The sequence below is a fragment of the Neltuma alba genome, unplaced genomic scaffold, assembly GCF_004799145.2.
Source record: "Neltuma alba isolate B1F8T4 unplaced genomic scaffold, ASM479914v2 tig00010269_pilon, whole genome shotgun sequence".
NCBI classification, from domain to species: Eukaryota; Viridiplantae; Streptophyta; class Magnoliopsida; order Fabales; family Fabaceae; genus Neltuma; species Neltuma alba.
The window spans coordinates 46893-109745 of NW_021635194.1; the positions used below are offsets into that span (position 1 = coordinate 46893).

Here is a 62853-nt window from a genome sequence, read left to right on the forward strand (position 1 = left end):
TTTTATGCTTCCTAATAGTAGTATTATTATAGTGATTAGAGAAAATTTTGAGACTTATATATGATATAAGTATTGAGTTTTGATAAAAGATGACTATAGAAATTTAGAAGTAAATGAGTTGTTAATTTTAATCGGTTTAGATTTCTCTATTTGTTAGTTTTAGTATTTAAATTAATTTATTTAGTTAAAAATCTGTTATTTATGGGATATACCATATTTTTACCGATTAAATTTAAGTTAAATAATTTATTTGGATTGTTTGATATATTATTGAGATTTTAATCGGTTTGGATTGGTCCATTTGTTGGTTTTAGTGCTTAAATGGATTTTTCTAGTTGAAAAATATGTGATATATGATTTATATCATATTTTACCGATTAAAATTAAGTTGAATAATTTAATTGAGGTGTTTAACATATTATTAAGATTTTAATCGATTTATTTTTATTTATTGGGTGACTGGAGGTTTTAAAATAATTATTGTAGCTAAAAATTTTATTATTTATGGAAATATATATATGGTAGTTATACCATTAAAGTTTTGATTAGATTGTTCATTTATAAATATTTGAAGTATTATTGAATTTTTGATAGTTTGATTTTGAGGTTTAAACTTAAAATGAGATTTTTAGAATTTAGAACATAATAATTTTATATTTAGAAATTGTTGGAAAATCCTTTTTATTAAGATAAATAATTTGGAGGTGGTAAATAAATAATTTGGGGTTGTTAGAAATTTAAATAATATAGAGAAGTTTAATTAATTAATTTATATTAATATGTGGTTATATTAATTGTGTAGATTAATTATTGGTTGAGCAAAGGATTGACCTTCTGGTAATCCTAAGTATTGCTTTGACGAGAGGTAACCACTTTCCACTTGTTATATGTGCTAATATGTTGTTTGTGAGTATTTTGCTATTTTTAGAATAATATTTGATATTTGGAACTTGAGTAGATATGTTATATCTTTTGAGCTATGAAAATTGTCTTGTGGGATTTTTGGAATGGTGATTGAGAAGTTTGGAAAAGATATATGATTTAAATCTTATGGATTATACTGAGAAAAGATTGAGACATTTTTATTATATTGTGAATGATTGGTTGTTATTTGGATTTTGAATTGAGTCGTATCCTACCACGTGGTAAGGCCGCCATTGGTGCACATTGGTTGGCTTCTTCTTTCGTCCCCCATAGTGAGGGATAGGCCTTTGTGGCTTCTTATTCGTCCCCCAGAGTGAGGGATAGGCCCGTATGTTTGATTGATCCCCCAGAGTGAGGGATAGACTTATGTGGCTTGTGTGTTGGCTCCCATAGTGAGGGTTTGGATGATTGAAATTATATATCTATAGTTCTCGAGAATTAATAACTGTCCCACTGGACACCTCACGAGCACGTGTTAGTATGTATGATGAGTTAGAAAGTTGGTTACTGAGGCGTTTGTCTCACCCCGTGGTTTAACATTTTCAGGTGATAGTTCAGGTGGTGGCCCATCAGGGAAGGCTCAGGAGGCATAGTGTGCTGTTATAGCTTGTATAGCCTCCCTGCTTTTGTTCTATGTGCTGACTTGTTATATATTGCCACATAGGGCTCATCTACTATCATGATGTAAAATAATACTTTTAATTACTACTATCTGGTATGATAGGGCCGTGAGGAGGTCCGAGACATTTTAGACTTTGCGTATTACACTCATTTGATAGTGTTGATTTTTGACTAATGGGCTCTATGACTTATATTAAAATGTTTTATCAGTTCGTGTGTTTGAAAGTGTAAGTTTGGTTTGGGCTAACGGTTGAATGATATTTCTGGACTTTGAAAGTCCAAGGCCCAAGTGAACGATTGATGTGGCTCGTAATATAAGTTTATTTCTTTTAACCATGATAGTGATTTTAAAATTTTAAGGTTTCTTCTTTTCTATCATGGTTAATCGTTCAAATGGATTGTTGAATTTAATCTAAAATGGTTTTGAAAAAGCAGTTGTCACAAATGACAAAAATGCCCTTTGTTCTTCTTTTTTTTAAAAAAACCCAGCCCCTCACCGGTGGTCGACCGGCGACTATCGCCGGCGACTGGCCTCCGGCGGCTGCCGGCTGCCTCTGGCCACCGGCGCCGGCCACCGGTGTGGTGGCTGCCGGTGAAGGATTTTTGTGACAAGGTTTTTTTTTTTTTGGAAATGGGATAATATTGGTTCAAAGTGGAGGGGTGGGATTTGATCCCACAACCCCTTGGCCACTTGGACCAACAAAAGGATGGCTATTGGGCCATCAAAGATTTCTTAACATTATAATGCAAACAAAAATATAAGTTAACTCTTTTACTGTGACTCCAGCTCGTGACAACAATTTGCCTGAGGATGACAAGTCTTAATTGAGAAATAACAAGTCTAAATTTGATATTAACAAAGCAACTTTTCCCTATACATAACAAATAGCAGCATGTGCATTAATTAAAAATGATCATAATTTATTTAAAAATGACACGTCTTTACTATAAAATGACAAGTCTAAAATTGATATTAACAAAGCAACTTTTCCTTATACATAACAAGAAATAGCATCTACGTTAATTAAAAATGACCATAATTTATTTGAAAATAACACGTCTTTACTGAAAAATGATAAGTCTAAACTTGATATTAACAAGGCAACTTTTCCTTATACATAACAAGAAATACCGAATAAATTGTTGTTATTTTTCAACAAAGACGTGTCATTTTTAAATAAATTATGATCATTTTTAATTAATGCACATGCTGCTATTTGTTATGTATAAGGAAAAGTTGCTTTGTTAATATCAAATTTAGACTTGTTATTTTTCAATTAAAACTTGTCATCTCAGATAAATTGTTGTCACGAGCTGGAGTCACAATAAAAGAGTTAACTTATATTTTTGTTTGCATTATAAGGTTAAGAAATCTTTGATAGCCCAATAGCCATCTTCCCTTTTATTGGTCCAAGTGGCCAAGGGGTTGTGGGATCAAATCCCACAACCCCGTCACTTTGAACCAATATTATCTCATTTCCAAAAAAAAAAAATCTTGTCTCAAAAATCCTTCACCGGCAGCCACCACACCGGTGGCCGGCGCCGGTGGCCGGAGGCCGGTCGCCGGCCACCGGTGAGGGGCTGGGTTTTTTTTTTAAAAAAAAAAAAAAGAACAAAGGGCATTTTTGTCAGTTCACTGAATTTCAAAATTCCAATTTGGGAAGGACTTCCCTATGGGTAATTACATTTCCTTAGCTTCCCAAATTGGCATTTCACATTTTGGAGCTTCTTTATCTGTCATTTTTCCTAAAAATATAAACTCAGGATGAAATAATAAATTGCTCATTGGTCCCTCAATTCCCTCTCTTAGCTAGATAAAGAATCATTAAATATCTCTCTTTCCCTCTTCTCAATCAAACTAAACAAAATGACATTAAAGTCTCCTCTGTCCTCTCTCGCCCTACCCTCCTTCCCTTCTCCTAGCCTCTCCTCAAACCAAATACGCCCTGACTGAGCAAAGGACCCTCTAGTAATATATACAAACCACTGAAGCTAGCCTCCTTCATCTTTCTTCATTTACTCTCAGACAAAAAATCAAACATGCTGCCTTCTTCCTCTTTGCCCTTCCCTTCCCTTCTCCTTCTTCCACTTCTCTTCCTTCTCTCAGCTCTGTTCCTATCCCTGTGCCTTAGACGAACTAAGCATGGCCTGAAACAACCCCCAGGGCCACCGGCCTGGCCGGTGATCGGCAACCTCCACCAGTTGGGTACTCTCCCGCACCGATCCCTTCAGTCTCTCGCGAAGCGCTATGGACCCATCATGTCCTTGCGACTCGGACAGGTCCCTGCTGTTGTCGTCTCTTCCCCTGAAGCCGCCGAGCTTTTCCTCAGGACGCACGACGTCGTTTTTGCCAGCCGCCCAAGGACTCAAGCGTCGGAGTTCCTTTCTTATGGCTCCAAGGGGATGGTTTTCTCTGAATATGGCCCTTACTGGCGCGATATGAGGAAGCTCTGTACTTTGCAGCTTGTTAGCTCGTCGAAATTGGAGACGTTTGCTCCCTTAAGAAGGGAGGAGTTGGGACAGCTGGTGAAGTCGATTGAGAAGTCGGCGGCGGCGAGTGAGGTGGTGGATCTGACGGGGAAGGTGGAGCGGCTTGTAGAAGACATAATGTATAAAATGATATTTGGACGCAACAGGGACGATAGATTTGGTCTGAAGGGTCTTATTCATGAAGCGCTGAACTTGGTTGGAGCCTTCAATATTGCAGATTTCGTGCCTTTCTTGGCACCATTTGATATCCAGGTACCATTATCAACTCAACTGCATATTTACTGTTCTTTTTCCTTCTAGTGTATTCAATGTTTCAACCAGCAAACCAAATCTGTCCGTTGTCTAGCTGCATCTCAGATTTTGATCCAAGAGCGGTCCAAGGTGAAGTGTTGAACACAAAAGGGTGAATGGGTATGGGAATTTAAAAGAATTTATAACATTGATTTAATTAATTGAATTACATTGAAGAAGAAGTTAGTTAATTTAATTAGTCTGAGATGTTTTACAAATTGAAAAATAGGTCGTATGTTAAAAAAAAGAACAAGTTGATCTTGACCCAAAAAAAAGGTATTAGTAACTATTGGACACACCAATTCAAATTAGATTATTATACCTCTGATTCTTAATATAAGACTTCATAGACTTCATTTGACTTTTATTTTGGTTCTAAATATAAAACTCCAATCCACTTTGTCTTTTATATTTATGTATTTTTTTTCTAAGGTAATTCTTCTAACAATGATAGTTCTAACAAATACACTTGACTAGTAAGGATATTTTAAGAAAAACAACACATATTTATTACAAATAACTAACTTAACTGTTTTCTTTAATCTCCTCAAATTAATCAACTAGGTTTATAATTAGGATTGGAGATAGTAGCTAGAAAGTTAGAGGTTCAAGTTTCTAAAAAGTAAAAGAAAATGGATGAAATTATGCATAAGCAATATAGTGTCTGTCTGGGATCATGGTGAAATTTTCTTATAAACACGTTTCACGTAAGTTGAAACAGAACTCTTCTTACATAAATACTTGCCTCGTATTTTGTAAATCACTGTTAAAAAGCTACTTATAAGCTGTTCTAAACAGGTTTATAATTGATTAAGCAGCATGGAATAGTTAACTTTTGGAAAGATTTAGTAAGCCACCGCCAGCTCACCATTACAAAATCAAATTGAAACCATGGCACGTGGTTAGTTTTAATGATTGGGGGCAATTTGTTTCTGCTGTTATAGAAAGATTTTAGCTCTGGTTGAGTTATAAGTCTGCACCCCACATGCCGATGATCGGCACGTATATAGTATTATCTTGCTGATCACGTCATTTTCTTTTATGTTATGTGCCTATAATCTTTTCGCCTTGAGCATTGATTGTTTTTAAATATTTTTCCTTGCGTTTCTAGATAGAAATTAAACATATATAGTATGAACTTTAAAAAAATACACATTTAATTGGCGTTTATCAGATTGGGATGGTCTAAATTTAAAATTTTTCATTAATTATTTTAAATAAAAATATTTTTGAAAAATGATAATTAACATATTATCTTTATTTTAGATTCTATACCTATTAAAATAATTATTTTAAAACTTAAAATAAAAGAAAATGAGGTCTGGACTGTTCAGATCATATCTAGACTTTCCAGATTGGTGTTATCCTTCATATATAGTGAGCTATTGAATTGATGTTGCCAGGGCTTGACACGAAAGTTAAAGAGAAACTACAAGGCGCTCGAGGATGTGTTGGATAAGATAGTGATGGAGCATGAAAACACTTCAAAAGGACAAAATTTACAACACCATAACGACTTCATACACATATTGCTTTCCTTGATGCACCAACCTGTGGATCTACAGGACGACCAAGACCATGTGATAGATAAAGCCAACATCAAAGCTATTTTATCAGATATGGTTGGAGGGGCAACTGACACTTCTATTGTTGTAATTGAGTGGGCTTTATCCGAACTTTTGAGGCATCCAAGAGTGATGAAAAATCTTCAAAATGAGCTACAAAACGTTGTTGGAATGACGAGAATGGTGGAAGAGTCTGATTTAGCAAAGTTAAGTTATTTAGATATGGTAATCAAAGAGACTCTTAGACTATATCCAGTTGCACCTTTACTTGTCCCTCGAGAGAGTATGGAGGATGTTACAATCAACGGGTGCTATATAAGGAAAAAGACAAGGGTAATTGTAAATGTGTGGGCCATAGGACGTGATTCTAAGGTTTGGTCTGAAAACGCGCATATGTTCCATCCTGAGAGATTTGTTGACAGCAATATTGACGTTCGAGGACACGATTTTCAACTGTTACCATTTGGCTCAGGTCGCAGAGGTTGTCCTGGCATGAACTTGGGTATGACTAGTGTTAAATTTGTTTTAGCTCAATTGGTTCATTGCTTTTCTTGGGAACTTCCTTATGGTATGTCTCCCAGTGACTTGGACATGAATGAAGAGTTTGGTCTCTCAATTCCAAGAGCCAAGCATTTGCTAGCAGTTCCAACTTATCGTTTACATACGTAAATAGGGTGAGAAGCCTTTTTTGAAGTTATTTTAGTGTGTGTACAAAGTCTATTGTTCCATGTACGTGTAAGAGACTGTGTGTGTGAGAGAGACAGAGAGAGAGAGAGAGAGAGACTGTTATACTATTTTACTTTAATTCAATAATGTAATTTAGAGTCCTTCGATTTATACTGGAATTAGAAGTACGTGTTTTAAATTGAATACATTCACTCTTATTAGTTGTTAATGTTAACTCACTTGGATCAATACAAAGAGGCACATCTCTTTTTTTGTTTTGGAGTGAAAGGCACAACTCATTTTTAATACTCTTCGATGTTTCAGATGACGGTACTCTGAAGGCGAATTGCTGATACGAGTTACGTTCATTTCTCTTCCATGGACGTTTTCAAATAAAAGGGATTTTTCTTTTGGCCAGCCAACAAATCAAATGAATCTATATATTTCATAAATAAAAGCAGACTATCTACCGCTTGGTGGGCGGTTGAGACAATTTCTGCAATTCCGTGCACCAAAAATCATTTAGTTGATTATGAAATTATTATTATATATTAAAACACCTATTATTTAATACTACCTCTGTTCCTACTTATAAGATTTCGTTTATAGACTAAACGAGGTCTTATAATTAGGATCGAATGTATTATCAATTTTGTAACCTAGCATCTGTGTCTCAGGAGAGGTACTTTGATCCAACACGTATGACTTAATTATAAAATAACGAATGGGTAGTGGATGGAAATAAAATGTTAAAAATAAAAGGAATGTTTGTGCTTTATAACTATTGATTTCAGGGGAGGTTCTTACGGCTTTTAAAATCGAAGAAAATCATCTATAATTAAAATGATATACTCGTCTGTTTTAAATTTTAATATTTCTATTTAACCTTACCTTTCATGTACTAAAACATCCCATGCATTCCGTGAGATATAAATCTAGCGTTCATATTCATAACATTGCCTCTTGAAGCACTCTCGAAAGTTGGCATTATAAATAAATTTTAATTTGGCTGCTAATTCCTTTTTTCCAGCAAGGTATAAATTTATACCTTTACAATAAATGTAAGAGCCATTTTAAAAAATAAAAAAATAATACCTAAAATGAATTACTGAACCTTTATTTATTTATTTATTTTACTACATTAGCCATCGAAACCTCTTACCTGCGTCTCCACTTTCATGTAAAAAGCTCATAATTTTGTTTTTTGTCTCTGAAGAAACAATCAAACATGTTTCCTCCTGTTATCCTCTTCATCCTTACATTCATATTCATTCTATCCACTTCCATGCTCTTCACAAAACGACAACAAGATGATCGGAAACGACCATCAGGACCACCGTCCCTACCAATCATCGGCAACCTTCACTTGTTGGGCGAACGGCCACACCGCAGCCTTCAATCGCTGGCCAAAATATACGGTCCGATCATGTCGTTGAAGCTGGGACAAGTTCCTGCGGTCGTCGTTTCGTCCCCTGAAGCTGCGGGGCAAATCCTGAAGACGCACGACGCCGTTTTTGCATCTCGACCCAAAGTACAGTCGACAGATCCGTTCAAGAAGGGAGTGAGGGGAGTGGCGTTTGCAGAGTATGGTCCATACTGGAGATATGTGAGGAAATTGTGTACCCTTCATCTTCTAAGCGCGTCAAGAGTGGAGATGTTCGCTCCTCTGAGGAAGGAGGAGGTGGGAGCGACGGTGAAGAGGCTGGAGAGGGCGGCGGCCGCCGGAGAAGTTGTGGATGTTAGTGAAAAGGTGGGGGAGCTTTTGGAGAACATGATGTATAGGATGGTGCCGGGACGTCGTAAGGATGATAGGTTTCAGTTGCGAGGGCTGATGAACGAGGTTCTGAACTTGGTGGGACAGTTTAACATTGCTGATTATATCCCTTGGCTTGCTGCGTTTGATCTTCAGGTATATATGCCTCGCGCAAAAGAGAGAATTTTGCTTAATATTAATATTTGATAATCTAATGGCATAAAATTGTTTGATTTAGTAATTATAAGAGTCAAAATTATGGTCTTTTTCGATAAAAAAAAATCCAAACATATATATGCGTGCTGAAATTAATCTTGAATTCAAGACCAACCACAGTTGTGCATGTCAAAATTCATCATATATGAACCGAAAATTAGGGTTATCTTACAAACTAATAATATCATCTCTTGTTTGGATACTTTTCAAGAAAATCATAGATTTATTGCGGAAGAGAGTTAAGGTAATATGTTTCCTGGCAAAAAAAAGAAAGAAGGTAAGATAATATGATTGTTATATTTTTCATTGATGACTTAATTATAAAAGAATGCTATATATGTGCGCGCGCGCGCGCGCCACAAGTAGATCATTGAATAAGAACCTGCAGATAAAAGGATGGATCAGGAAATTTTTGAATATTCTCTTAATTGAAGTTGTTACACAAAAATATATGAAGGAGAAAAATGTGTATTTAGTGTTACACTCAAATCAGTTAAGCAGCTATTCAACTAATGTTTGGTAGGGATTGACACGAAAGTTAAGGAGAAACAGAAAGGCGCTTGACGATGCATTGGAGAAGACAATCGCTGAGCATGAACTTGCACTTACAGAACCAAATTTACAGCACCATAACGATTTCATCTCCATATTGCTTTCTTTGCTGCATCAACCCATGGATTTGCTGCACGATGACCAAGACCACACCATTGATAGGCCTAACCTCACGGCTCTTTTATTAGATATGATCCTTGCGGCAACTGATACTTCTTCTGTTGTAATTGAATGGGCTATGTCTGAACTCTTGAGGGATCCAAGAGTCATGAAAGATCTCCAAAATGAACTGCAAGAAGTAGTTGGAATGAACAGAATGGTGGAAGAAGTTGATTTAGCAAGCTTAAGTTATTTGGACATGGTCATTAAGGAGGCTCTCAGACTACATCCACCTGGACCTTTCTTAATCCCTCGAGAAAGTATGAAGGATGATGTCATAGTCAATGGATATTGCATAAGAAAAAAGACAAGGATCTTAGTAAATGTATGGGCCATAGGACGTGATCCTAAGGTTTGGTCTGACAATGCTCATATGTTCTATCCAGAAAGATTTGTCGATAGCAATATAGATGTTCGAGGGCATGATTTCCAGCTATTACCATTTGGCTCAGGTCGAAGAGGATGCGCTGGGACCCAGTTGGGCCTAACTACAGTTAAATTCGTTTTAGCTCAACTGGTGCATTGCTTTAATTGGGAGCTTCCTCGTGGCGTTTGTCCCGGTGACTTGGACATGAACGAAAAGTTTGGTCTCACAATCCCAAGAACTAAGCCCTTACTGGCTATTCCAACTTATCGTTTAAATAATTAGATAATGATAGGGCTAGTCGTTAAAGAACGTTAAATGGGCAATGTGGACTGTTCTGTGCAAGATACATAAACGAAGTATATGGTGACACTGTCAATAAGATAAAAAATGTTTCTTTTCCTAAAAATATTACTACCTCTTGTCCTAATTATAAAACTTTATTTATAGACTATAAACAGGATCTTATAATTATAAATAAGGTCTTATAATTAGGATTCGAGGTAGTATATGGGTTAGCATGTAAGTTTGTTGATACTTAAATGATATGTTTCTTCTTAAGTTTTTATTCTCTCCCAAGGGAAGTTTGTACTGAGCCACAATGCAGCTATCTTCAAGCTGTTATACGGTCGACGAAGCACGCGTTTTTGCCCCTTCTTCAGTAGAAAAATTGATGATATAAATACTCCTCCGGTCCTTAATATAAGACCCATTTAACTAATTTGATTAGATTAAAGAAGTTAGGTAAGTTAGTTAATTATAAGAAATGTGACATGTTTTTCCTAAAACACCATAATCATCTTTCTTAATACCCCTCTTCCTCTTCTACTTGATTATGGTTGAGCGAGTATCTATAGGGGTAATTTAGAGAAAACTGATAAATATGATAAATGGGCCTTATATTTAGGACCAAAACCAATTTAACAATTGGGTCCTATATTAAGGACCGGAGGAGTATATACTCCTCTTGTTCTTAATATAGGACCCAATTCTTGAGTTGGTTTTGGTCCTAAATATAAGACCCATTTATCATATTTATCAGTTTTCTCTAAATTACCCCTATAGATACTCCCTCAACCATAATCAAGTAGAAGAGGGAGATGAGGTATTAAGAAAGATGATTATGGTGTTTTAGGAAAAATGTGTCACTTTTCTTATAATTAACTAACTTATCTAACTTCCTTAATCTAATCAAATTAGTTAAATGGGTCTTATATTAAGGACCGGAGGAGTATATAAATTTATTTTTAACCTCCAAAAACCTTCATAACAAATAGAGGTGGAAATAGGCCAGGTGGCCTGTCGGGGGCCTATGGCCTGGCCTATTTAGATATCAGAATAGACTCAAGCCTGTAAAAAAGCTTGTTTACTTTATCAGGCTAGGCTCAGACCTGATAATATGCCTATTAGACCTATTAGGCAGTCTGGGTCTATTTTTTTTTTTTTTTGAGGTTAAAATTGTAAATAGACAAGTGGAAATCTGTTATTCTAATTGGTTAATTGAGAAAATTCCACCCACATAAACGTGCTATCCAGAGATCATTGCATACTTCATTTTATTTCCATTCTCTATAATAAAAATAATTGATGTATGTATAATGACACATATTTGAACAGAGAAAGAAAACATAAGTGCATTAAAAAAAACAAAAGCATCATTCATTTATTTGATCCATGTTTTTCATATTAATCTTATATAGAATATATATTTATAGAATTGACCTACTATATTTTAGACTGTATATATGTGTACTAAATCTAATTCTTATTATAATAATTACTTAATTAATTTAAATAAATAAATAATAATAAATGTAACATATTTTTTTTAAACAACTATGTGTAACAACGATATCAAATATCATTTTGTTAGTAAATTAGTTTAAACAAATGATAAATTTAAAATATAAAAAGGATTAAAGACGTTTTATATTTTAAACTAGATCTAGTCATCAACTAATTTTTATGCTAGAGATAGGATGAAGTGATATTTTTATACCAGAGTAAAATTATATTTTCTAATAATTTTTCATATTTGATTTTTTTTGGGCCCAAGGAGACACGTTTTACAAATTGTGTTTATTTGATAATTTCATATGTTCCGTTTGTATTTTAAATAAATTGGGTTGAATTATTATAATTTTGAATTGATTTATGTGTGTTTGAAATTTGTTTTAAAAAAGGCCTCTTAACAGGCCATTGGCTAGGTTAGGCTCAGGCCGAATAAAAGGCCTTTTACAGGTCGTAGGTCAGGTTTAGACCAACAGGCCTCACTACAAGCTGGGCTTATTAAGGGTGAGGCCTGGCCTGGCCGGGCCTGGCCTATTTTCACTCCTAATAACAAACAATAGAGTTCCCCTTCCTTTCCATATTTTTCAGGCCAATAACAATTAATTCATTAAACACCTTTTCCAAGTGATGCAAGCCCTTCACCCACTAACCATACGATTTAGCTATATGATTTATAGTATCTTTCCCTCATAAATTTTCGGTGACTTGATTTGAAGTATTTCTCTGGTTTTTAATATAAAACCCATTTAACTAATTTGATTAGATTAAGAAAGTTAAGTAAGTTAGTTAATTATAAGAAATGTGACACATTTTTCCTAAAATACCATAATCATCTTTCTCAATATCCCATCTCCCTCTTCTACTTGATTATGGTTGAGAGAGCATCCATAGGGATAGTTTAGAGAAAATTGATAAATATGAGAAATGAATTTTATATTTATGACCAAAACCAACTCAATAATTAAGTCATATATTAAGGACCGAAGGAGTATTTAATATTGTGAAAAAATATGAAATACGTCCTTTTTGTATTGATCTTTCATGCTTCACAATATTTTCTTGGTGATATTTCCACAATGGCGAGTCACTCCCCTTGTGGTATGGTACCAAGCCTTATCAGCAATATTCATTACTCAATAAATTTTCTTGTTCTGCTAAAAAAAAATTCTTGTTAAAAAAAGAAAGAAAAAAAATAACCGACAAACGGGACTGAATCCTGAAGGTTGTGTTTTAGGACTATTGCAACTTTGGGCCTACTGATTTAAGTAATTATGATTATGATTGTGCACTTTTTTTAAGAAAAGAAAATGGCACGGTTAAAATTAGAACTAGCTGGTTCCTTGTTCAATCGGTTCAGTCTCATCTTTAATTTAAACCCTTGATTAGAACTTTGGACATTTTCTAATCACACACTCATTAACTATGAACTTTTTCTAATCGCATCACGTTAAGAAATTAAGGCATGGGCCAAAGTCAAAATGTGGTAGTTGAAATAATAATCACTAATTATTAAAAGAATGCCACTATTTCAAATATATATTAAAGTTGCTGCCTGTCAATTACTGTTTTGCCATGATCTGGTGTGCTTACTCACGGCCTGTGCGACGTGTTTGTTTGGCTACTTTGAAAAAAATATTTTTACGGTTTATGAAACAAAAATATTTTCATTAACAATAAATGTTACTCCTCCGGTCCTTGATGTATGGCCTAATCAAAGAGTTGATATTGGTTCCATATGTAAGATCTATTTTACACTATTATTAATTTTTTTATCAAATTAACTCAATTGTTATCCTCCCAACAATAATTAATAAGAAAAGGAGAGAGAAAATTAAGGAAGATACTTGCAGTATTTTAGAAAAAACATATCATATTAACTAATTCAATTAATATTTTTAATATACTCAAATTAGTTGATTAGGTCTTATAGTACAGAAAGGATGAGTATATTAATATTACACAATACAAAATCATTGTTTTGGCCAAAAACAGAGTTCATTTTACCAGTAGCAAGAGAAACCACATACAAAATCATTTAAAATAAACAAAGTTAAATATCTAAAGCTCATCACATAGCATCTACTTATCGGTTACAAAGTGGCTGCACGGTCACGGACAGGGCAATCCGGATTTATGCGAGGCCCTCGGCGTGAGGTAAATACAATATTACTAAGCATTTATTTATTTCATGTTGACTTCAAAACGCAGGCTTCTAGATTAATGTCTTTCAATTGTAACATTAGGATTAATACTAATTTTAATTCCTTAAATTTAACTTCATTTCGGTCTTGTGTTTAAAATTTAAAATCAATAGTTTTGGCTTATAAAACCTTTTTCCATGGACAAAAAAGAAGTTAAAATTTTAGATATTAAAATTAAAATCAAATCAAATTTTAGAAATATAAAACAAAACAATATAAAATTTTATGAATTGAAAATAGTAGTAACCCTCAATTCGAGACTGACTTTGACACTTATTTTTCACTCGTGAATGGTAGAAGGAGTTGTTCAGAACTTCAGGGTGGTGGGAATTACCTTGTAACCGTTGCTAGAGCTACAGTAACAACATGAGACCTATTTTTTTAACATTGTTCTCCGTGAAAAGAATATGATGCAATAATGCCTACTCCTAACCTTGACATGTGTTTGGATAATGAAGGGAAAAAGTTATTTTTTCTCAATCTGACTTTTGCAAAAAGTTAAAAATCAGATAGAATGATGTAATTTATGTTTAAATTAGCTGTTTATAAAAAAATTATTTTTGAATAAATAATAAAAAATAAGTTTAGATATAAAATGACTAAAAAGTATATAAATTTTATTAAGTAATATTATAATATGACGATAGTAAAAAATATTAAAAATAAAATTATCTTAATTAATTATTTTTTGGTAAGTCTTAATTAATTATACTTGATGGATAAAAATATATATAAATTAGAAATTATATAAATGTAAAATTTTTTAAGTAAATAATATTACATAACTATGGAGTAAGTTCTAAGCAATTTAATAAAAACAAAAAGATGCCTCTTTGTAAAAAAAAACAAAAAATTATCTAAACACTAAGTAAATAAATGAAAAAAATGGCATGGTGCTTTATTTTTTTTTTTTTTTTCAATTTTACGTTCAGTATTTACTTTTTTTCGATAATTTGTGATCAGTATTTACTAAAAAAATATTATCCTCAACTTATTTTTTAACTTTTATAATGTGTGAGTGTCAAAAAAAAAAAAGAATTGTTAATGTCCAATGTTTGCTATTTTTTCTTTCTTGTTTTTTTTTTAATCTCCTACACCGCACCCTGTCTTACCCCAAAAGCACAAAAGACTAGGGGTGTTTGGCAAGTGATAAAAGTGTTTTTAAAATGTATTTTTTATAAATCGAGACAAACTCCTCTATATATTTATTTTATATATCATAAAATTATTTTTAAAATTATGGTTTGGTATTCATCCAAATACTCTAAAGTTCAGCTCAAAAGCTCATCAAACCCAAAAAGTCCATCACAAAAGAAGTCAACCAAAACAATTTCAAAATCCAAAAAGTGGCTTTGGTGGTTGAGATGAACGTTTAGGCTACAAAACACGATCCTGAACACAGTCTAAGTCCACAAATTAAAAATCTGCATTAAATTAATAATTTTTTACATTTATCTTTATTGTATTAAACAAGTATTAAAAATATGTTTTATGTTTTCTTTTCACGAAAAATAAGGTTAAAAAAATGTCTCATATTATTACAGTTGCAGTGGCTTTTCACGTACGGAAAGAGAAAATTTTCATGTTATTCCAAATTTTCCGTTCTCTCAGCTGCAAATATTGATCAGGATTAAGGTTGAAAATTTGCGTTCAATTCCAATCTTACCCACCTTAGAATTTTAGGGCCAGTTGAAATTATATTTCTTAGAGGTTGTAATATTTTGTTGGATTACGTTTCCTTAATGTTTTGTGTGTATATATGGTTTGGCATAATTGATCATAAAATGGATAATTGTGAATCCTTACCAAAAATATGGCCTAACTATTTATATTTATATTTATCTAACAGTGCGTGCTATTGTTGTGTTTGTATGTTCTTTTTTTTTTTTTAAATGAAATTGTCGTATGTGTTTAAAATAAATTGACAATTTCCAAAAATTATCATTATTATGTCATTAAATGAAAATTATATTTAAAGATTCAAGTCATTTATTGTTAAATTATACTTAATAATTATTATTAAATATAATTATATGAAAACGTAAACAATTTTATAAAATTCATATCCTTTTTGGTAATTTTATTACCAAACCTTTCTAATAATTATATATCACAAAGTGATTCTGATTAATAAAATTCAAATATATATAATCAAATTTCTCAAAATTACTTATAAAAAATATTCATACGTAAATTACAATTAACTAAGGGGAAATTGGTAAAAAAAAAAATCCCTGGATGAAAATTTAATTGGTTAAAAGGACCTGAATTTGAGCAAGTACAACTATAATCTATGAGTGCAACATATCTTCTGCTGTGTGCAACATATCATCAATGATGTGCAACAATTATCAATACGGAAATCATTTGCACACAACAGAAGATATATTACACCGAGCAAAAGATATGTTGCACTCACGGATCATACTTGCATATGTTAAATTCAGGTCTTTTTAGCCAATTAAATTTTTAAATAGGAATTTTTTTACCAATTTTCCCATTAACTAACATCACTTCTAATCAATGTTGGTTATAGGAATAACAATAATCTAAAATCCATTTGTTTACTGTGAATCCAAATGCACGTAGCATTGCGGCGCTGCAAGGTTGAATCTCCGCACCACCCTATCCGCTGTTCCCAACACACCCACACACACAGAGATGTTTTATTTTAGGCACACATTTATTACTTACCAAAAATTGCCCATATTTACCAACTCGCACGCTTGCCTTAATTTCTTGGCCTTTCGGCTAAGATGAAGTTTTATTTTTTATAATTATTGTTATCAAATTTGCTGATTGACTCTCCGAATTCAACATTTTCATGTTTTCAGTTTATAACAAATTCTAGCTGAACTTACAAATTTACTCATCAGGTTTACCCTTTTTATATTTTTAGCTTATAAAATTATATTAACTTGTTTTTAAAATCACGCTAAATTTTTAGATTTGGTTATGTTTAGTAACTTTATATATGAATTTCATAAAAATTACTTTTAATTTGTTAAATATGATAAATTATGAATTTCAATGGTTTGGATTTAAAATTTGTTTAAACAAAACTATTGTCATTTTTTACATTTTAATTATTTAATTATATATTTTTAATACGATTTTATTAATAAAAGTAAACTTTTATGAGTTTATGATTCGAATTTAGATCCAAGTTTATCTTTATTAATAAAATAGTATTAAAAGTATATAATTAAACTCATGAGAATTGAGACAACCTTGATTATAATCAACTTGCACACATCTTTTGGTTTTTTGTTCATTTAACATTTCAACCTCAACCATATCAGATATTCCGATATTAATTCCATAACGCCTCGTTGCTTTCAAGTTAGTTGGCTAATCTATATACTATAAATTTGGCCAAGAAAAAATCTATATACCATAATAATTAAGCAATAAATCCCTGCTTGTTATAAAATCCAAACCCCACGAACCCCCATTTTCTTGCACTAATCAGGGCTCTTCCATCTCCAAAGCAAACGATCAAAGATGTTTCCTCCATCGTTAGCGATTCCTGCTGTCCTCTTTCTCACATTCGCGTTCCTTCTATCCACTTCCATACTCATCACAAAACGACGTCAGCATGATCGAAAACGACCACCGGGCCCAATGTCCCTTCCGATCATCGGCAACCTCCACATGCTGGGAGAACTGCCCTATCGCAGCCTTCAATCTCTCGCCCAAAAGTACGGCCCCATCATGTCGTTCAAGTTGGGACAAGTTCCTGCCGTTGTTGTTTCGTCCCCTGAAGCCGCGAAGCTATTCCTCAAAACTCACGACACCGTTTTCGCATCCCGACCCCATATACAAGCCTCGGATCCACTTTCTAGAGGAACCAAGGGACTCGTGTTCGCAGAGTACGGTCCGTATTGGAGATATGCGAGGAAAGTGTGCACGCTCCATCTTCTCAGCGCGTCAAGAGTGGAGATATTCGCTCCTCTGAGGAGGGAGCAACTGGGAGCCATGGTGAAGTTACTGGAGAGAGCTGCGGCGGCGCGTGAGGTCGTCGATCTCAGTGAGGTGGTGGGGGACGTTATAGAAAACATACTATATAGGATTATACTGGGACGTGCTAAGGACGACAGGCTTAACTTAAAGGGGCTGATTAAGGAGGGACTAATCTTGGCGGGGCAATTTAATCTGGTTGATTTTGTCCCTTGGCTTGGTGTATTTGATCTCCAGGTATATATGCTATGTGCGTGCCAATGTCTTATTCCTCCAACTAGTATAATAATATCTCATCTTACTTACATCAAAATTCGTTAATTCATTACTTTTTCAATGGAAAATCGTTAATTTTCTTTTCCTTAAATAACACTCGTGTGTTCTCTGTGCGTCGACGAGTTCAAGCTCATTTCTGACGCATATCAAGTCCAAATTCTTCTGGCTGAAAAAAATAATATGCAATCCAAATTCTAATCCCTCAATGATATTAATCTCTAGGAGAATAATAATTGGGTTTCCTTCCTACTTTAAATTTCATGATCAATATTTTCTACCGTATGACAGGGTCTGACACGAAGACTAAGGAGAAACCATAAGGCGCTTGATGGTGTTCTGGAAAAGATAGTGAGAGAGCACGAAGAAGCTTCTAAAGACCACAAGGACTTCATAAACACAATGCTTTCCTGGTGCATGATCAGCCCATAGATTTGCAGGACGAACAAAACCATGTGATTGATAGACCTCACCTCAGGGCCATTCTAATAGACATGATTTTTGCCGCAACTGACACCTCCAGTGTTGCAATTGACTGGGTTTTATCTGAGCTCTTTAGGAATCCAAGAGTGATGGAAACTCTCCAAAACGAGCTTAAAAATGCAGTTGGAATGAACAGAATCGTCGAGGAAGGTGATTTAGCTAAGTTAAGTTACTTAGACATGGTCATTAAGGAGACTCTCAGACTGCATCCCCCTGCTCCTTTAATCCCTCGAGAAAGTACGAAGGATGTCACAGTTAATGGATATTACATAAGAAAAAAGACAAGGATCATAGTGAATGTGTGGGCTATAGGACGAGATCCTAAAGTATGGTCAGATGATGCTTCTATGTTCTATCCAGAGAGGTTCCTTGACAGAAACATAGACATACGAGGACACGATTATGAATTGTTGCCATTTGGATCAGGTCGTAGAACATGTCCTGGAATTCAGATGGGTCTGACTACAGTTAAACTTGCTGTGGCTCAATTGGCGCATTGCTTTAATTGGGAGCTTCCTTTAAACATGCGTCCTAGTGACTTGGACATGAACGAAGAGTTTGGCCTTACAGTCCCAAGAACCAAGCACTTGTTAGCCGTTCCAACTTATAGATTGAGCACAGAATGTCCACATTAGTCATGGCGGTCAAGGTTTTCGACTTTATATGCTTTTGGCTCAACATATGGATCCAGTTCTGTATTTTTAGAAAATAATAAGGACTCGTATTACAAGGCTTATGTATCCCTTGTGTTTTAATTATATGCATGTCATATGAAGAATATATATTGGAATAAATTGTAATTCATTTCAATAGTTTAAAATCTATGGCTAACGTGAAAGTTTTTTCTATTCTAAAATGGCATTTCTGTTTTAACTGTGGCAGGAAAGTTCTTTCATAAACACACACACACACACAAGAATAGGGATCTTACAAACAGTATATGCATGGTAACAAGTAAAGATGTTTCATTACAAGGATTTGTTATCGAAATGAAATCTCAAGTACCACATTTGATACTTTAGCGGCTAATTTTCGACTATATATATATGTAGGGGCAGAAATTTCAATTAAAATTTGCTGAAAATTAGGAAAGAAGACAAAGTGTTGAATAAAAAATACGATAAATATTAGTTTTTATTTTCCCTCAAATATAAAACCAAAAAAATGACAACTTTTTGTCTCCCAGAAGTGTTTTTTTTTTTAATTATTTTTTCATGGGCAAGTAACAGTTCTTTATCATTCCCATTATCAGACTAGAGATATCTTTTTTGTTCAATGCTCTATACCAAGTAACCAGAAAACAAGAAATGAGCGAGGTCGTTGAAATATTTAATCAATAATTATAGAAGAATGCCGCCATTTCAAAAAGACGAGAGAATGATTTGATTTGGCACAATTAAATGGTTCAATCACTGACTTGAAATCATGAAAGTTTGTCCACACAATTCATCAGAAAAATTTGTTCCAACACATCGTTTACATGTATATTTAGGTATATGTCAACTGAGTGGAAGTTAGTTTAATGTGCCTGTTATGTAAGTATAAGTCTAAAGAAACTGTTAAATCTAATTTATTTCAATAATTTAAAGCATATGGCTTAACGTGTAAGTTATTTTGTTCACTTCCGTGTTTCTTCCCGTTTCTATTCTCCCATAATTAAACGACACCAACAAGAAAGTCTATATACATTTATATATGTATGTATATGTATATATAAACACAGGCACACATCACTACCAAAAAACATCTGATTAGCGACGGAATTTATCGATGGAATTTTTATTTAGCGACGGATTAGCGACGAAATCATATTACCGACAGAATTAGTGACGGAATTGGTTCTGTCGCTAATTTTTTTTGTCACTAATTGGATTATCGACGGAATTCCGATTCCGTTGGTAATTAGCTACGGAATCTTTTATTTTTTAAAAAAATTAAAATGCCACCTTACCTTCGCCACCAAGTGTCATTGCCACCTCACCTCCGCCGCCACGTGTCAGTGCCACCTCACCTCCTCCACCACGTGTCGGTGCCACCTCATCTCTACATGTCGCTACTAACTCAGCTCTGCCGCCACGTGTCACGATCGCATCTCCACGTGTCCTTGCCATCTCACCTCTACCGCCACGTATCGCTATCTCACATGCCACCTTGTATTGCCACGTGTCACCACCATATAATTCCTCATCAAAGTGACTTCTCCACAGCTCAAACCAAAGGTCTCGTTTGTGCACGCGCGCGACTTAACTAGTTGAGCTGTAAAGAACTTACTGATTTATTATGCAAAATTAAATATATATAATATTCTCTTACACAAATAATTATATATACACATATATATTATTAGAAACTAAAAATAAACTATATGATAATTTTAATCATAACTATTTTTGCAACAAAATAATTTTTAGATATTTTTTTACTATTTATTTTATAATGCTTTATTTTTTAAAGAAATTATTTTAAATATAATATTAATTTCCAATGACACTAATTTTGAATTTTAAATAGGAAATAATTTTTTCATAAATATATTTTTTAAATTTAATTCTTTTATTTAATATTCATAAGGTATATAATTTAATTATATATTTATTATATTATTATGTTATATTATATTAAATATTATATTTTAGTCACGAAAATTAGAAACAGAATAATTTTCCATCGCTAATTCTGTGGCTAAATTAGCCATGGAAAAGTATTCCGTCGCAAATTGTAATTATAAAATTTTAGCCACGGAATTAACCACAAAATTTTTTGACAAAAAAAATTCCCTAGCTAATTCTGTGGGTAATTTTAATTATAAAAGTTTAGTCACGGAATTAGCCATGGAATTTTCCAACAGAAAAAATTCTGTGGCTAATTAGCGACGGATTAAATGTTGTCGCTAATTCTGTGGCTAAGTTTAGTGATGGAATTTTCGTGGATAGTCCATTAGAAATTAGTGACCGAAATTATTCCATCACTAATTTTGTTAATGATTAGCTGTTTTTTTTGTAGTGCGTGTATATACACGCACATAGTTGCTTGGATGAATACGCATGTGTCTTGCAAAAATATAGCAATAAGTAAAGATTATTCCTTGGGGTTTGTTATCAAAATGTGGTCAATCAAGTGCTATTTGCGGATGAAATAGGTAATTGATGTCTGAAATGAACAATGATTGCAGCCTTATTTAAACAAGATAAGACGTAGTATTTACATCGTGTTGTGTACAAAGTTAATTTATGTTTGTTTCTGTGTTGATCATGTGTCAATATATTCCATGATCTCATATCTCCCCCCATATATTCTCAAATTATATATACAACATTTTGTCTCTTAGAGGACATGCGATCGATAAATTTTGCAAATCAGTCAAATGATCTTCCCCATTTTTATTTCCATGAGTTCACGCACTGTCGCTGGATAAATGGGTTATTTTTGGCCGTAGATGAAATGAAGGGTCATGATCAGGGAAGAGGATGAAAATGGGATGCGAAGGAATAGGTGAGGAGAGGCTCCGCGCCAATTTATAGCAATCTTTTGTTTTTTTTTTTTGGTCCCAGATCTGAATGGATAGCATGGGGCGGCGCAGGCGAGCTGTGATTTTAATCACACCTTCAACTTTTAAATCTTCACTTCCCACCTACCAGTACTTAATGCACTGAGCTCCTGATTTTCTTTCTGCAACAAACAATCAAACATGTTGCCTTCTTCCCCTTTACCCTTCCCTTCCCTTCTTCAACTTCTTCCACTTCTCTTTCTTCTCTCAGCTCTCTTCCTATCCCTGTGCCTTACACCAGCAAAAGGTGACCGGAAGCAACCGCCAGGTCCACCGTCCTGGCCGGTTATTGGGAACCTCCACCAGTTGGGTGCTCTCCCGCATCGATCCCTTCAGTCTCTCGCGAAGCGCTATGGACCCATCATGTCCTTGCGACTCGGACAAGTCCCTGCTGTTGTCTCTTCTCCTGAAGCTGCCGAGCTTTTCCTCAAGACGCGCGACGTCGTTTTTGCAAGCGGCCCAAAGAATCAAGCGTCCGAGTTCCTTTCTTATGGCTCCAAGGGAATGACTTTCTCTGATTATGGCCCTTATTGGCGCAACATGAGGAAGCTATGTACTTTGCAGCTTTTTAGCGCATCGAAATTGGAGATGTTTGCTCCCTTAAGAAGGGAGGAGTTGGGACAGGCGGTGAAGTTTATTGGGAAATCCGCGGCGGCGCGTGAGGCGGTGGATCTGACAGAGAAGGTGGGGCGGCTTGTAGAAGATATAATGTATAAAATGATATTTGGAAGCACCAGGGACGATAAGTTTGATCTGAAGGGTCTTATTCATGAAGCGCTGAACTTGGTTGGAGCCTTCAATATTGCAGATTTCGTGCCTTTCTTGGCGCCACTTGATATCCAGGTACCGTTATCAACTCAACTATGTGTGTCTGCTGGTTTATTCAATGTTTCAGTCAGCACATCTGTCCATGGTGTAGCTATATCCTCTCAAATTTTGGTCTAACAGTGGTAAGAATTGAACAGAGAGTGAGATCGGTATATGGGAATTTAAAATGATTTATGTTTTTGTTAAGAATCGAGATGACAGTTTAATCCAAGGATGGAGTTTAGTGGCGTACTATATCGTAAAAGTCCTTAGTTTTTGGTATGGGCGGGCGCGGGCCAAAGCCTTTTCAGCTGCAAAATTTAATAAGCCATACCTTACCGTCACCAAAATCAAATTGAAACCATGCCATGTGGTTAGTTTAATGGTAGGCCAGGGGCAATTTGTTTTCCCGTTATTATGCTATTACAAGGGGTATAAGGGGTGTTTGGTTGAAAAACAAATCATAAAAGTGATTTTAATTACTAAGTAAAGCATTTGAGATCCAAAACTATAGTCAGAAAATGTAGAAGTGTGTTAGCCAAAAGACACTGATGAATATTAATATAGACCTTAGGGCCAGAAATCTCTTTGCACATCCAGAAAAAACAGGAATCACACGTCCCTGTATACAATTAAATCCCTGTCGGCATTAGATTATAGAAAGTTAGAGGCTCAAGCTTCTAAAAAACAAAAGAAAATTTGATAACCAGTTTTAGTGTTCATTGCGGTGAAATTTACACAATTTAGATATAGTTTTTGTGGTCTAAATTTAAAATTTTCAATTGATAATTTTTAAATAAAAAATCATTTTTTTTAAAATTATAGTTAAAGATTACATTGATTTTGGATTATCTACCTATTAAAGCAAAATATTTTTAAAAAACAAAAATACAAAAAATTAAATCTTGACTGTTCATATTATATTTGAATGTTTGATATTGATAAGTATTATGATATTCATAACTGTAACGAGTACCAAAACTAGTTCAAAAAATTTGGGTGAAACACAAACAATGTAATTTAACCAATAATAATAATAATTAATTTTTGGAAGCTAAAGCACCCCTCTTGATTTAGGGCTTTACAAGACGCTTGGTGAACACGAGCAAGAAAGTTGATGAGATATTGGAGACCATTGTTAGAGAGCATGAAGAGGCAGCACCAGAAGAACAGAATAGACAACACAAGGACTTTGTGGACATACTACTCTCTTGCATGGATACTAATTACGATGATCACCACAACTTTGTCATAGATCGAACCAACATCAAAGCCATGCTTCTGGATACGATTGCCGGTGCAGTGGAGACTTCAGCTACTGTCATTCTGTGGGCTTTCTCGGAAATCTTAAGGAATCCAAGGGTGATGAAAAAACTCCAACTCGAACTACAAAACCAAGTAGGAATAAGTAAAATGGTCGAGGAAGCTGATTTACCAAGGTTGAGTTACTTGGATATGGTGATTAAAGAGACTATGCGACTATACCCAGTTGCACCCTTACTAGCTAGTCCCTCGTGTGTGTAGGGAAGACATCAAGATCAATGGGTATGACATAAGGAAGAACACAAGAATCATAGTGTATTCATGGACCATAGGAAGAGATCCTAAAATATGGTCTGATAATGTGGAAGAATTTTGGCCAGAGAGGTTCTTGGACGGCAATATGGACTATCGAGGATATGAGTTCCAATTCTTACCATTTGGTTCAGGTCGAAGAGACTGCCCTGGTCTGCAATTGGGTTTAATTACTGTTAAGCTTATTTTAGCACAGTTAGTTCACTGCTTTAATTGGGAACTTGCAAATGACAGCTCTCCTAACGAGTTGGATATGACTGAGAAATTTGGACTATCAATGCCAAGAGCCAATCCCTTGCAAGCTCTTCCATCCTATCGCTTACTAATTAACTGATGAATCCTAATATGAGGCCTTTTCAGTTCAATAATGGGTACACCCTAATCCTAATCACTGCAAGACATGTTATTGTAAAAGTGCAAGTTTTCTTGGTTAGTCATACGTCTATGTAGTCTTTGTGCAAGTTTTTTTGGTTAGTCATACGTCTATGTAGTCTTTGTTGTTATTAAGACCGTAATTCTTTAGTCCTATTTATAAGGTAGAGAGAGAATGTTTTTTTTTTGTTTTATTTATAAATTTTTTCATTAAATTTTTAGTATGACTGTACTATATTATTCTTTATTTATAATGTAGATAGCTATTTTTTTAAAAAAAGTGTATATAGTAAATAGGATTAAAGTTGAAAAGTTGTAATATTTTAATTGAGAATTTTTTAGTTTGTGTGAAATATACTATAAGTGCGTTATAAATAGAACACGATAAGTATAAATTAAAGTTATGTAGCAAAATCATTTAATAATGTCACGTCTCCTTCCAAACAGAGCCTTTACGAAAGTTCTAACCCAATCTCCCAACCCTGGACGTTTTTTTGGTGGCGGGGAAATTTTTTTCGAATTTGTTAGTCATTAAACCAGTTGAGTCAGGTATATTAAACAAAAGGTTGGAAAGAGTAGCAATAGACAATTTTGATATCTCCCATTCATTTTTACAGGAGAATTTGGGTCAATCATTCCACCAAATGGGTCAGGGAGAGGCTTAATTAATTAATTCCATTGCATCCAAACTAATTTGTTAAATTCCATCTTTTAATTTTCTCACCAACACGTGGTTATGTTAATATGGAATATAATAGCAATGAGATCTTAAGGCATAATAGACTAATTTAATTACAATTTGGTTTCAAAATATTTTTAAAATTTCCATAATCCTGAAGACAGTTCAATTTTCATGAGACAACAGCATTTAAGAATTACCACTTATTTAACTTATTCTAGGCATACTTCTTCGTCAACTGAGCTTAGGATCAAGTAAAGAAAGAAAGAAGCCTTCTCTCCGTCGCCCTGCTTTGATATTTCTCTCAATCGCCAGAAGAGAGGAACTTTAATGGAACCAGAGGAATCCCATCATCACAATGACAGCACCAGCGATCTCGATTTGTTTTTGTCTTTATTTTTTGAAATCAGTTTTTGTGCTTAAATTTATCAGATCTGGATTATCCAGATCGGATCTACATGGTCTAGATTTAAAATTTTAATTAGTTATTTGTAAATAAAAATTATTTTAAAAAATGATAGTTAAGAGATTATTTTACTTTATATTCTATACATATTAAAATAATTATTTTAAACAAATAAAAATAAAAAAAATTAAATTTGAATCGTTGAAATTAGATACGAACTGCTCAGATTTCACCTAAACTGCTTCTATTTTTCTAAGGTGTATGTTAGATTTATCTGCTTTCTTGAATGGTTTAGTGAGCATAATAAAATTGACTCTGCTTTGCTTCAAAAAACATCTGTCCTTCATGGAGGGCGTGGTGTTATTTTTCATTCTTATTCATTACATGGTCAAAATTGGCGTTTATATTTTAATCCGGCCGGCTTGAGCTTTATTTTGTATTTTTGGGTAGAACACGACTTCGCTTAATTCTTCATCCACCAACTCACTGGGGGAGAACACCTTGTAAATTCTAATTCTATGTAATTCATTTCCTCTCTCTCGCATCAGACAAACAATAAAAAAAAAACATGTTGCCTTCCCATCTTCTTCTGCCACTTCTCTTCCTTGTACCAGCTCTGTTCCTATCCCTGTGCCTTAGACGACCTAAGCATGACCAGAAACAACCGCCAGGTCCACCGGCCTGGCCGGTGATCGGCAACCTCCACCAGTTGGGTACTCTCCCGCACCGATCCCTTCAGTCTCTCGCGAAGCGCTATGGACCCATCATGTCCTTGCGACTCGGACAGGTCCCTGCTGTTGTCGTCTCTTCCCCTGAAGCTGCCGAGCTTTTCCTGAAGACGCACGACGTCGTCTTTGCGAGCCGGCCAAAGACTCAAGCGTCGGAGTTCCTTTCTTATGGCTCCAAGGGGATGGCTTTCTCTGAATATGGTCCTTACTGGCGTAACATGAGGAAGCTCTGTACTTTGCAGCTTTTTAGTGCATCGAAAGTAGAGTCGTTTGCCCCCTTGAGAAGGAAGGAGTTGGGACAGCTGGTGAAGTCGATCGAGAAATGGGCGGCGGCGCGTGAGGTGGTGGATCTGACGGAGAAGGTGGAGCGACTTGTAGAAGATATAATGTATAAGATGATATTTGGAAGCAACAGGGATGATAGGTATGATCTGAAGGGGCTTGTTCATGAGACGCTGAATTTGGTCGGAGCCTTCAATATTGCAGATTTCGTGCCTTTCTTGGCGCCACTTGATATCCAGGTACCATTATCAACTCAACTATGTGTGTGTGTATTTATTTATTTATTGTTCTTTTTTCCTGCTGGTTTATTCAATGTTTCAATCAGCAACGCTGCCCGTTCCTGTTGAATTTTGACCCAAGAGTGGAAAAAGTTGAACAACTATAGCTACTGGAATTTAAAATAATTTATGTTTTGCTCATGAATGCCTACCTTTATAGAAAAATTTCATTTTTTTTTCTTCTTTGATTTTATAAATTGTTAAGTTTATTCTTTTAATTTTATAAAATGTTTAGTTCTCTGATTCTAATAATATCTAATATTAATATTAAAATTTTAAATATTAACAAAAGATTTATAAACATTGAGATGTTAAGTTTATTTTTTCACAGTGGTATTTATTTTAAAAAAATTATTATTTAAGACTAAATGCATTAGAGTTAGAAAAATCAAAAATTATTTTATAAAATTAAAATATCAAACAAAGTTCTTATACAAGAATAAATTACCAAATGCTCATCTTAACCTCATGTTTTCTCAAGAATTGAGATGAGTCATATTTCAATTTCTTCCAAGGATATAATATATATAGGGGGGCTTGTTTCTCAAACTATCTATATTGTTTAATTATGCATGTTAAGAATAATATAATTGAAGGATAGTTCTAATATAGACACGGTAACTTAGAAAGACCAATACATTTTTTTTTATAACCAATAACATATTTTTAACAATTAACTAACTACCTAATTTTTAAAATAAATATCTGCAAATTAATTATCATACTTTTGTATTAGGGATATGAGAGTACTAATCTATTCATGCGTTACACATATATATAATGCCAAAAATACTAGTATTTCCAGTGGCATTCATTAGTACTCCTCCGGCCCAAAATATAAGATCTTCATATAGTGTATATAAGGGTCTTATATTTAAGATTGGAGAAGTAATTGTTTTTTTATTTGGTGATAAGGTTTAATTAGTCAAAATAGAGTATATAGAGTGGGGCTTGTTTCTCAAACTATCTGTATTGTTTAAAAGATAGTTCTAATAAAAACAGGATAATTTAGAGAAACCAATACATATTTTTTTTTATAACAACTAACACATTTTTAACAATTAACTAGCATTTCCAGTGGCCGTCATTTGTAATTGTTTTTTATTTGGTGATAAGGTTTAATTAGTCAACATGAGGGTGCAAATGCGCAATGCGTGGTGTGAGTCTTCATTTGAAAAACGCCGGTGCCCCATTTCTTTCTCTCTCGTTCGTCATAGCCATAATAATGAAATTGGATCTATCTCGATGCACATTTTTGACGTGTCATCAATAAAAAATGTGAAAGAAAAGAAAAGATGTGCCTCAGCATGTGATTTGTTAATTTTGTTTGAAAAAAATAACAGAGAGAACCAGAGAGGGAAGGATATGGTGCCCTTCTAAAGCTAGGTGGACGCCAATGCAAAATCAAAACGCTGTCGTTTTAGCGACGCGCACGTGCTTTCTTTCTTTATGGTTCTTTCTATAGAAGGCTTCACTTTATTAGTAAACATTCGACAAACCAGCTAGATTATAGCTACAAAGTCAGAGAGCTCCAGTTTTAAGAAAGCAAAAAAAAAAAAAAAAGGTGGAACTATAGACAAACAATACAATTTAAGCAATAATCAATTGTTAATATTTTTGAGACTAATTGGAGTACATATCACTTTTGATTCAGGGCTTTGCAAGACGCTTGCGGAAGATTAGCAAGGAACGTGATGAGATGTTAGAAACGATTATTAGAGAGCATGAAAAGGCAACAGCAGAAGGGCAGAATAGAAGACGCAAGGACTTCGTGGACATACTACTCTCTTGCATGGATACTTACGATGATCAGCACAACTTTGTCATAGATCGAACCAACATCAAAGCGATCCTTCTAGATACGATCGTTGGTGCAGTGGAGACTTCAGCTACTGTCATTCTGTGGGCTTTCTCGGAACTCTTAAGGAATCCAAGGGTGATGAAAAAACTCCAGTTCGAACTAGAAAACCAAGTAGGAATAAGCAAAATGGTCGAGGAAGCCGATTTGCCAAGGTTGAGTTACTTGGATATGGTGCTTAAAGAGACTATGAGGCTATACCCAGTTGCACCCTTACTAGTCCCTCGTGTGTGTAGGGAAGACATCACGATCAATGGCTATGACATAAGGAAGAACTCACGAATCATAGTGAACTCGTGGACCATAGGAAGAGATCCTAAGATATGGTCTGATAATGTGGAAGCATTTTGTCCAGAGAGGTTCTTGGACGGCAATATCGACTATCGAGGATATGAGTTCCAATTCTTACCATTTGGTTCAGGTCGAAGAGGCTGCCCTGGTGTGCAATTGGGTTTAATTACTGTTAAGCTTATTTTAGCACAATTGGTTCACTGCTTTAATTGGGAACTTCCAGAAGACAAGTCTCCTCATGACTTGGATATGTCTGAGACATTTGGTCTCTCAATGCCAAGAGCCAAGCACTTGTTAGCTCTTCCATCTTATCGCGTACCAGCTAATTGATGAATGTTATTAATCTCAGTCTTTTCAGTTCAGTAGAAGTATCAGTTTGATTGGTTAGTTATGCTGAAATTGTATGAAAGTTATGTAGTGGACTTATTTTATAATGTCAGGTTTCGTTCCATTTTTCCAAATAAGTTTTCTAAATTGATCACCATTTTTTAACGGAGACTTGATGAAAGTTTTAACCTCACCAGTCTCCCAACCCTTAACGTTTTCTTTGGTCAAGTGGAAAATTTTTTAAATAAATGAAAAGAGGAATCGGGGTTTTCTTTTTTTTGGGGGGGGGGGTGAAATTACATTTATTTTAGTTATAGTATTAGGTAGGATAGAAATCAATTAAAAACAAAAAACAAATAGAGCTGGAATGTCCTGAATATTCTTGCTTAGAAAATAACATATTAAACAAAAAGTTGGGAAGAGTAATAATAGACAATTTCGACACTTCCCGTTCATTTCTACAGAGAACAGTATTTTTCATAGGTCTTACGATAGAAAAAGATTGTTGTAGGATACACTTTCCATTCTACCAAACTATTCGTTAGTCATACTCCAACTTGCTTTTCCTTTGCTTTTTTAATTTTCCCTTTCAAATCAGAGGGCTTATTTGCATTTGCTTATTTTAAATACTTTAAGTATTTTTATGTAATTTGAGATAAAGCTCACTTTACATACTTATATCGTAATAATAAAATCATGATTAAAAATTTACTTATAAATCATTTCGAGCATAATAAAAAGGTACTGGGATGGGCTCTTTATGTTACATATAGACAGAAAACAAAATATCAAAGCTGACATTCTCAGTAACTCAGTCCTTATAGTTGGCAAGTATCTTTAACTCATCCCCTAGGTAGGGGAGGAGGGGAGGGTGTCGGAGGCTGAAACTTGCAAGGAGGGAGGAGAGAAGTAGCTTGGACCAGCGAGCAGCAGTATCATCGCGATGTCGAAGCGAGAGCAAGAACGAAGGAAGAAGATCAGGGGCCACATGGGAATTTTCTGTGTAGGAAAATCAGATCCCAATTCCCACCTATATGTGAGGGAACAGATTTTCCATTAAACGTGGAAAAATTTCCTGCCGCCAGAATTTGCTCTACCGGAAAGTGGTGCAACCAAAGGGATATTGTGAAGGAAAATTATCCCATTCTCCGTTTCCATCAGTATATTTTCAGGCTACCAAACAGGCTCTAAGGACTATAGGATTAATTTTCCGGTACATAAAAGAGCAATGGGGCCTAAGTTTTAAAACACTAGCTAGGGCCAAGGGGCTTGTTTAAATTCGCTTTCCTAATTTTAAAAGTCCTTACCAGTCATTTTAAAAGCATGAAAGTCAATTTGAGCTCAAAAATTGTATGCGGAATGGCATTTGAGTTAAACGAGTTTTTTCCCCTTCAAAAAGTCAAAGTAGACCTAAAGTCATATTTTGGAACTTTCAGCTTCATCAAGCCAAACAGATATTCAAATTGAGACTTGTTTTTAATATAAAAAGTATGATTATATTAATTGACTTTTATCACAATTTTAATTTACAAAATCCAGTTGGGATGATAAAAACCGATGTTGATAAAAACAACCCTTAATTATAATTCAGTTTCAAAATATTTTGAAAATTTCCGTAATCCTGAAGTCTATATTTCATTTGTTGACAACTAGGCATGACAAAATAATGAATGCTCATCATATGAAAATTTACAAGTTCAAATTTACATTCTAACATATTCATGGTAACAATTATATATTTTTTTCAAAAAAAATCAAGAAACATTAAGAATCAAGAAATATCTTAATTGGACGTAGATGTTTGTTGTGTTTCGATCACAATTATGCGTCATTCTACTTAATTTTAATTTGCGTCCATTTTGAATGTCAGAAAAACCAATTTCCATCCATTTTAAAATAACCAACATTAACTTTATCCACACAAAAAATGTCCAACATTAATTCATCCTCCTATCTATGATGCAAAATAATCTAAACTTAACTTCTACATAAATAAATTATATTACATTTTTTAAAATAAGATATTTCAACGTTAAAATTGTCAATAACCTAATTGAATATCAAAAAATACTCAAGTCAAAAACTTTAATAAAACAACTTCAAATAAACGGAGTCATTCGCGCGCGCGCAATCCAATCCTCGTTATCTAGGATAACAATGTATAACAAATTAAATGAGCGTTTTTTTTTTTTTTGACAATAATGAGCATTTTATTTTGAATATATATAATTGTTATCATGAATATATAAAAAAAAAATTACAATGAAATTTGGGCATTTTATAATGTAAATTTGGACTTAAATTTTTATTTGATACTTGTTATTTTTGTTATGCTCCTCCGATTCTTAATATAAGACCCAATTGTTGAGTTGATTTTGATTCTAAATATAAGACCCGGTTCTTATATTTATCAATTTTTTCTAAATTACCCCTATGGATACTTTCTCAACCATAATCAAATAGAAGAAGGAGATGGGGTATTAAGAAAGATGATTATGGTGTTTTAGGAAAAACGTGTCACATTTCTTATAATTAACTAACTTACATAACTTTCTTAATCTAATCAAATTAGTTAAATGAGTCTTATATTAAGAACCGGAAGAGTACTTAGTTATGAAAATATGTATAACTGACCTAGGAACACTCGTTATTTCCCTATCAGAATCTATTAGCATGTAACTTGAATTTGCGTATGTTTTTGGTTGTCAAAATGTATATGTGCTTGTAAACGGATTTTAAATTTTCTTTAGGACTTGCTTTTTATTTCAACAGTCAGACTTATTTTTATCAACTTTTCTCCCAACTTAATCCCCCCCCCTCATTTTAAGCAAAAACTATGAGTTCAAAGCTTAAAATTTCTTAATTCTCATTGCACTGGAATTTAAATGAAAATATGAAATTCTCCCATTTTTTAAATTCAATAGATGGTCAAAATTGCCGCTAATATTCTAATCCAGCTTGAATCGCACGTGGACGCCCTTATTTTGTGTTCTTTCGGTAGAACACACCTTCAAATTTTCGGGCGGTGCTGTGTCCCTTAGATTTTTGTTATTAGATTTTATATAAAATAAGTAAAATTTTAATATCGCAAAAAATTATTCAGTTTTCAATTTTTTACGGTTTTTTAAAAATTTAGTATTCTCAAATATTTAAAAAATCATAAAAAATTAAAACTGAATTTTGTTTATAAGATATTAAAATTTAACTTATTTTACATAGAGCTTAATAATAAAAAAAATGAAAAAAAATTTAGGAAGCACCCAAAAGTAAGCGGCGGAGTGGGTACATGACACCCGAGATCCCAAATTTTCACATCTTCATCCACAACCTAAGGGTGTGTTTGGTATGAGGAATTTGGGAGAGAGGAAAGGAAAGGGGAGGGATTTTAATCATTTCCTCTTGTTTGGCAGTACACAAATTTTAGGAGGGGAGGAGAAATTTTTCTCCCCTCCAAAATTAGGAGGATTTGAAAAGAAAGAGTAATATTTTGTCATGTTGTGACCATTATACCCATATTTTGTCATTTTGTGACTATTATGTCCATATTTTGTCATGTTGTGACCATTATACCCATATTTTGTCATTTTGTGACTATTATGTCCATATTTTGTCATGTTGTGATCATTATGCCTATATCTTAAATAAAATAAGAGCAAAATTGTTTATATTAAAATATTTTTTCCTCCCCTACCCTTTTGTTTTTTATAAATCCAAACAAGATAATATTAAAATCCTTCCACTCTCCTCCCTTCCCTTTTCCTCCATTAAAATCCCTCCTCTCTCTTTCCTCTCATTGAGCCAAACATACTCTAAGGATGTATTTGATTGGAAGGAAGGGTGGAGGGGAGGGAAAATGACCCCCTCCCCTTATTTGGATGAAAATTTGGAAGGAAAGAAGAGTCAAAATTTTTCCTCCCCTCCCCTCATTTACCCTCATTTGGGTCCCCTTAAATTAGGGTTTTTTTTTTAGGAAAGTAAAAAATTTTCTGACTATTTTATCCTTATATATTTGTGATATTCCCAGCTTGGTTGGCGGTGTACTCCTTCCTTTCTTCTTCTTTCTTGTCTTCCTGAGCGCCACCGCCAACGAAAATGATAAGTAGGTTGGGAGTCTCTTTTTTGGCTTGGCATTAGTCAGCAGCGGCAAGCTGATTATGGAGTTGGACGAGAAGGTGCTAGGAGATAGAGAAGGGGATAGTGGTGGCGGTGGAAGAAGGGGAGGAAAGAGATGAAGAAGAGTTGAAGGTGATGGTTTTGGGGAGGAGAGAGTGGAAGAGGAATAGCAGCCATTCATATTGTCTTCTTCCAGTTCTAATATTTCTATGTATCTTTGCGGTTTGATTTTTTTTTCAAACGTATTAGTTTATTAATTAGATTGTATATTAAAGCTAGAACAGAATGGGCAGAAGAGAAAAGATTTCGTTTTTTGTAAAAAATAAAAAATAAAATGTGTTAATTTAATTACTTCAAATATATTACTATATTAATTTACATAAAAAAGATTATATCATTTTTTTATACACATATAACATGATTTAGCTGAAATTTTCAATCAGTTATGTAATTTAAATTAAAATGTGAATTGATTTATATAATATATAAATAAAAATATAAACTCAGGATGAAATAATAAATTGCTTATTGCTCCCTCAATTCCTTCTCTTAGCTAAATAAAAAATCATTAAATATCTTTCTCTTTCCCTCCTCTCAATCAAACTAAACAAAATAACATTAAAGTCTCCTCTGTCCTCTCTCGCCCTACCTTCCTTTCCTTCTCCTAGCCTCTCTTCAAACCAAATACGCCATGAGTCCATGACTGAGCAAAGGACCCTCTAGTAATATATACAAACCACTGAAGCTAGCCTCCTTCATTTTTCTTCATTTACTCTCAGACAAAAAATCAAACATGTTGCCTTCTTCCTCTTTGCCCTTCCCTTCCCTTCTCCTTCTTCCACTTCTCTTCCTTCTCTCAGCTCTGTTCCTATCCCTGTGCCTTAGACGAACTAAGCATAGCCTGAAACAACCCCCAGGGCCACCGGCCTGGCCGGTGATCGGCAACCTCCACCAGTTGGGTACTCTCCCGCACCGATCCCTTCAGTCTCTCGCGAAGCGCTATGGACCCATCATGTCCTTGCGACTCGGACAGGTCCCTGCTGTTGTCGTCTCTTCCCCTGAAGCCGCCGAGCTTTTCCTCAGGACGCACGACGTCGTTTTTGCCAGCCGCCCAAGGACTCAAGCGTCGGAGTTCCTTTCTTATGGCTCCAAGGGGATGGTTTTCTCTGAATATGGCCCTTACTGGCGCGATATGAGGAAGCTCTGTACTCTGCAGCTTGTTAGCTCATCGAAATTGGAGACGTTTGCTCCCTTAAGAAGGGAGGAGTTGAGACAGCTGGTGAAGTCGATTGAGAAATCGGCGGCGGCGAGTGAGGTGGTGGATCTGACGGAGAAGGTGGAGCGGCTTGTAGAAGACATAATGTATAAAATGATATTTGGACGCAACAGGGACGATAGATTTGATCTGAAGGATCTTATTCATGAAGCGCTGAACTTGGTTGGAGCCTTCAATATTGCAGATTTCGTTCCTTTCTTGGCGCCATTTGATATCCAGGTACCATTATCAACTCAACTGCATATTTACTGTTCTTTTTCCTTCTAGTGTATTCAATGTTTCAACCAGCAAACCAAATCTGTCCGTTGTCTAGCTGCATCTCAGATTTTGATCCAAGAGCGGTTCAAGGTGAAGTGTTGAACACAAAAGGGTGAATGGGTATGGGAATTTAAAAGAATTGGTGTCTTTTCAAAATAATTCATTCACGGATGGATAGAGTTATGGCCGCGCATGGCCTGACCTTATAGCTCATAATATACCTCTCTCTTATGTTTTTCGTAATATTGTAACCTCCCAAATATTTTTTACTATTAAATTTTATATAAAATAAGTAATACTTTAATGCGATTTTAAAATTTTAAAAAAAATTAAACTACATCATTTTATTATTATTATTATTATAAGATATTAAATTATTACGCATTTTATGTGAAATTTAATATAAAAATAAAAATATAATATTATAATAGACTTTTAAGTTTTTTTTCAAAGTGGTGGGGCCATTAATCTCTTCCTGACTCCAGGCGGAATGACACATCCCTGTATATCATTAAAATTTATTCGGCGATAGAGTTTAATTAATGAGCGGTGTCCAAAGCGCCTGCGTTTTGATTTTATACGCTCCACTTACGGGTGAGCAATTGGTGCGTTGGGCTAGCCCAAAGGTTAACCCGTAGCCCGTCTATTTATGAATAAACAGGCATGGACTAGCCCATAATTCGGTAGCAACCCATTTTAGCTCGTAGCAAATGGGCTACAGGGCAGCCTGTTTGGGCTAACTAGGTTAAGGGTAATCCATTTATTTTTTTGTTTTTTTTTTTGACAATTTTTTCAGCATGACTACTTTTTTATATGTCATCTTATGAAGTTATTAGTAAATTTTGTATACCAAACAGCAAATCAAATATGAAATAACATCACATAATACTAACCATATTCAATCACATAACTTCAGTTAGAGTCACAAAGACACAAACAATCAAAGTCTGATAAAATCATAAAAGTAGCCACCAATCATAAAAAGTCTCACAAACTTTGAAAGTTACAAACTTTGAATAAGAAACAATATCATAAATCATCAATTGATCATCCAGCTAGATCTTGAGTATCATCATGTTTTGTTTCAGAATCACTTGAAATTGTTGAATGTGTGGTTGCTGCCTCTTGCTCTGTAAGAACAAAACAAACAAAAATAAGTTAATGTCATTAATATTAGACTATTAGTATAAAAAACATAATGCAATGCTACAAACTCAATGATACAGAAATTAGTCAATTACCAACAACAATACTTGTACTCTCATCAAAATTATCAACATCCAAATCATTTGCCTTAGGATGATTTGTACATAGCCAATTCTGAGCACATACAAGTGCCTCAGCCATCTTTGAAGATAAAAAACTTCTAAAAGTATCAAGCACTCGACCCCCAGTACTGAAGGCAGATTCTGAAGAGACTGTAGAAACTGGTACAGCCAACAAATCATGTGCAATGAGATGAAGAACTTTATATTTGGAAGCATTTACTCTCCACCATGCCAAAAGATCAAATTTAGGATTAACAAGGCCACATAATCCAGCTTGAAGATATTCATCAATCTCAGAAACTTGCTCAGGTTTCTTACATGCAGTGCTTGCAGTGACTAAAAACTCTTGGTAGGTAGGGTCATCTTCAATAGCCTCTTCAACATTAGGAACTAACTCATTGACCACATCACCACTAGCAACAGAATCCACTTGCTGCAATGATTGCTGGGATGTTGATGCATCATCATCAGAAGGTTTGACATTAACTGCATAATCATCATATAGGCGATGCAAGACACTCATGACATGCTTCAATGTGACCTCACGCTTTATGGGATCATTGGAAAAAGCTCTATCAAAAACAACATTAACATATGTCAATTTGTATCTAGGGTCGAGGATTACCCCTATAATCAGCAATGGATTCATTTTCTCTATATCTCCCCAATACTTGTTGTACTTTAATTGCATCCTGATGGCCATATCAGTCAACAATGAATATTCACTAGTTACACTTTTATGGAGACTTGACTGGATTGCAACTATATGTAACAAGCATGTATTTGTGGTCACATAGTTAGATCCAGAGAATTTTAAGGTCATTGAGTAGAACAACTTCAAGAAGACGAGAAACTCCTTTGCAACACCCCAATCATATGCACTAGGAGGATGAGTTGTGGCTTCACCATCATAGATTGTATCATCTTGGCTTGAATCAAGTCTAACCTTTTTTTTAAAATACTCCTTGTAATCTGCATCTTCTTCTTCCATTCGATCAAAGACTTTAACAAATTTTATAGCACTGTCAAGCATGAGATATGTCGAATTCCACCTAATAACATAAACAAAATTTTATTAACGAAACAAAATTATATCATAAAGTGTAATGAAAACAAATATAATTAAAGAATTATCTAAATTACCTAGTGGGGCAATCCAAGCATAGTAGACTTTTGGAGTCAATTCTCTCTTTAACAATAAGCTCCTTGAATTTATTCAACCTTGATGGAGAAGATCTAACAAACTTAATTGCATGCCGGATGAGCTCAATTGACTTATTCATATCTTTTAATCCTTCAGAAACAATCAGGTTCAAAATATGTGCTGCACATCACATATGCATAAATTCACCATCAAGTATGAGACCATTCCAACCCCTTAAACGCTTTCTCAAATAAGCAAGTGCTGTATCATTGGAAGAAGCATTGTCAACAGTGACAGTTAGAACTTTATCAATGCCCCAATTCAATAAGCATGTCTCAAGTTTTGCACCAATTGGATCTCCCTTATGGTTTTCAATCACACAAAAATTCAAAATCTGTTTCTGTAAATTCCAATCATCATCAATCCAATGGGCAATCAAACACATGTAGTTGGTATTTTGGATTGAAGTCCAACAATCTGTGGTGAGGGACACACGGACTTTAGATCGCTTAAAATATTTTTTCAACTTTCTAGCTTCTTCAAGATACACCTGGTAGCAATCCCTGGCAACAATCCATCGTGAGGGGATTTTGAATCTTGGTTCAAATCGATGTATCATGTCTTTGAAACCCTGTCCCTCAACAGTTTGAAAAGGCATCTCATCCTTTATGACAAAATGTGCAATAGCCTTTCTACATTCCTCTTCATCATATACTTGATGAGTCAATGATTTACTAGAATTAACTGAGAAGATTGACTGTTGCTTGCTTGCTTTATTTGGATTTTTTGGACACTTTTCATAATGCCGCAACAATTGCTTTGTCCCACAATTAGTTGGATGGCTTGCATAATCCGTCCCACAATAGTTGCAACGTGCACGATGTTTACCTTTTGTTTCACTTAGTGGCAACCTTGTGAAATGTTTCCATGCTTCAGATGTTTGTCTCCTTTTTTTCCTAGGTAATGGAAGTCCTCCTCCTCCTCCAACATTAGTTGTTGACATTGTTGCATTCCGTTGTCCTTGTCCAGTAGCAACAGGAGATGTGATAGTGGTAGTGGTTTTAACATCATTAGTGTCCCCTCATTCATTTGCACATCATCCATGCTATTTACTTTAAGTTGCTCATTTCTTCCATATTCCAAATCAATCACAATGACAATGAGAAATAACCAAGAAAACTATAATCACGTTTATGTAAGAAAACAAAGATAAAGCTAGTTTTTCAAACATATTAGCGCATCATACCAAGCAATTGAGCAAACAGGGAACTATAGTTATGTATAAGTAAGTCATAAATAGAATAATAGATCCTAACATTCAAACATATTAACGCTGCATCTACTAAGAGTTGAAATTGTCCAATGTGTTTGCGATCATCTGTGATGCGTATCATTATGTTGTACAATAAACAAAATCAAGGGGAAAAAGAGGGGAAAATTAGATTGAATTTTACAAAGGAGATAAGTTGCTGGTAAATGATGATAGAAGCTTCTCTTAGAAAAAAATCCTCGCCCTTCTGCTGATCATGAAGGCAAATTAGCATTTTGCTCGTCTTTGTTCTGTTTTAAGCTGATGTTTTATTCTAATTATTTTAATTTGTCTCGTTAAACTTTTCTCTTGTTAGATAACTCCCTCAAAATTTTAATTTGCCATGTAGCATTGTGATTAGGCTAATAGACATATGTTTTAAACAAAAGCATCTTTATATGGATGACTAATCAACATTCAGCGAAATAGTGACTAGCGAGCTACCAGAAGTCCAAAATGGAGGAACAGCCGAACAGAGAGCAACGAAATGGAGGAACACTGGAACAGAGAGAAGTCAAAAACAAAAATTTACCGAACAGTGAGCTACTAGGCACCAGCGATAGTGACCTTTGCTTCAATCTTCAACAGATCGAGGGACGCCGCTACCAGTCCACCACGAGAAGCTGCCGAGAAGTTGAAGTCGAACTCGAAGATGGCAAGACGCAGTACAAACAATCACTGGAGCTCTAATGTCGAAGATGAAGATGCAGCAACCCAGCATCACAAGCTCGCAGATGATTACTAATTCACTGGAGCTCTAATGTCGCAGATGAAGATGCAAAGTCACGGCCTCACTCCCTCACAGACGAATCAATTACAGTTCACAAACCGTTGGAGCTAGAAGCAAACTGGGCAGCTGGCTTGAAGTCGAATCGCAGAGACGCTCAAACGCAAGCACAGATCGAAGGTGGCGGAGACGTAGAGTGACACTGAGAGAGTTGTTCAATGTTCACTGTTCAGTACTTCAGTTGAAAGAGTGGAAGTGCCAAACTGGAAACTGGAATGGAAAGAAGCAAATAATGAAAGCTTGAATGAAAGGCAGCTACTGAAGCTAGGTCTAAACTCTAAAGAATAAAAAATATTTTTTAAAGAAAATAAAACTTAAATGGGTGGGTATGGGCAGCCCAAAGCCTTGCCCATAGCCCGTCCCGTTTAATGGGCTGTCCCGCCCATTTAAGTCAGCCCGTTTATTATCTTCTATTTGGGCTAATTGGGCGGGCTTTAATGGGCAAAAAATTATTGGGTTATGGGCAGGCTAGTGGGTTATGGGCTATTTGCTCACCCCTAGCTCCACTCCAATCTGCCCCTCTTCAATGGACCCCTACAAAATCTATTCTTCTTTCTCATATAAGTCATCACCTTATTGGCATATTCTAATTGGATTTCGTTCCATTTTTAATGTGTTTTTTTATTACTTTGAGATTTTTATAAGATTTATTTAATTAATTGAATTACATTGAAGAAGAAGTTAGTTAATTTAATTAGTCTGAGATGTTTTACAAATTTAAAAATAGGTTGTATGTTAAAAAATAGAATAAGTTGATCTTGACCCCAAAAAAAAAAGGTATTAGTAACTATTGGACACACCAATTCAAATTAGATTATACTAGCTCTGATTCTTAATATAAGACTTCATTTTGACTTTTATTTTGGTCCTAAATATAAAACCCCAATCCACTTTGTCTTTCATATTTATGTTTTTTTTTCCAAGGTAATCCTTCTAACAATGGTAGTTCTAGCAAATACACTTGATTAGCAAGGATATTTTAAGGAAAACAACATATATTTATTACAAATAACTAACTTAACTTCTTTTTTTAATCTCCCCAAATTAATCAACTAGGTCTTATAATTAGGACCGGAGATAGTAGCTAGAAAGTTAGAGGTTCAAGTTGAAGGGTATTGAAAGACGACGCGCAGCAGAAAAACTAAAAATTTTAAAACTTTCAATCCCTTGCCCGGATCTACCGTTCGCGTTTAAGTCAGGTAGTAAGAAGTATTACCTTCGGTGTTCAGTTTCCGAGTGGCTTGGTGATTCCACCGTTCAGGATGCCTCTACTCGCCTCCTTTATCGTTCGAAGTCGACAACTCCGGTCGGCTTCCTCTACCGGTATCCACACGAATAGCTCTCCGGTTATAGACGGCTTGCTAGCGCCCTTTTGTCCGTCTAGGGTTTTCAGAGAATCCATCCACTCTTATCTCTCTTAGGCCGTCTCTTATCTGTTGGTACTCTCTCACTTAAAACCCTAGCTCCTCATATCAAATATATAGGATGCTATAGGTTTAATGAATAATATTTAATTTCGAAATTAACTCTAAATTAATTCCGAAATTAATACAATATCAAATATTGCCTAATCAGATAAGAGAACAATTAAATAAATATGGTTTAAATTAAATCCGTCTCACAGATTCAATTCACCTATTTATTCAATAAAGAGATGACGGAATTAATTTATATATATTTAATTTATCCTTATAAATTAAATCTAACAATTAATATCTCTTATATTTATATAATATATATACGAATATATATATATACATGTCCACCCTATATTATTCATTGAATCTGGATATATCTTAGATTCAATGAATCTGGACACCATAACTCGCGTTGGGCTATTTTGTGTGCGACCCTGTAGGCCCATATGAAGTTGGCAGTGGGCCATTAACTATAATGACTCACAAGTCGTAAGCGGTCTCTAGCAAGACATCACGACTACCCAAATCATATGAGGATCGTTGAACGATGTAACCTTTCATACAATCATATTACGTCCCTTTTGTCACACGACATTTTGGTCATGGATGAGGCATGGAGAACGTCATCCTCCTATTCATGACCGTTACTTTCTCGATCCCTGAGTAGTCTGAGTATAGAAACGAAACTACTTTTCCATTATAGTATGGCCATACATTTCTCAGACTCACTCATCGAGGGGCCTAGTAATGTCTCCCTACGAATGTGAGGGACAAATTCTATCTTGACCATTCACATTCCTCCGCATGAAAAACCACTAAGCCTGAACATAGTCTTTATGATCACTCGGTCAAAAGTGACTTTTGACTAGGTCAAAGCTAAGCGTTTCTCATGTAGGAATCCATGATGATCTCAGGTCAAAGGGCACAGTGACATGGTTTGTATATGAGAGAAGCTTATGACTTAACCCATGCAGCTCTCTCATAGCGGGTCGGTCCAACACCTTGTACTCTTACATGTGCCTATGACTTTCATTTATATCTCTATATATCTTTAAAGTCATACTGGTCTTATTTCATCTTTGCTCCCACATAGATGACCGACCAGGGACATTTAGGATAAACCATGAGTTATCCAAGGATAGTCATCACAGTAAACATGCAAATAATATGATAACGTAATTAATAAATTCATAAATTAACAATGTTCAAAACATAATGATTGACCCCTAGGGCACAATTTCCAACACAAGTTTCTAAAAAGTAAGAGAAAATGGATGAAATTATGCGCAAGCAATATAGTGCCTGTTTGGGATCATGGTGAAAATTTCCTATAAACACGTTTCACGTAAGTTGAGATAAAACTCTTCTCACATACATATTTGTCTCGTATTCTGTAATTCACTATTAAAAAACTACTTATAAACTGTTCTAAACAGGTCTATAATTGATTAAGCAGCATGGAATAATTAACTTTTGGAAAGATTTAGTAAGCCAACGCCAGCTCACCATTACAAAATCAAATTGAAACCATGGCACGTGGTTAGTTTTAATGGTTGGGGGCAATTTGTTTTTGCTGTTATAGAAAGATTTTAGCTCTGGTTGAGTTGTAAGTCTGCATCCCACATGCTGATGATGGGCACGTATCCTTTTGGTGTCGTGGAGCCAGAAATCTCTTTCCGCATCCACAAAATAGAGGGAATCACATGTCCTTCAATTCTATACCATTAAATTTCTGTCGGCATTGCATTATAAGAAGTCCCATCGAGGGCTCAAGTTTCGTTAAACAAAAAAAGGTTGAAATTATACCCAACAGATTTAAGTTTCGTTAAAGTATATTTCTTTTGATTTAGGGCTTTACAAGACGTTTGGTGAAGACGAGCAAGGAAGTTGATGAGATATTAGAGACCATTGTTAGAGAGCATGAAGAGGCAGCACCAGAAGAACAGAATAGACGACACAAGGACTTTGTGGACATACTACTCTCTTGCATGGATACCAATTACGATGATCACCACAACTTTGTCATAGATCGAACCAACATCAAAGCCATGCTTCTGGATATGACTGCTGCTGCATTAGACACTTCTTCTGCTGTCATTCTGTGGGCTTTTCCAGAACTCTTAAGGAATCCAAGAGTGATGAAAAAACTCCAACTTGAACTAGAAAATCAAGTAGGAAAAAGCAAAATGGTCGAGGAAGCCGATTTGCCAAGGTTGAGTTACTTAGATATGGTGGTTAAAGAGACTATGAGACTATACCCAGTTGGACCCTTACTAGTCCCTCGTGTGTGCGGGGAAGATATCATAATCAATGGCTATTACATAAGGAAGAATTCTCGAATCATAGTGAATTCATGGAGCATAGGAAGAGATCCTAAGGTATGGTCTGATAATGTGGAAGAATTCTGTCCAGAGAGGTTCTTGGAGGGCAATATGGACTATCGAGGACATGAGTTCCAATTCTTACCATTTGGTTCTGGTCGAAGAGGCTGCCCTGGTTTGCAATTGGGTTTAATTACTGTTAAGCTTATTTTAGCACAGTTAGTGCACTGCTTCAACTGGAAACTTCCGGAGGACAAGTCTCCAGATGAGTTGGATATGACTGAGACATTTGGTTTGTCAATGCCAAGAGCTAATCACTTGCTAGTTCTCCCATCTTATCGCCTACCAATTAATTGACGAATCTTAGTTTGAGGCGTTTTGCAGCCCAATAATGGCTCCACCCCTTATATCATAATCAATGCAAGGCATGTTATTGTAGCGGTTTTGGTTAGCCATATGTCAGTGTAATCTTTAACGGAATGGTTAAAAATTAATTATGTGATAAATTTATTTTATAATGTCAATTGTGCTCCCATATTTTCAATTAAGCTTTATATATTGGTTATCTTTTCTTCCCCCCTTTGAGAGGTAGCGCTTCATCTATTTTGTGACATTTGAATAAAATATTAGAACTCGTTCAGAAAAAAATAAAATAAAATAAAATATTTGAATAGGCACAATATGGGCGAGCTATTTTTTTTTTTTGGGTATACAACAGGGCAAAAGCCCAAAAAGTAAACTAAATACTCAGGGGATTAAATCCCAGCAAATCGTTTCGTAAATACTCCTCAAATGAGTAGGACATGTGCTGAACAAAGACGACCTTGAGAGCCCATCTTTTGCCAGCGAGTCAGCGAGCATATGGGCGAGCTATTATTTGGGCTATTGCCTCGTTTGTGTACCCAAACAGATAACAAACCAAAAAAAAAGGAACTAAAGAGAAATGTTGGCGAAGCCTAGTCCCCAAAAAAATGGCAAGGTGTCAAGGTCCAAATATGTTTTGAGTTAGCCAACGAAAATTAAGTTTAGCAGAAAAAATAATTCTCAAAAACATAACAAATCAAGATTTGCATTTCCACTAAGAAAAGTACTCATATTTAGTACTCCTTTCGGTCCTAAATATAACACCAATGTTGTAGTGTAAATATAACACGTATTTTGCAGTAATTACACTACAAAATTAGTGTTATATTTAGGATAGGAAGAGTAGTTGACAGTGACTCTAATAAGATTATTTTTAATAGCTTGAACATTGAGTGATCTTATTCTGCAAGAGAGAGGTGTTTGGGGGCAGTCCTTGCTATATTCACTGAAAAGGAAAACGACTCTGAAGGAGATTTGGGCATCTGTCTTTGATCCTCACGGTGCATTATAGCAATCCGTATGTGTTCGGTCTTGTCGACCTGGGGTTAGGTGAAGGTTCCAGGATCATCCAGATTTAGTACTGTTTCTTTCTTTTCTTAGTGAAATGGTACGCGATTAAGGTGAAAAACGAGGAGGAGGAAAATAGTGCTCTATTTATCTAGTGGCTGATAGAAGAGAAGGATTATTAGAGAAGGATTATTCAGTTCAGTATTCATTCACCGCCACATGTTATTTGCACCACAGAGAAACCATTGACCGAAAACAGAGAAACCAACGTCACCTTCACGCGTTTTTCTTTCTGGGTATAGAAAGTCACACCACGTTTCAAACATTTTAATTTGTTACAAGTTTTTATTTGAGATTTATATGTAATTTTCCTTTAATTTCGTATTCCTAACAGAACAACAGCTCATTAATTTTGCGTGGGAAGCTTTCTCATGACACTTTTAATATATAATTTCGTCCGAATATCTTACATAGCCTCAATTTTTTTTAAATTTTAATTTTACTATTAGGTGAATGGGCAAATTTACCCATTATAATATTAAAAAAAATACCAGACACTATAATAAAATATAGGAGACAAAAATGCCCATGAACAGTAGGATGCAAAGATCGGATGACATCGCTGATGAAGCCGCCAGGAAGAAAAAATAGGCTTTGGTGGGGACCATTTTTGGAAGAAAATGGGCATTCCGTTTGAGCATTGGGAAGCCATTAGAACCAGAAGTTGTTGCTGCTATTCGATTGTGACTTAATGAGTTGGTGTATTGTGATTGGAGGGGGGCATGGATGGGGTGATATTAGATGACACCGAGACAGTAATATGGGACCCACCAAATGTAAAGGTGACAAACGTTTTGGAAATACTCCTTATGTCCTTAATATAAGACCCATTTAACTAATTTAATTAGATTAAGGAAGTTAGGTAAGTTAGTTAATTGTAATAAATATGACACGTTTTTTCTAAAACACCATAATCATCTTTCTTAATACCCCCTCTCCCTCTTCTATTTGATTATGGTTGAGGGAGTATCCATAGGGGTAATTTAGAGATTATTGATAAATATGAGAAATGAGTTTTATATTTAAGACCAAAACCAACTCAATAGAGTAACATTTTTGTCCCGTTTTTAAAGAGTTCACGCACATTTTTACTCTCGGTATTTTATCACGATGTTTGATGCCTCTTTTTAATATTATGATGGATAAATTTCTTCTTCACCTTTTAATATTTTAAGATTCAAATCTCTTTTTTTCCCCAACATGTTATTCAAATAAGTTTCTATTAAATTGATTTTTTTTATAAAAACCTATTTAAAAATAAATCATATTATCCTGATTGATTTTTATTTTTATTTTAATTTATAAAATAAGTCGAGATAAAAGTTACTTTTGTAGGTATTAAACAAAATGTTAATTTTGTAAATGTCTAAACAAGTCCTCGTCTAAGTTATCAAAAAATATTATAAGAGATTAAACATGAAATAATTATTATTTGAGCTGATTTTAAAAAAATAAATTATTTTCAAATCTCATGTTTTGGAATCTGCGGAGAAATAGGAACGACAAGATCTTTAGCAAAAAGACAAAGGATCCGAGTGAACTGATAATTAGGGGTGTTCAATTTGTCCCGTCCCGGTCGTCCCATCCCGGTTTCGGTGAGTTCGGGATGGGACGGGACGGGACAAAAAAATTTCGGGACTGGACAAGTACGGGATGGGACGGGACAGTGACCGGGACGGGACAGGACGCGGGACGGGGTTGTCCCGTCCCGTCCCGGGATTTTTTTAAAAAAAAAAATTATTTATTAATAATTATTATTAGATTATTCAATTTACTTATTAATAATAATAATTATTTTTATAATGATTTTTAACTCTTAAGTTGTAATATTATCTGAACAATATCTCCTTCCTCAATAAAATAATTCATAAAGCCATTATATAGTGTTTCTTTTATCGTATTTTTTTTTACAGTATTGTTTTTACACTTTTTTTATACTATATAATTGAGCTTTCTACATAATATTTTTTATAATGTTTTTATCTTTAAAAGCCTAACAAAAAATAAGCATTATAACATAAAAAAATTTCATATAAAAAATTATAGTATTCTTTTTTAAAAAAAAAGGAAGGGGAACGGGACACGGGACTAAAACCCTGTCCGGTCCCTGTTCACCGGGACGGGACCGGGACGGGCCTGTCCCGGTCCCGTGCCGTGAACACCCCTACTGATAATGAAATGTCAGACCCTGGCTGTTGAGTGTATATAGGAAAAAACCAAAGATACCCAGCGAAAAATTGAATGCGCTAGTAAGACTGTGAAATGGTGCAAAGCTAACAGAGATTGGGTGAAACTTAACTCTGATGATTCCTGTCTTGGGGACCCTAGATTTGCGGCCTGTGGGGGACTAATCAGAAACAGTGATGAAAAATGGATCAGTGGTTACTCTAAAAAGATTGGAATCTGCAGTGTGGATTGAAAAGGAAAGCTTGGGAGATTATTGAAAGGAGATGGGAGTTGAAGATCACAGCGATTCTGAAAAAGATGAATGGCTGTGCAGATAGTCTGGCAAAAATTGGACTTCGAATGGTTAGGGATTTTCAGATCTGGGACTTGCCGCTGTTACCTTTGAGGATGAGGTTGGAAATGGAGGCGTCTGAAGTCGGAACTGGAAGTGAATCTGAATGTGTTGGGGAAGGTTAGGTTTCGTAGGTTGATCTTTTGAGGGTACTTTTGGGCTTTGGGCCCTGTTTGTTTACCTTCAAAAAAAAAAAGTCACTTTGAAAAGAATTTAAAATGAAAATTTAAACAAACATGTCCTCAACAAACCCCCCCCCCCGCCCAAAAAGAAAAAGAAAAAGAAACGTTATAAATACAACCCCACCTCACGTGCTTCCTCATTCAATTCCTTCTCCTTCCTGACACAGACACTCATCTCAAGTCTAAACATGCTGCCTCCATCTCCATTGTTACCTTCCCCTCCATTTCTCTTTCTTGCCGTATTTCTCTTCTTCACTCTATCACTTTTGCTCCTACTCTCTCGCTTCAAAACAACCAGAGATGGCCGGGAACAACCGCCAGGTCCACTGGCCTGGCCGGTGATCGGCAACCTCCACCTGTTGGGCACCCTCCCCCACCGTTCCCTTCACTCTCTGGCCAGACGATATGGCCCCATCATGTCCCTCCGACTAGGACAGGTGCCTGCCGTTGTCGTCTCTTCGCCTGAAGCTGCCGAGCTTTTCCTCAAGACGCACGACGTCGTTTTTGCCAGCCGCCCAAGGACTCAAGCGTCGGAGTTCCTTTCTTATGGCTCCAAGGGAATCGCTTTCGCTGAATATGGCCCTTACTGGCGCGACATGAGGAAGCTCTGTACTTTGCAGCTTTTTAGTGCGTCGAGAGTGGAGATGTTTCGTCCCATAAGAAGGGAGGAGTTGAGAGAGGCGGTGAAGTCGATAAAGGAATCGGCGGCGGCGCGTGATGTGGTGGATGTAAGTGAGAAGGTGGGGGAGGTGATAGAGGACATCATATATAGAATCATACTGGGACGCAAGAGAGACGATAGGTTTGATTTAAAGAGAATAGTTCAAGAGACGCTCAGCTTGTCAGGAGCTTTCAATATCGCAGACTTCTTGCCTTTCTTGCGCCCATTTGATATTCAGGTATCTTTTCTTTTTTATCCCAGTTTTTAAAAAGAAAATTTGGTTAAAGTTTCTGTTTAGAAATTTAATTGGTTAAAAAAATTTATATTTAAGCAAGTGCAACTATAATTCATAAACGCCATTTTTTCCCAGCTGTGTGTAATAATTATCAACATGAAAGTCATTTTAGCAATACGAAAGATATATTGCACATAACAAAAAAAAGGTTGCACTCACAGATTATAACTGCACACTCTTAATTTCAGGTCCTTTTAGTTAATTAATTTTTTAAATAGAGATTTTTTTACCAAATTTTTCTTTTTAAAACTAATCATAATCTTTTGTGGCAAAAAAAAAACCAGTCTTAATATTAAAGAATCAAATTTCTAATTATTCTAATAAGCTACTCTGAATAGATTTCCAAAATAATCAAAAGCGAAAGAATATTGATGAAAATACATATAATAAAATCTGCAATTACTAAACAATACAAAAAATAAATTAATACTTAAAAAATAGAAAAAAATCACCAAAAAAGGACTGTGAAAATAGGAAATTTCAAATAATAACACATTACAACATCATCAGTATTGACGATAATTGATAAACAAATCATAACAATTTTTGTGAATTCTTTTTTTGTAATTTTTTAATTTTAAGGTTTTTTTTTTGCGATTTTTACAATAAATTAGCCCTTCGCAATAAGTTTTGTTAGAATTCTCAAACCCATGTAAAAAAGGCTACATTTTATTTTTCTTTCTCCTTTGCTTGTGTGTATTTAATTTGTTCTGTGGGTCCAGAATCAAAATCTCATACAAGCCAAAAATTTGCGTGTCAGATGGTCAATATGCCTTTTATTATAATTATACAGTTGGTTACTTTGCTCTCCTTTTATTTTTACTGAAATTTTTTTATTTAAATTATACAGTTGGTTGCTTTGTTTACCAATAAGTGATTCTCAGTAAAATATAATAAAACAGAGAGAATAGATAAAAACTAAGCTAAAAAATATGATTACAAAATTTAAATTTTAAAGAGGATAAAAGAATTTGAGTGAAACTAGATTGTTAACTCAGGCCATACGTGAAGTTAGAAATAAGCCGCAAAATTTTAGTTTTATGAAAAGTACTCTTCTGATTCTTAATATAAGACCCATTTAACTAATTTGATTAAATTAAGAAAGTAAGGTAAGTTAGTTAATTATAAGAAATGTGACACATTTTTTTTTAAAACACTATAATTATCTTTCTTAATGCTCCATCTCCCTCTTCTACCTGATTATGGTTGAGGGAGTATCCATGGGGGTAATTTAGAGAAAATTGATAAATATAATAAATGAGTCTTATATTTAGGACCAAAACCAACTCAACAATTGGGTCCTATATTAAGGACCGGAGAAGTATAATTTTGTACAAAATTTTATAATATATATAACATAGTTTACATTAATCCTACAAAAATTTGTTACTGTTACTCAAATTAACCAGGTATTATTGATCCAGGGTTTTACAAAACGCTTAAAGACGAATGGTAAGGAAATTGATGAAATGTTAGAAACGATCATCAAAGAGCATGAAGAGGCACAAGCAGTACTGCAGAAAATGCAACACAAGGACATCGTGGACATATTACTCTCTTGCTTGAAGGATTCTCATGACGATGAACAAAATCCAGTCAAAGATCGAACCAATATCAAGGCCATACTTTTGGACTTGCTTTCTGGTGCAATAGACACTTCCGTCACTGTTAGTCTCTGGGTTTTCTCAGAACTCTTGAAGAATCCCAGAGTAATGAAAAAACTCCAACATGAGCTGGAAAACCTTGTAGGAAAAAGCAATTTGGTCGAGGAGGTTGATTTGCCGAGGTTGACTTACTTGGACATGGTGGTCAAAGAGACTTTGAGACTACATCCTGTTGCGCCACTGCTGCTCCCTCGAGTCAGCACCAAGGATATAACTATCAATGGATATTATATAAGGAACAAGTCACGAGTGATTGTGAATGTGTGGGCAATAGGACGGGATCCTAAGATATGGTCAGATAATGCGGAAGCATTTTATCCAAAGAGGTTCCTGAATAGCAATGTAGATCTCCGAGGAAAAGACTTCCAACTGATACCATTTGGTTCAGGTCGAACAGGATGCCCTGGCATGCAGTTAGGGTTAATTACTGTTAAGCTGGTTATAGCACAATTAATGCATTGCTTTAATTGGGAACTTCCACAAGGCGTTTCTCCTGATGAAGTGGATATGACTGAGAAATTTGGACTATTGATTCCAAGAGCTAATCACTTAGTAGCTCTTCCATCATATTGCCTAGCAGAGTGATTGTTGTGCTCAATCATGTTAGTGTAATTTTCTTTATAGCCTGAAGTGTTTAAGATTATGTAATTTGTGTTATGATTGGGTCTTTCCTTCCATATTTTTTAATAGTTTTTACATAAATTATTATTAATTTTTTCTTAACAATAGATGAAGAACATAACAACCGCATTATATTGATGCTCATAGAGTTTGATCAATAGTTGGAATCAAACTCTAGACCTGTTGCCACCAAGAGCACATCTTGTGCTACTAGACCACATAGTCTTAGGTTGAAATTTGTATTTTACAAAATAAAATAACATCATACATAAAAGACTCATTTTCTTTCATTTCATTTTTATATACAACGCATACAAGTGACGATATATAGATATGTTATGTTCATTTTCTCTCATGTTGCTTGTTCGTTTAAGAAAATTAAACTGCGCAAACTAAATAAAACTAAATAAAATTAACAGGATGATCCTGGGATGTGCTAAGGATGATAGGTTTAACTTAAAAGGGCTTGTTCAGGAGGCACTGAGCTTGGCGGGACAGTTTAATCTGGTTGATTATGTCCCGTGGCTAGGTATACTGTATACGGTATCTCGCTTGTTGCCTTTCTCTTCTATTTTGTCTTACGTTTCTCATAATTTTCTCTTCCCCTACTTTTCTCTACATTCAGACAGAGGAATAAAAAGGCCTGTTTAAGCTTAAAGATTTGCCTACATGAAAAATAACATCAAGAATAATGGCACCCAATTTTCTTCTTAATGCTAGCACGCGTGGAATATTTGTGAAGGACATCTTACTTCAACTTACATTGTTAACTTTCATTGATGACTTATTAAATTAAAGAATTTGCTTTAATTTTGTGCTAGTAGTCGATCATTTTAAGCGCATGATAATTGGATTTCCTTCCATTTTTCTTTGACAATAAATAGTTTCTTCGATACCCCTCTAACGTTATACAGATAAAGCGGTGTGTTTATGCATAATAGCTGGCGAAAACATTGATATATAGATATATGTGTGTCTGTGTGTGAAACTCTGGATCGAATGACCTATTTGACTAATTAATGATAGCGTTTGACACGAACATTAAAGAGAAACGTTATGGCACTGGACGATGTCACTACAAAAAAATTGACTTGTCTCCGCTGAAAGTACAACAGTCACCGCCGAAAGTTTTTTGCGGCGACAAGTCGCCCCTGAAAAGTCGTTGCCGTAGCAGCCGTCGCTGAAAACTTTTAGTGGCGACTAAAAAGGTCGCCGCTCAAAGATACTTTCAGCGGCGACTTTTAGAAGTTTCGGCGGCGACAAATGTCGCCGCAGAAAACACTTTCGGCGGTGACACTCTTGTCGCCGCTGAAAGACTTTTTAGTGGCGACAAATGTCACTGCCGAAAGTGTTTTTTGCGGTGACTTTTTTGTCACCGCTGAAAGTAATGCCTAAGAAGAATTGGCTTTACCAATGCCACGTCATCACTGCCGGTGCCACGTCATCGTCTCTGGCTGCCACGTCATCACTGTCGACCTCCACGTCATTGCCACCAGCAGCCACATCATCACTAGCCACCTCCACATCATTGCCACATCACTCCTCCCCGCCACGTCATCGTCCAAATATTTTCACCTTAAATGTGTCTTCTTCTAGGTTCAAACTCATAACCGCCTCCTTTCGTGTCCAATCTTCTTGCCGCTGAGTCAGATTGAATTTGTTTATTAATATTATAAAATAAAATATATATTATTATATTATACTTTCAGCGGTGACAAAAAAAGTCACCGCTGAAAGTCCACTTTCGGCGGCGACAAAAAAAGTCGCCGCTGAAGGTCCACTTTCAGCGGCGACACTTTTGTCGCCGCTGAAAGTCTTGGTTTTAATAACGAACTTTCAGCGGCGACTAAAAAAGTCGCCTCTAAAACTCCACTTTCGGCGGCGACAAAAAAAGTCACCGCTGAAGGTCCACTTTCGGCGGCGACACTTTTGTCGCCGTTGAAAGTCTTGGTTTTAATAACGAACTTTTAGCAGTGACTAAAAAAGTCGCCGCTAAAAATCCACTTTCGGCGACGACAAAAAAAGTCACCGCTGAAGTTCTACTTTCAGCGGCGACACTTTTGTCGCCACTGAAAGTCTTGGTTTCAATGGCGAATTTTCAGTGGCGACTTTTTGGTTTCGCCGATGAAAGTGGACTTTCAGCGGCGACTTTTTTTGTCGCCATCGAAAGTCATCGCCTAAAGTCTATTTTTTTGTAGTGTGTGTTGGAAAAAATAGTCAGAGAGCAGGAATAAGCTACAAGAGAACAAAATGGCCAGAATCACGTCGACTTCGTACACATAATGCTTTCCTTGATACGTCAACCTACGGATTTGTATGACGACCAAAACAGTGTTATTGATAGAGACCACCTCAAGGCTATTTTAGCATATATGATTTTTGCCGCAACTGACGCTTCTGTCATTGTGGTTGACTGCGCTCTATCTGAACTCTTGAGGCATCCAAGAGTGATTAAAAATCTCCAAACTGAGCTACAAAATGTGGTTGGAATGAACAGAATGGTGGATGAGGCTGATTTAGCAGAGTTAAGTTACTCAGATATGGTCATTAAGGAGACTCTTAGATTACATCCACCTGCTCCTTTACTTATCCCTCGAGAAAGTATGAAGGATGTCACAGTTAATGGATATTGCATAAGAAAAAAGTCCAGGATCATGATGAATGCATGGGCTATCGGACGAGATCCTAAGTTATGGTCCGATGATGCTTATATGTTCTATCCAGAAAGGTTCATTGATAACAATATAGATATTCATGGGCATAATTATCAATTTTTACCATTTGGTTCAGGTCGTAGAAGATGTCCTGGACTTCAAATGGGTATGACCACAGTTAAGTTAGTTGTAGCTCAATTGGTGCAGTGCTTTAGTTGGGAGCTTCCTTGTGGCGTGTGTCCAAGTGACTTGGATATGAATGAAAAGTTTGGCCTCACAGTCCGAAGAACGAAGCATTTGCAGGTTGTTCCAACTTGTAGATTACATACGGACTATTCAAACTGATTATCAAGGTCTAGGGTTTTAGGCTATGCCTTTAGTTATGCATCCAGTGTACCTTCTCTGAAAATAAAGGCTCAGATTACAAGGCCTATCGTTTGAGGAATTATGTGGGTATTTTTATATTAGCAAGATTCTTCATACTTTTCCGTCGATCAGTTTTTTAGTTTAACTTGATGCGTTCTATTGTATATGTGTGTTGTTTTAATTTATGTAAATCGCATGAAGAATGTACTGTGCTTGTGTGTGTGTTGAAATTTATTTCAATAATGTCAAACATATATAGCTTAACGTGTAAGATTTTCTATAGTCTACATATAATTGTTTCTCTCCCCTTGTTTTTATTTTACCCAAGCAGTCAGACATACACTGTATATATGTGTATATAAACTACCAACAAGAGTTGGCTTAATTGGTAAAAAGTCGGCTCATAACCTGTAAGATCGTGAATGTGAATCCCATTACCTATGTAAGGACTGCATTGGTGGGCATCAAATAAGCGTTTTTTGAGCTTCAAAGTATACCTTGGTCATGGTAAGCCTCTAAAACCCAACTCATCTAAACTTTTAGTATACCAAATATATATATATATATAAACCACTATCTGTATAAGTATATGGATTTTACAAATAGTATATTACAAATAAAGATATTTCCTTCAAACGATTTAGTAATTTGTTATCAAGTATGATCAATTTGACACTTTAATTAGAGGCACAATTTCGGGTATTCCGGTGGAAGCAGAAATTTAAATCTAAATCTAAGAAACAAAACAAAGTTTAAATTAAATATGCCATAAATTTTATTTTTTTTAAATCTTCCTCAAAGAAAACTAGACAAAACAATAACTGATTTACCCAAACTACTTTGTTTTTTCCTTCTTTCTTGGGCAAGCAACAATTCTTTACCATATGCTTATATTCATTATCAGAATAGTGATTGTTAATGTCGCATGATTTTACATAAACATATAATGTCTTAACTTGTGACGGTCCGTGCATTTGCCGTGCCAATACACACATATTATCTTATAACCTTAATGTTTGATAGTAATTTTAAAAGTTAATTCATAAGATTGTTATTAGAAATTCGATTCATAATAGTTCGGTGAAGATTATTATTCTTATGGGGGGATGCTTCTAATTAAGCTCTGATTTTATCATTTGGTGATGATGTGTAGCGCCCAATAATTAAATTGCTCAATTATATTGCCTTAGTGATCTGATGATGGCAATAGAGCTTCATGGATGGTAATTGACGCAGGCTCCATGGAAGTTTCCATCTTTCTTGAGCACCAAGTGTGGATTTTGGACACCGAGAATTTAATTTATCCTTGGGCAAGAAGTAGAGGACTATGTCCATGGAAGAGCTTCCTTCAATTCAACAGCAATCTGGTCAAAAAATTACTGGGAACAAAGAAGATGACGATGCTTGAATATAATATACGTAGTGTGAACTCAACAAATGTCCATATCCATTTATCGGGAGACAAAAGCTCACAATTTTATATATACGAAAGAGGTTGATGAGTTTGGATTCTCTTTCTCGAGGGTTTGACACTTTTGTTTTTTTAATTTCTTAGGTCTTTGTTTGTTTCTATCTATTTACGTATTATCTTGCTGATCACGTCATAGGAACAGGATCCTACCTATTTCACATATATATTAGCATTCAATCCGCCACTATCCAGCATAAGCACAAAATTTATTCCCTCTTTGATCGGTTTCCGAAGCAAAACAACCAGACATGTTTCCTTCAACACTAGCGATTCCTGCGATCCTTTTGTTGACATTGATATTGGTCCTATCCACTAATATCCTCTTCCCAAAACGACACAAAGATGGTCAGAACCAACCACAGGGGCCACCGCCCCTCCCAATCATTGGTAACCTCCACATGTTGGGTAAACGACCACACCGTAGCCTTCGATCGCTGGCCCAAAAATATGGTCCCATCATGTCGTTGAAGTTGGGACAAGTTCCTGCGATTGTCGTTTCGTCCCCTGAAGCTGCCGTTCAATTCCTCAAGACTCATGACACTGTTTTTGCGACCCGACCCAAAATACGGGCGGCGGATCCGTTTTCTAAAGGAGCCAACAAGGGAGTGGTGTTTGCCGAGTATGGTCCGTACTGGAGACATGTGAGGAAACTGTGCACCATTCACCTTCTAAGCGCATCAAGAGTGGAGATGTTTGCACCTTTGAGAAAGGAGGAGGTGGGAGTGACGGTGAAGTCCCTAGAGAGAGCCGCGGCGGCGCGTGAGGTTGTTGATATTAGTGAGATGGTGGGGGAGCTTATAGAGAACATAATTTATCGGATGGTCCTGGGACGCGCCAAGGACGATAGGTTTAACCTAAAAGGGCTGATTAAGGAGGCAATGAGCTTGGTGGGAGCATTTAATCTCGCTGATTATGTCCCTTGGCTCGGTGTATTTGATCTCCAGGTATGTTATGTGCCTATAATCTTTTCGCCTTGAGCATTGATTGTTTTTAAATATTTTTCCTTGCGTTTCTAGATAGAAATTAAACATATATAGTATGAACTTTAAAAAAATACACATTTAATTGGCGTTTATCAGATTTGGATGGTCTAAATTTAAAATTTTTCATTAATTATTTTAAATAAAAATATTTTTGAAAAATGATAATTAACATATTATCTTTATTTTAGATTCTATACCTATTAAAATAATTATTTTAAAACTTAAAATAAAAGAAAATGAGGTCTGGACTGTTCAGATCATATCTAGACTTTCCAGATTGGTGTTATCCTTCATATATAGTGAGCTATTGAATTGATGTTGCCAGGGCTTGACACGAAAGTTAAAGAGAAACAACAAGGCGCTCGAGGATGTGTTGGATAAGATAGTGATGGAGCATGAAAACACTTCAAAAGGACAAAATTTACAACACCATAACGACTTCATACACATATTGCTTTCCTTGATGCACCAACCTGTGGATCTACAGGACGACCAAGACCATGTGATAGATAAAGCCAACATCAAAGCTATTTTATCAGATATGGTTGGAGGGGCAACTGACACTTCTATTGTTGTAATTGAGTGGGCTTTATCCGAACTTTTGAGGCATCCAAGAGTGATGAAAAATCTTCAAAATGAGCTACAAAACGTTGTTGGAATGACGAGAATGGTGGAAGAGTCTGATTTAGCGAAGTTAAGTTATTTAGATATGGTAATCAAAGAGACTCTTAGACTATATCCAGTTGCACCTTTACTTGTCCCTCGAGAGAGTATGGAGGATGTACAATCAATGGGTGCTATATAAGGAAAAAGACAAGGGTAATTGTAAATGTGTGGGCCATAGGACGTGATCCTAAGGTTTGGTCTGAAAATGCGCATATGTTCCATCCTGAGAGATTTGTTGACAGCAATATTGACGTTCGAGGACACGATTTTCAACTGTTACCATTTGGCTCAGGTCGCAGAGGTTGTCCTGGCATGAACTTGGGTATGACTAGTGTTAAATTTGTTTTAGCTCAATTGGTTCATTGCTTTTCTTGGGAACTTCCTTATGGTATGTCTCCCAGTGACTTGGACATGAATGAAGAGTTTGGTCTCTCAATTCCAAGAGCCAAGCATTTGCTAGCAGTTCCAACTTATCGTTTACATACGTAAATAGGGTGAGAAGCCTTTTTTGAAGTTATTTTAGTGTGTGTACAAAGTCTATTGTTCCATGTACGTGTAAGAGACTGCGTGTGTGTGTGTGAGACACACAGAGAGAGAGAGAGAGAGAGACTGTTATACTATTTTACTTTAATTCAATAATGTAATTTAGAGTCCTTCGATTTATACTGGAATTAGAAGTACGTGTTTTAAATTGAATACATTCACTCTTATTAGTTGTTAATGTTAACTCACTTGGATCAATACAAAGAGGCACATCTCTTTTTTTGTTTTGGAGTGAAAGGCACAACTCATTTTTAATACTCTTCGATGTTTCAGATGACGGTACTCTGAAGGCGAATTGCTGATACGAGTTACGTTCATTTCTCTTCCATGGACGTTTTCAAATAAAAGGGATTTTTCTTTTGGCCAGCCAACAAATCAAATGAATCTATATATTTCAAAAATAAAAGCAGACTAGCTACCGCTTGGTGGGCGGTTGAGACAATTTCTGCAATTCCGTGCACCAAAAATCATTTAGTTGATTATGAAATTATTATTATATATTAAAACACCTATTATTTAATACTACCTCTGTCCTACTTATAAGATTTCGTTTGTAGACTAAACGAGGTCTTATAATTAGGACGAATGTATTATCAATTTTGTAACCTAGCATCTGTGTCTCAGGAGAGGTACTTTGATCCAACACGTATGACTTAATTATAAAATAACGAATGGGTAGTGGATGGAAATAAAATGTTAAAAAAAAAGGAATGTTTGTGCTTTATAACTATTGATTTCAGGGGAGGTTCTTACGGCTTTTAAAATCGAAGAAAATCATCTATAATTAAAATGATATACTCGTCTGTTTTAAATTTTAATATTTCTATTTAACTTTACCTTTCATGTACTAAAACATCCCGTGCATTCCGTGAGATATAAATCTAGCGTGGATATTCATAACATTGCCTCTTGAAGCACTCTCGAAAGTTGGCATTATAAATAAATTTTAATTTGGCTGCTAATTCTTTTTTCCAGCAAGGTATAAATTTATACCTTTACAATAAATGTAAGAGCCATTTTAAAAAATAAAAAATAATACCTAAAATGAATTACTGAACCTTTATTTATTTATTTATTTTACTACATTAGCCATCGAAACCTCTTACCTGCGTCTCCACTTTCATGTAAAAAGCTCATAATTTTGTTTTTTGTCTCTGAAGAAACAATCAAACATGTTTCCTCCTGCTATCCTCTTCATCCTTACATTCATATTCATTCTATCCACTTCCATGCTCTTCACAAGACGACAACAAGATGATCGGAAACGACCACCAGGACCACCGTCCCTACCAATCATCGGCAACCTTCACTTGTTGGGCGAACGGCCACACCGCAGCCTTCAATCGCTGGCCAAAATATACGGTCCGATCATGTCGTTGAAGCTGGGACAAGTTCCTGCGGTCGTCGTTTCGTCCCCTGAAGCTGCGGAGCAAATCCTGAAGACGCACGACGCCGTTTTTGCATCTCGACCCAAAGTACAGTCGACAGATCCGTTCAAGAAGGGAGTGAGGGGAGTGGCGTTTGCAGAGTATGGTCCATACTGGAGATATGTGAGGAAATTGTGTACCCTTCATCTTCTAAGCGCGTCAAGAGTGGAGATGTTCGCTCCTCTGAGGAAGGAGGAGGTGGGAGCGACGGTGAAGAGGCTGGAGAGGGCGGCGGCCGCCGGAGAAGTTGTGGATGTTAGTGAAAAGGTGGGGGAGCTTTTGGAGAACATGATGTATAGGATGGTGCTGGGACGTCGTAAGGATGATAGGTTTCAGTTGCGAGGGCTGATGAACGAGGTTCTGAACTTGGTGGGACAGTTTAACATTGCTGATTATATCCCTTGGCTTGCTGCGTTTGATCTTCAGGTATATATGCCTTGCGCAAAAGAGAGAATTTTGCTTAATATTAATATTTGATAATCTAATGGCATAAAATTGTTTGATTTAGTAATTATAAGAGTCAAAATTATGGTCTTTTTCGATAAAAAAAATCCAAACATATATATGCGTGCTGAAATTAATCTTGAATTCAAGACCAACCACAGTTGTGCATGTCAAAATTCATCATATATGAACCGAAAATTAGGGTTATCTTACAAACTAATAATATCATCTCTTGTTTGGATACTTTTCAAGAAAATCATAGATTTATTGCGGAAGAGAGTTAAGGTAATATGTTTCCTGGCAAAAAAAGAAAGAAGTTAAGATAACATGATTGTTATAGTTTTCATTGATGACTTAATTATAAAAGAATGCTATATATGTGTGTGCGCGCGAGCGCCACAAGTAGATCATTGAATAAGAACCTGCAGATAAAAGGATGGATCAGGAAATTTTTGAATATTCTCTTAATTGAAGTTGTTACACAAAAAATATATGAAGGAGAAAAATATGTATTTAGTGTTACACTCAAATCAGTTAAGGAGCTATTCAACTAATGTTTGGTAGGGATTGACACGAAAGTTAAAGAGAAACAGAAAGGCGCTTGACGATGCATTGGAGAAGATAATCGCTGAGCATGAACTTGCACTTACAGAACCAAATTTACAGCACCATAACGATTTCATCTCCATATTGCTTTCTTTGCTGCATCAACCCATGGATTTGCTGCACGATGATCAAGACCACACCATTGATAGGCCTAACCTCACGGCTCTTTTATTAGATATGATCCTTGCGGCAACTGATACTTCTTCTGTTGTAATTGAATGGGCTCTGTCTGAACTCTTGAGGGATCCAAGAGTCATGAAAGATCTCCAAAATGAACTGCAAGAAGTAGTTGGAATGAAAGAATGGTGGAAGAAGTTGATTTAGCAAGCTTAAGTTATTTGGACATGGTCATTAAGGAGACTCTCAGACTACATCCACCTGGACCTTTCTTAATCCCTCGAGAAAGTATGAAGGATGATGTCATAGTCAATGGATATTGCATAAGAAAAAAGACAAGGATCTTAGTAAATGTATGGGCCATAGGACGTGATCCTAAGGTTTGGTCTGACAATGCTCATATGTTCTATCCAGAAAGATTTGTCGATAGCAATATAGATGTTCGAGGGCATGATTTCCAGCTATTACCATTTGGCTCAGGTCGAAGAGGATGCGCTGGGACCCAGTTGGGTCTAACTACAGTTAAATTAGTTTTAGCTCAACTGGTGCATTGCTTTAATTGGGAGCTTCCTCGTGGCGTTTGTCCCGGTGACTTGGACATGAACGAAAAGTTTGGTCTCACAATCCCAAGAACTAAGCCCTTACTGGCTATTCCAACTTATCGTTTACATAATGAGATAATGATAGGGCTAGTCGTAAAAGAACGTTAAATGGGCAATGTGGACTGTTCTGTGCAAGATACATAAATGAAGTATATGGTGACACTGTCAATAAGATAAAAAATGTTTCTTTTCCTAAAAATATTACTACCTCTTGTCCTAATTATAAAACTTTATTTATAGACTATAAACAGGATCTTATAATTATAAATGAGGTCTTATAATTAGGATTGGAGGGAGTATATGGGTTAGCATGTAAGTTTGTTGATACTTAAATGATATGTTTCTTCTTAAGTTTTTATTCTCTCCCAAGGGAAGTTTGTACTGAACCACAATACAATTATCTTCAAGCCGAAGCACGCGTTTTTGCCCCTTCTTCGGCGGAAAAATTGATGATATATATACACACATATATATAAATTTATTTTTAACCTCCAAAAACCTTCATAACAAATAGAGGTAGAAATAGGTCAGACGGCCTGTCAGGGCCTGTGGCCTGGCCTATTTAGATATCCGAACAGGCTCAAGCCTGTAAAAAAGCTTGTTTACTTTATCAGGTTAGACTCAGGCCTGATAATATATCTATTAGACCTATTAGGCGGCTTGGGCCTATTATCTTTTTTTTTAGGTTAAAATTGTAAACAGACAGGAGGGAATCAGTATTCTGATTGATTAATTGAGAAAATTCCACCAACATAAACGTGTTATCCAGATATCATTGTATGCTTCATTTTATTTCATTCTCTATAATAAAAATAATTGATGTATGTATAATGATATATATTTGAACAGAGAAAAAAAACATAAGTGCATTAAAAAAAACAAAAGCATCATTCATTTATTTGATCCATGTTTTTCATATTAATCTTATATAAAATATATATATTTATAGAATTGACCTATTATGTTTTAGACTATATATATGTGTGCTCAATCTAATTCTTATTATAATAGTTGCTTAATTAATTTAAATAAATAATAATAAATGTAAAATATTTTTTTTAAAACAACTATGTGTAACAACGAGATCAAATATCATTTTGTTAGTAAATTAATTTGAACAAATGATAAACTTAAAATATAAAAGGGATTAAGGACGTTTCATATTTTAAACTAGATCTAGTCATCAATTAATTTTTATACTAGAGATGGGATGAAGTGATAATTTTATACCAGAGTAAAATTATGTTTTTTAATAATTTTTCATATTTGATTTTTTTTTAGCCCAAGGAGACACGTTTTACAAATTGTGTTCATTTCATAATTTTATATGTTCCGTTTGTATTTTAGATAAATTGGGTTGAATTATTATAATTTTGAAATGATTTATGTGTGTTTGAAATTTGTTTAAAAGAAGACATCTTAACAGGCCATAGGCTAGGTCAAGTTTAGGCCAAATAGAAGGCCTTTTACAGGCCGCATACTAGGCTTAGACCAATAAGCCTCACTACAGGCTAGGCTTATTAAAGGTGAAGCCTGGCCTGACTTGGCCTATTTTCACCCCTAATAACAAACAATAGAGTTCCCCTTCCTTTCCATATTTTTTAGGCCAATAACAATAATTCATTAAACACCTTTTCCAAGTGATGCAAACCCTTCACCCGCTAACCATACGAATTAGCTATATGATTTATAGTATCTTTCCCTTATAAATTTTCGGTGACTTGATTTGAAGTAATTCTCCGGTTTTAATATAAGACCCATTTAACTAATTTGATTAGATTAAGAAAGTTAAGTAACTTAATTAATTATAAGAAAGTTAACACGTTTTTTCTAAAATACCATAATCATCTTTCTTAATACCCTCTCTCTCTCTTCTCTATTTGATTATGGTTGAGGGAGTATCCATCGAGGATAGTTTAGAGAAAATTGATAAATATGAGAAATTGATTTTATATTTAGGACCAAAACCAACTCAACAATTGGGTCCTATATTAAGGACTAGAGGAGTATTTAATATTGTGGAAAAATATGAAATACGTCCTTTTCGTATTGATCTTTCAAGTTTCATTAACTATGCCTATAATTAATTTGATGGTGATTTTAATTTATTATTAACGCTGAAAGTAACGCAATATTTTTTGGGTGATACTCCTCCGGTCCTTATTATAAGACCCCATTTGACTTTTTTTTGGTCCTAATTATAAGACCCCAATCCATTTTGTCTCTTATATTTATGCATTTTTTTCCAA

At 35.3% G+C, this 62853-nt stretch overlaps 4 protein-coding genes and 2 pseudogenes across 4 annotated transcripts; all 6 read left to right on the top strand.

Annotated features, from left to right (window-relative positions):
- The first annotated feature begins 3530 nt into the window (after positions 1–3530).
- On the top strand, positions 3531–9886 carry LOC114755416 (cytochrome P450 CYP736A12-like). The gene is made up of 4 exons (XM_028944296.1): positions 3531–4287; positions 5730–6552; positions 7865–8466; positions 9050–9886. Exons 1-4 carry the CDS (start codon positions 3586–3588, stop codon positions 9884–9886), a joined length of 2964 nt encoding a protein of 987 aa, XP_028800129.1. The 5' UTR covers positions 3531–3585.
- A 7211-nt stretch (positions 9887–17097) lies between these two features.
- Positions 17098–24572, top strand: LOC114755421 (cytochrome P450 CYP736A12-like; annotated as a pseudogene).
- Positions 24573–26262: 1690 nt separating this feature from the next.
- LOC114755417 (cytochrome P450 CYP736A12-like) lies at positions 26263–43743 on the top strand. Its single transcript, XM_028944297.1, has 4 exons — positions 26263–26944; positions 28638–29447; positions 34468–35067; positions 42883–43743. The coding sequence occupies exons 1-4, from the start codon at positions 26264–26266 to the stop codon at positions 43708–43710; spliced, it is 2919 nt and encodes a 972-aa protein (XP_028800130.1). The 5' UTR covers position 26263; the 3' UTR covers positions 43711–43743.
- A 3929-nt stretch (positions 43744–47672) lies between these two features.
- Positions 47673–50692, top strand: LOC114755423 (cytochrome P450 CYP736A12-like). Its single transcript, XM_028944299.1, has 2 exons — positions 47673–48383; positions 49865–50692. Exons 1-2 carry the CDS (start codon positions 47673–47675, stop codon positions 50687–50689), a joined length of 1536 nt encoding a protein of 511 aa, XP_028800132.1. The 3' UTR covers positions 50690–50692.
- Positions 50693–53007: 2315 nt separating this feature from the next.
- Positions 53008–53724, top strand: LOC114755424 (cytochrome P450 CYP736A12-like). Its single transcript, XM_028944300.1, has one exon. The coding sequence runs from the start codon at positions 53008–53010 to the stop codon at positions 53722–53724; it is 717 nt and encodes a 238-aa protein (XP_028800133.1).
- Positions 53725–55435: 1711 nt separating this feature from the next.
- LOC114755425 (cytochrome P450 CYP736A12-like) lies at positions 55436–60712 on the top strand (annotated as a pseudogene).
- The last annotated feature ends 2141 nt before the right edge of the window (positions 60713–62853 follow it).

Coding starts and splice junctions, on each gene's coding strand:
- LOC114755416 (XM_028944296.1), top strand. CDS start 3,586: ATGCTGCCTTCTTCCTCTTTGCCCTTCCCTTCCCTTCTCCTTCTTCCA. Junction 6,553..7,864: donor AGTTCCAACTTATCGTTTAC/ATACGTAAATAG, acceptor CAAAACGACAAC/AAGATGATCGGAAACGACCA. Junction 8,467..9,049: donor TTGCTGCGTTTGATCTTCAG/GTATATATGCCT, acceptor AATGTTTGGTAG/GGATTGACACGAAAGTTAAG.
- LOC114755417 (XM_028944297.1), top strand. CDS start 26,264: ATGTTGCCTTCCCATCTTCTTCTGCCACTTCTCTTCCTTGTACCAGCT. Junction 26,945..28,637: donor TGGCGCCACTTGATATCCAG/GTACCATTATCA, acceptor CTTTTGATTCAG/GGCTTTGCAAGACGCTTGCG. Junction 29,448..34,467: donor TAGCTCTTCCATCTTATCGC/GTACCAGCTAAT, acceptor AGACGAACTAAG/CATAGCCTGAAACAACCCCC.
- LOC114755423 (XM_028944299.1), top strand. CDS start 47,673: ATGCTGCCTCCATCTCCATTGTTACCTTCCCCTCCATTTCTCTTTCTT. Junction 48,384..49,864: donor TGCGCCCATTTGATATTCAG/GTATCTTTTCTT, acceptor TTATTGATCCAG/GGTTTTACAAAACGCTTAAA.
- LOC114755424 (XM_028944300.1), top strand. CDS start 53,008: ATGCTTTCCTTGATACGTCAACCTACGGATTTGTATGACGACCAAAAC.